We start from the raw sequence: 71,652 nt of genomic DNA on the forward strand, positions 1-71,652 counted from the left end.
TTTTGGTTTTACGCTCCATTACCGTTGGAATTTGACGGTGTTTTGCTGTATATTTTACTGACTTTTTTTACAGTGTAGGTAGCTCTGTTTTGGAAGTTCAGTTAACTCTAGGAATGTGTTTTGGAGTTTGTACGTGCTTTTTGGAATTTGTACGTGCTTTGTTTCTAGGGGCCAGCACATATATTTATACATAAACATATATAAATAAAACCACTTTTTTTTTTTACATTAGTAATTTCTTTTGTGCATAATTTTATATTATTGTTAATAATAAATTAATTAAAGCAACAAAACCACCTGAAGAGCCAGTTCAGAGCCGAAAGAGCTGGCTCTTTTTAGTGATCCGAGCCGAAAGAGCCGGTGTTGTGCCAAAAAGTGATTGTCTGCCAAAAACTGATTGCTCGTATTTAAACTGCTATAAGTAACTTGCTGGGCTATAATATGTGAAACATATGTCAAATGCATCCCTTATGGATGATAGAAAGTCATCTTGAGCCACAAACAACATTCATGTAACAAGGTAGAAGCTGCAATCAGTTTTTGGCATTGACTTTTATATAACCTTTATTTATGCAGTTAAAAAATATCATTAACATTAAAAATGTCTTTTGTAAGAGTAAGCTGGCCAAGAGGACAGCAGAAATGGCAGCAATTATTACAATAGTTTTGTAAAAATATTTTAAGTGGGGATAAAGGACCGAATTGGTTATAATGTAAGTACAATGACACAGAGTTGTAAAGATACTTGAAAAACAGATATTTTTTTAATTCTATGTCTAACCCCTTTGTAAACCCTGTTCACCGAATTCTGTTTACAAACATACATAAAGATATTACACATAAAAAATACACAGAAACATTGGAAATCACTTTTTGGCAGACAATCACTTTTTGGCACAACACCGGTTCTCTAAAAAGAGCCGGAAATCCCATCACTACTACCAAAATAAAACAGGAAGTAACTTACTAAACACAAATAAAATACCAAAATCCACTTAAACTTCACACAGATGAAAGGAACAAGGCTATTGAAGAATTATTATATTATTATTATATATATTATATGAAATAAGCCCTAAGCAAAAATACAAGTATCAATAAAGAGGAGCAAAAGTTTGAGATATAAAATAATCTGAAAATCTAATATAACAATAAGCAACCATAAAACCAAAGAGAAGACCCAATAATAAGCAAGAAGGTCAAGGACACAGGACAAGACAAGACGCCAAACTCCAGCCAAGGAAGCAGCTACAGTGTGCCTTTCCCAGCCCAACCCCGGGTAATGTGAGCTTTATTTTTCAGACGTGTACAAGTTAAAGAACAGGTTATGCTGCTGGTGAACTTAAATAACTAAATGATGTGTGTGTTCCAGCTGTGTGCCATGGCTCTTTTATACTTCAAGAGTAAAAGGATACACCTGTGCATTCTCCACTCTCCTCCTGCAAGTTTCCTCTGTGCTCCAGATGGACAGAGAGACACAAACTAGTCACACAAGACTACCTCAGAGTTGCTTGTTAAGCTTGTAAAAGTATCTAAACATGAATACACTATACCAAGAAATGTCATACTAAGAAGTCATAAAGATGGTGTGCTTTAAGGTCCTTCTATTCCACTGTAGCAATTTTCAACACTTAGTTTTCAAATACAGTACATCAAAAAAATAAAAAAAATAAAGAAATTAAACCTAACAAAGACAGAAAGACATTAAATGCATTCTTACTTCATTTTTTAGTTTTTAAATATAAAGTATTTAAATTTGCTGTTTTTCTTAGAATGTAACTTTTATTTTTTTATTTCAGGTAACTACACTACCCCTCTGTGAATCGCTACCTTATCTTAGAGCAGTTTGTGTGTCCCAGGGATCCTAGGGGCTATGTTGTCTGGGGGCTTTTGCCCCCTGGTATGGTCTCCCATGGCAAATTGGTTCTGGGTGAGGTACCAGACAAAGAGCGACTCAGAAGAGCCCTATGAGTGCAAGATCAAGGGAACAGTTCACCCGGCCCGGGATAGGGTTACCGAGGCCCTGGCCTAGAGCCAGGCCCAGGGAGGGTGCCTGAGAGCAAGTGTCTGGTGGCCGTACCAGGAGTGAAGGCCCTGGCAGACTGATCCCCGGCTACCAAGACTAGAAATTGGGACATGGAACATCACCTCTCTGGTGGGTTGAGTTAGTGCATGAGGCTAAGGGGTACCAACTAGATATAGTGAGGCTCACCTCAACGCATGGCTTGGGCTATGGAACCATTCTCCTGGAAAGGGGCTGGACTCTGTCTCAGTCTGAAGTTGCCCTTGGTGAGAGGCTTGGGTGGGTATCGTAGTATCCCCCAGCTCCCACCCTGGTTTTGACCTGTTCAACTTGCTTCCCTCAGGGGAAGTGTTCAGGTGTACAGACTCGAGAACAGTTTCTTTTCAAGTACCGTAACCACCCTGAACTCATACATGCACTGATAACACAGTTCCACCCCCCATTCCAAGGACTTCCCTCTATAAACCACCACTGTGCAATACTTAATTTTACCTGCAATAACCCACACTGTAAATACATAACACTATTTTATTTACTTGTTTATTTAATGTTTTTTTCTAACTACTGTTCATATGTATATAGTGCTGAAACTGTGCACCTCACCTCCCTTTCTCCTCCCACATGTTTGCACTGAGTAGGAGATGCTCTGTAACTCATTGTACGTCTGTATTGTGACTATAAAGGCATTCTATTCTATTCTATTCTCTAAATCCATAAAACATATGTAAAAAGAAAAACATCAAACATTATTTGCAAAGTGCAGAAAAGCTTTTTATTCTCAGAAACTGTTGACAGTAATTTCAAAGAAGACTTGAAAAAGATCAAATAAAACTTATTTTGCTGCTATGTATTTGCTGCAAAAATCATCCACTTGTGTTGTATTTAGTGTTTACTGTGTCAGCATCCATGGGTAAGTTTGTTTTCCCTAGAACTTTGTGACTACTTCATGATGCTGCCACACAAAGAATACCATTAGAGTATAAATATGAGGAAACATAAAGGACATAACCCTTTCTTCCATTGCCTGAGAGATTTGTGGTTTTAAACACCTTTTGGAGGTCGTCTGAGTCCTCTATGCATTAACCCTATTATAAAAATGAGAGGTTTTAAAGGTCAAAATGGGCTGAAATGTGCAGAAGTTGTCAAAGGTTGCCGGCTTTTAAAGGGTAGAAGACAGAAACATTGTTAACCGTTTCCTTCTTCGCCCTGCAGACTCTTGAAATGTTTTCTAACCACTACATGTGATGACAACATAAAAATAGAAATCATTTTATTCCATTAAGACACAAAACTTAAAACCCACCTACTTGTGCCTGCATTCACATAATTCCCTAATTAGCTCTCCACATTTATAACACTGGTTCACTGTTTGCTCTCTGGCTGGCCTTCCCTAGCTCCTTGTGCCCCGTGTGTGAATTTCTGTTTTATTTACTCACCTGTTGGAATTTGTATCTTTGGTTTTTCCATTGGCCATCAAAGGCTTGCCTTTTTGTTTGTGTATTTAACTGGCTTCAGTGTCCTACATTTGAGCCCTCTTTCCAGTGCTATTTTTTGTGAGTCAGCATGTGCTGTTGGGGTCTGTTTTAGAAGATTCATTGAAGTTTATTTTTTTTAAGTTACTTTCTTGACTAAGCACCCAACTGGTTGACTAAAGTAATTTCATTATCATTGCTTTGTAAAATGTTCTGCTCCGTTTAACCTAATTTGGAGCTGGAAAAATGTACTTACTTATATACTGAACACCCTGTTCAGTATATAACTTTTGTTAATGGTAGTGTAATGGTAGCATTGCACTAGTGGCCCCTGACTCTATTTTCATGTTGAATGCTCTTCAGGTGCATTAAACACAGCACATATGCACAATTTGAAAGTGCATCCAAACATTTTGTAATCATAGGCCATTATGCCATTGTATTATTAGACCACATCATACATTATTTAAAAGCTCGGTCCTCTCTGGCACAGCTGGTTGCCGGCAGAGCCCGCAGGCACGCCACTGCAACCCCCTCTGGCCTCTGCTCCGTAGCTGCGGGGTGACCTCTCCCTTGGGGCTCTACTCAGCTCTTCCCAGGAGGGTGGCACGGTTCCCCCCCCCCCCCCCCCCCCCCTTTGGTGGGTTAGGGTTAGGTGGTCCTCCTCGGGTCCTTGTACTCTGGGGCCTCTGGATATCTGGGGCCTGGATCTCCTCCATACCTGCTTCATACCCTGGTGGACGGGGCTGTGGCTCCCCACACTCCCTAGCAGATCGTTACATGGAGAAACCTTTGGAATACAAGCGTGCTGATCCACACAGGTATGCACACAGGTGTACACACGGGTGTTCACAGACGCGGACTACACCTTTCTTGGCTGCTGCCTCAAAGCACATTGTGCGCTGTCTATCTTGCGTGCTGCACAATATCGTTTATTATTTAGTATCTACTGATATCTACTGCTAGCTAGTTTATTGTGATGGTGCCGTTTTTTTTTATTATGTTGCTCTTTGTTGTTTGCTTTCTCTTCTGTTTTTTTTCTCCATACAGGTGACCCAGGTGTTTTTTTTTTTCTTTCTTCCCCCCCTTCTCACCGTCTCTTCTCCCCTTTGGTTTTCTTTCTCTCCCTCTCTTTCTTTCATTCTTTCTCCCTGTCCTATCCCCCAGTCATGTCTGTCCCGTTTGTAGCAACTGAAAATAAAATAAATTCACAATTGTAATAAAGGTCAATCAAATGGACCAATATGGCAAGGCCATGATGATCCACTTAGTAAAATAAATCCGCTTGGCATCTTTCTTGTCCTTAAGACAACAATTCTGATGGCTAAAGATCCAAACGGGACACAAAAAAAAGTCAGCTGATGTGCCGGTTTGCCAGACTGTGATGTTTTCTGAGGATTTGCCAGTAGATGGTGGCCTCTGCACATTATTTTCCACACTGTACATGCTGCTCCCAGTGAGACACCTCACCTCTTGTAAAATCTCTAATCCGTATTTACAAACACAATGACGTGTATCCTGTGTCTGACTTTGTAAAGCAGGAGGAGAACTCAGAGGTAGGTATTTACTCCACTCTACCGAGTGAACCATTTATTCTAGCTGCTAGAATCCTGCACCAACAATAGTCCAAGTCTGTGCAGACTGTAGAGCACAAGCTTATGCTACACTTTCACTTCTTAAACAGGAATTAAAGGTGGTACACACAGGAAGAGCTCGGTGTTGTGAAATGCCAGTAAATCTGTTTAGTTCCTCTTAACACAGAAGTCTCATTTCTGTTTTTGTAAAAATATATATTTTGTGCTACTGATCCAGAAAATGGATGAGTTAATCATAATGATACAGGCAGACATGATGGGTATTGATCTTCAGCAAGAAAGCAGTTAAGCATGTTTTTAAAATGTGAATCTGTAGTGGAGCAGTAGAGCTTTTTATCAGAGTTTATGATAAAAATAATGTAAGGAGAAAGCATTCAGTCTGTGTCTAAGTTTAAAATATTTATTATCTGCAACTTAAACTGCAGTCATAACACCGAAAAGAAGCTGCTCTGTGGGGGTGAAAATGAATGCTATTAATTTTGAAATTTTAATTTTGAAAACTTTAAAGTAAGGAAATTTCTATTTGGCTGATTTATTTCTTTGATGTAATAATGTTTCTTGGCAATAAATATTACATGTTGGAAATCCTGTTTATTTCCCCCCTTAACCAATTCCATGTTCGTAAGGAAAGTACATTTGTGGCTTGAGCAGCAGAGTTGAGTATGTGGGTTAAACCATGAAAAACTTGACAAATGTTTTCTGCCAATGCCAAACTGGTTATTCTGCTATTGACTCTTGTTTTGACCCCCTGGTACCTGAGGTGCTGACAGCCAAGTGCCTGATTAGCAGCACCCATGAGCATGGACCTGCTACGGTGGTCAATTGGTGTCTTCACCTAGCAGCCCACATTTGACTGATCTGGATAGGGTCAATGCCATAGGGCAACTTCACCACCCTGTCAAGATTTGGAAACTGTAGGCTGTCCTGCAGATTTTCAGTCAAAGTTTGTAGGATGATATGGCTGGCAGCTCTCTACCCAGACAGTCTGGAATAGACTGAAGACAGCTAATCTCTGGTCTCATAGGTCTCATTCCAGTAGACCTGCCACGACTGCCCTTCACAGCCAGGCCTGTTTTCCACGTTATGACTGGAGGCAATCTCTTTGTAGAGCAATATCGAGATGGAATTCTGCAACCAGAGGAAATTCCATATCGCCACAGTCTAGGAACAAGCTCTGTCCTCCAAGATGACAACGCTCACCCCCACAGGGTGGGGTTTATCAGAGACTACCTCTGGAATTTGGGAGTCCATGTAATGGCTTACCTGCAGTTCTGACCTGAACCCCACTGAACACTTGTGGGATTTGCTTGGATGTGCTGTTCTTGCCAGACTGACCAATGAAACCACGCTGGCTGAGTTGAGACAAATACTGGCACAGTCAGCAATCACTTGCAAGTTTCTCATTTTATTGAATAATGAGCAAAAGAAAAGACACACATGGACTGCTGTTTCTGAAAAGACATAAAGTGTGATTTAAGTAACTCAAAATAATACATGAACTCAGCAGTATAAGGTGCAGTCCTTTTATAACGGGTGACAGGTGAATGCAATTAAGGGCAAGCACCACACCCAATCAAAGGTGAGGAAAAGAAACAAGGTGCATCTGGTGAAGTGAGTGTGCTGAAAGGTGAGCCTTTACAACAGGGGTGTCGAACTCCAGGCCTCGAGGGCCCGTGTCCTGCAGGTTTTAGATCTCACCCTGGGTCAACACACCTGAATCAAATGATTAGTTCATTACCAGACCTCTGTAGAACTTCAAGATATATTAAGGAGGTAATTTAACCATTTAAATCAAGGACACATCTAAAACCTGCAGGGCACCGGCCCTCGAGGCCTGGAGTTCGACGCCTGTGCTTTACAACAAGGCTGTTGTGGCTGTGTATGGCTTTCCACATGCTACATGCTTTCATTAAATTAATACATTGTGAAATTATGATATATCTTGTTTCTTCAGACTTCAGTCATGTCAATAAATGACACCAAACAAGAGTTAATTACAGCATAACCTGTTTGGCATTGGCAGAAAAGATCTGGGAAGCTTTTCATGGGTGCAGCCCACATACTCAACTCAACCTACTTGATGGGAAATAAACAAGCTTTCCAAAAGTATAAGATTTTTTGCCAAGAAGCATTGTTACAACAAAGAACAAGTTTCCTTACCTTTTGTGCTAAGTTTAGTTATAGGTGTTACTTCCTCATAAAAAAGAGCACCAGCTTGTTTTCTGGTCTTTCTCTCTCTTCAAACAAAACTGTATAATGATCGATCAATATGCACAAAACTCCACTCAGGGGAAGGTTGTAGCATTGTGTTAACACACACCTGAATGCTCCAGACCAGAAAACTGCCAAATGTTTTGCATTTATAAAGGTGGTTACACCTACTGATGATCAGTTAATCATGTGAATGTGATTAGCACCCCTCAATGTTACTTGGCCTCTTAATTCCTATGGAAGCAGTAAGGGTGTGTTTAACTTTTTATAAACAAGACTTAAAAAATAGAGAAAATGGTTTCCTCTTGTACGTTACTGAAACTGAAACTATAAAACTACTGACTATAGCAGTAGTTTTATATGTCCAGCTAATTTTATGTATAGTGCCACATTTTCAGGAGGAATTGAACAACGGAGGTCTGTTCTCTCGCTATTTCACGACAAACTAAGAGAAACTGGAACATCAGGAGTTGATTCCAAGTGTTAAACATGCATTTGGAACTCTAACATTGACGTCCTAAAAGATGTTGATGCAAGTGAAAGACGCCATGATTAGGTTGAAAAGCAGAAAAAAACTATTAGATAATTTGTCAGGAGTGGCCAAATCAACAGTCTGGTACATACTTAAAAAGAATGAATGCAATTGCAAGCTCAGCAACCACAAAAGCCCCAAGACCACTGTGCATGCTGACAGAGTTATTTCCATGGTTAAGAAAAACAAATCTAATGAAGTCAAGAACTCTCCAGTTTTATCATCATCAAAGTTTAAAATCAAGAGACATCTTCGTGCAGAGGGTTTAGAACAAGGAACAAACCACTGGTCACACACAAGAACAGGAAGGCTAAATCACACTTCACCACAAAGCATCTAAAAGAACCTCAAGAGTTCTAGGAAAAAAACATTTGGTCAGATGTAACCAAGATTAACTTGTAGCAGAAGGACAGGAAGAAATCAGTATGAAGAAGGAGAGAAACAGCACCCCAAGCCAAACAACATTATTGAACACAGAGGAGGCAGTGTCATAGTGTGGGCATGTAAGGCTACCAGAAGTACTGTGTCACTAGTGTTTATTGAGGATAGATTGTTGATGGAAGCAGCAAGTGGAATTCTGAAGTGCACAGGGCTTTGCTCAGATCATCAGAGAGTGCTTCACAGTGCAAATCGATAATGATTCAAAGCATACTGCAAAAGCAACCCTAGAAGTCTGTAGGTCTTAGATTTCAGGCAGGCTGCAAAGGTTTTCATCTGAAGATGAAAAACATATACTAGTTTAGAATATACTAGGCTAGAAATACTTCTGAGCTTTTGTAAAATAAAGGACTATGCATAAAAATGATTATACTTCTTAAAGAGTTGATACAATACTTTTGCTTTCTGTGGACGTTTGATTTCTGAAACTAATTGTGGTGGACGAAAAGAACTAGGACACAGGAAACAAAACGAATCGTGTACCTTTGCCTGTTAACGTTGACCTCCTTGTTACCAATAAAAAGACGAGGCGTGTTTTTAAACCTGTAACGCCCGAAACATGAAATAACTGCCAGAAAATACGAATTTGTTAAAACCGGAGTGTTTATTATTTATTACATTTGAAAATTTACATTCATTATGTAGAGGTCTCAAAAACTGTGTTACAATTTACATGTAAAAAAAATAATACATGAGTCTTACAAAACTCATTTAGAAATAGAATAAATTAAAAAGAAAAAAATTCCCCGCTCACGTGGAAGGCTGTGTGTAGAGGGTCTGTATTGTTGGTTCAGTTATGCCACTTATTATATCGTTGCCTTGAAGATCTGAGACGAATAACCTGGATTTTCAAAGAAACACACACAAAAAATATATATATGTACGTACAAGATACATTGAGGAAATTATGCTGGAAACGACTGTCAGCTTTGATTGTAGGAAGAAATACCATCAGAGTTAAACAGGAAATGCAGTGCAGAGAAAGAGGGTGTTTGCCTACATTTTCTCAACAACATGAACCACATCAACCAAACTGTTGCATGGGTGCACATTATTAACTGGAGGAAGGCAGTGACATTTTTGACTAACAGGAAATGGGGTTTTCACACTAACTGGGTTATTTACATAGTATTTAGAATATTAGAGGTAACGTCAACAGTGACGTTAAGCCATTACTCTAATTATCTCTGTAATGTCTGTCCTCTACTAAAAGATATGCTCCTGGACTTCTTCATTAGTTAGTTTGATTTTTGTACTAAATGAAATTAGGCATTATTAGTTTCTTCTTCACTCACCTCTTTTCACTCTCATGTTTATACACCACTCCACATTTAATCATTAGTCATTATCAAACTTCCCTGGCTTTGTGAGCCTGGTTTTGTGGTTTTGTGGTTTCTTCCTGTTAAAGGGGAATTTTTCCTTCTGATTCTCATGAAGTACTTGCTCTTTACCTTGCAATAAAGTTGCAAGGTAAAGACCATTTTTATTTGGCCCGGCTGCAGCTCACAAGCTGCCAGCCGCACATGCAACACACCACAATACCCAACAACCCCTTCTTCCCTGTGTTTTTAACACGGCGGGCGTGATCATACCATACACAGTCGTTTCTTCTGTTGCGGTGTTTACATTGTTGTGTTCACGTAATCACAAACATAAATATATTCTTGAAAATGTCTGTTTAGGCTCTCTTGACTTGTATACAAATTCTTTATTTTTACTTCTACAAAGTCTGGGAAATATACTCTAAATCTGTATACTACCATGCTTTTAAATCAAACAGTCAAGATTGAAGTGGCGCCTTCTATGTTAAATTCAAGGGGTTTAACAAAAGCATTGTATTAACTGATTAGGGATTAATTATTTTTATAGATAATCTCCCATTTTCAGAGGCTCAAAATTAATTGCACAACTGGCACAAGTTTCATGTACAGGTGAGCTCTGTTCCCCTGATATTTCATTGCAAAATGAAGCAGACCTATCATCTAAAGCAGATTTAAAGTGTTGAATTTATGTTTATAGAGTTTTTCACTGTAATTTAAAATCTGAGTTCCAAAGAGATGTCAGAGCAGGGAGGCCATCATTAGGCCTCTGAATAAATTAAAATAAAAAAGACAGCAAAAAAAGTAAGAAAAGGACAAAACGGAAAAATCTGGTACATTCTTAAGAAGAATGACAATGAAGACAACTAAAGTAAAAAATCGCAGAATCGTTTTCTAGGTAAGATGAGCAACTTCACATGAACTAAGTGAATAACACTCTTGAGAATGTAGGCGTATTATTGTTAAAGTCTACAGCTGCCAGTGGAGCCAGGGTGTTTATTGATGATGTAACTGGTAAGTGTACGTAGCTACACTCTCCCCTCAGAATCAGCCAAATGCTGCAAAACTGATTCACTGTGGTCCACAGTGCAAATGGATTAAAACCCAACATATACAAAAAAATACCCCCAAGAGTTTTTTAATTTGAAATTGGATATTACTCAAGAGCCGAGTCAGTCACCTGATTAAATACACCTGTCATTTAATACAAAACCAAACCCCAAAAGACTCGCAGAGAGCAGCAACTGAAGGCGGCTTGAGTAAAGGCCACGCAGAGCATTTAATGCAGATGATGGCGAGTGGAAAGACAAGGATTTAGTGATGTGGCTTCTATACTTCTGTCAGTCGTTGACTACAAAAAATTGTTCATCCAATAATTAGAGGAATTCCTTATATTTGACATTGTTATTTTGCATCATGATTTGTGAGCCTCTGGAAATGGGGTATTAGGAAACAGCTAAACCCTTTGAATTGAACCTGAAAGCCTTCACTTTAACCACATCTTGAACTTTTCTAGGGCTGGTAAATAAAAGTAAGGACACTTAAAAACATATCTGAGTTTCAAAGTTAAAAAGTTGAATTTCTTCTTTACTTGTCTCTGTGTTTTTTCCACACAGTTCTAGTTTCAGCCTTATCTGTTTTTACCTACATATGTTTCCACCAGATGTGTTTCTAGGTCCCTAAAACCACAACGTTTTCAGACAGAATGCGTGAATGTTTCTTGATAAAAACTGATAAGACATAGATGTTTTAATTGTTTTGCTCCCTCAGCTCAGGCTACACATCCTACTTTAAATATCAGTTTACATGGAAGAAATTTTAGCTTCACCGCTGATTCTGTTTTGAAACCAGAAAAGACCGTGATGTTTGATTTTTGCAAGTGCGTTGAAAATCAAGTCTTATCCCTTTTCTATCTGTTTTGATTAAACTTAGCTAACTTAACCAATAGTTCCTTTCTAAACTGTCTATGATGATTTTTTGAAAGGCAACAATTTATGGTAGCAATCATGAGCCTGTAAATTACAGTTGGAGTCCTGTGTAATTCTCTGTTTGCTTTCGTTTCAATTTGTTTACTTTACATTTGGAAACTGTCTTCTCAATAAAAAAGACAGTACTAGTCATTCTGGTAGGCACTGCAAGACCAAAATGTGGTCAATTTTAGGGGCAAGGGGTCAAGTTGCTGACTGTGACCTAGGAAATGGGGGGAAATTAATAACTTTATTTTTATTATTTATGAAGGAGCAGGGATGTATGCACCAACAAAACACTGTTTGTTTGTTTTTTAAACTACCAACAACGGTTGTTCTTTTCCCCAAAAATCAAAAGCCACATTACTGGAAACACTGAGGAAAATTCCCCAAATGAACAATGTGAAACGGTTTAATGTGTCATTAAGAGGTCATGAACAAATGTTTTTGGTTCAGCTGTTACTTAGAAGACTTAGCAACTGTCAAATTATTAAGTGGCTGTGACTTTAGAAGTCATCTTTGAATCTATTTACCCCATGGTGTCTGTGATCAGGCGCTAGTGAAATAGGCTTAGAACTATTTAAGTGTCTGAAGTGCTGCATGTACCAAAATATCCCCTAAATGTTTTGATTAATTTCTCCTCTGTGTGCAGAAAAATAAAAGACTATATTTACCCAGATGACGATTAGAGACAGAACTATTTTGGCCAGGGCCACTGCTGCATAGCCAGCTATGCTCCACGTGACCGGCAGGTCCACGAGTTGTGTTGGGCATGGCGGACTGGTCGGAGTTGTCATTGTTGTGTTCAAATAATTCAGTGTTGTCAGTGGAGCTGTGGGCACGCACTCTGTATTTAGACGACATAAAATAAAAAATCACTATAGCACAAAGTGAGGTTATTTACATATCAGTTTGAATTGATTTCAAATTACTTCCTGAAAAACTGTGATATCAGTTATGCAGAATTTCTGCATTTGGGTTACAAATGTGGTTTAATTAAACATTTTCCCATTAGAAATTTGTTTGCTTGAATTAATAAAAGAGCCTGGATGGAAAATATGCTCTTTAAATGTCACAGTGGAAATGGAAAAAATGTGATTTCTGGAAATGCTTTTCGTGCTTTTTGATGTGGCATCATGACAGTTTGCAGAGGTAAGGCGGGGGTTAAATTATGTAAGACTGTTAGATAGATTTAACTTCCTGATACTTGTGTGAGAATTATATGATGCACTGGCTTTGATGCCACTTACACTTACAGGTCTGCTCAGTGGTGTTTTATACTTTGTTAAGCAATGATGGCTTTATTGTGTTATAAAATCATTGTCCCATATGAGGACATATTTGTATATATATTTTACAGTATATTTAGGTTTATCATATACAGTTTCATTAACACCTCACTGTACATTTATCAATAAATAAATTTAAATTAGCAAACATTTGTTCAATATTCACATTTCCTGATAAACCTTTAACATTCTGTATATCCTACAGAGCTTTAATTGCCCTGTACGAAGACGATGCTTTGCCATAATAAACTCGTTAATCATAAAGTCTGACTCTGTCTCTCAGGATCAACAAATATGTCAATACATTGTCTAGGCTCATATGTAGCTCAGTTCCAGTGCGCTACCTGAGGTAGCGAAAACTCATATTTCTGCCAGCGATATTTAATTGAAAGCTTACCATTAACGATCAGGCTGACTTTGTGATTCCGGTTTTGACCCCCTACATTTGCGCTGATGGTACACTCGTAATCGCCTGAATCGGCAGGTGAAACCTTACGCAGAAGTAGATTCTGCTTCTCCCCAAATGTGACCTCACGAGAAAAGTTGTAGTACACTGGATCCTCACCATTACTCCTCCTGATAATGCCATGTTTATTCCCATTGTTTACCTGTTAAATAACAAACACAAGCAGTTTTGATGTTTACAAAATTTGCATCTACAAAATACAATCTACACTTTTAAGCCTGAAGTAAATGACTAACCTTGTACCATGCCACAGAGAGGAAACTGCTGTCCTTTTCAGAAAGTGGACACTCAAGTGAGACATCTTCATTGCAGCTTCTATCGATTTTACTCTGGCTCGCATAATGCAACAGCAACAGCTGAGATAAACAAACCACGGCGTTCAGAGAGAAGAGAGCTACAGTTTGAATATTTGGAAGCACCTGCAAAAAGTTTTGATGATGCTCTAAAATTCAGATTTAACTCACCTTGATGACCAATGTCAGCCTGCACATCTTTTACAAGTCAGTCAACACTTAAGTTCACTGTAACAAGTGTTTCTCATTTTCCTTGAAAGTGAGTCATAGTTTACCAGTTTCCTGTAAAAGGGGCTTTTTAAGCCGAGCATGTTGATGGGAGTGGAAAAGCATGCCCCCATGTGGTGCAGTGTGTGTGTGTACCACAGTCTTTGCTGCCTTCCTGATTTCTTATTTTTTGCACATTTGTCACACTAACATGTTTTAGATCATAAAACAAAATTAATATCAGACAGAGATAACCTCAGTAAATACAGTTCATTTATTGAAGAAAAGAGGCTGTCCAAAAATTTTGCCCTTTATGAAAAAGCACACATGGTTTTTTCCACTCTCGTTAAATCGTAGATTAACTGTTTTTTAGAAAAGCTGAGTTCAGTTTCAGTAGCCATGTCCAGGTATGATTAATGAGAGAACTTCTGACTCAAGGAAAAGGAAAAAGCTGCACATCACGCCACCATCTGAAGAAACTCAAGAACATATATGAAACAAAGTCATTGATGTCTATCAGTCTCAATGCCACTTATAAGGCTTTGAGACTTCAGTGAACCATGCAGAGAGCCATGACTAATAGATGGAGAAAACTTTGATAAGTGGTAAGCCTTCCTATGAGTGGCCAGAACTAAAGAACTGATTGAAGCCTGAATTCTGCTCTCTACCAGGAAAAACATGTCCAGCTGACTGTTTGCACCCTGAAACTCACGCACACCTGGATCATGCAGTAGGACAATGATCCAACACACACCAGCACAAAAATAATAATAAATGAATAAATAAAACGAAGGTTCTGAAGTGGCCCAAGTCTGGACTTAAAACCTATTAAGTTGTTTTGGCATAACCTTAAACAGGCCGTTCATGCTCAAAAACCTCCCAGGTGGATAATTTAAAGCAATTCTTTAAAGTGTGGGTCAAAATGTCTCCACAGTGATGTGAAAGACTCATTGCCAATTATCACAAAAGCTTGATTGGAGTTCTCTGCTGCCAAGAGTGGCACAACCAGCTAGGGGGCAATTACTTTTTCAGATAGGGCCAGGCCAGTTCAAAACCTGCATTTTGTACTTAATTGTTTTATCTCTGTGTAACATTAAAATGTGTTTGACTGATTTTATGGTCACTGAAAGCGACTGCATTTATGAAGGCAGAGTCCAAAGCATGTCCTGCAAGGTGAATGGAGCCAAGCACATTCACACTCGGTATCGCTGTCTGTTAAAGTCCAGACAATGATAATGCTGCCTCACTTAATAGTCAAAGATAAAAAGTCCTGAAAGTCTAAGATAAAAAGTGCAGCAGACACAAGTGGATGATATGTTAAAATACCATACAAAGGGTTAAGTCATCCAATTTTGGTTTTCACCATCTGAATGGAGTTTAAAGAGATCATCTGAGATAAAAATGAATTTTTAAAAATAGCAGCAGCACCACCTCCTCGGCCAGAAATCTGAACAGTACCGAAAAAAGAGCAGCGTCGGGGACAAGGTTGTAAAAATTGTGAGACTTTGTTCTCACGCTGTCCTGCGTCAGAGATAAATATAAAGTCCAGCTTCTCATGTCAGATCAAGTCATTTTAGAATAAAATACATTTTTGATGATGCAATTTTTAAGAAAATACCAGGTGTATAATTTGAGGCAATGTGGGGCATTTTTATGTCAAGTTTAGCAGATTTATTGATCTCCCCCTACCACCACTTCCCCTGCCAGTGGCGGACTCCCTCAGACATCGGTGCGTTGGTGGTTCTTTGTGTCCGGGGATGGGCGTCCAGGTACACACCGGCTCACTCCTTGGCGGCCGCATATCGGGGCCTGGAGCCTGGGGCTCGCTCGGGCCACTTCGGAGGTGGGGTGCCCCCGGCCGAGAGGCCGGGGGCCGAGAGCTGAGGAGAGCCCTCATCTGGGACTCTCCTCAGCTCTCTCTGGGACAGTGGCGCGGCTGCCCCTCTGTTAGTCTTCCTTGGTCTCTTGTGTTCTGGGGGCCTCTGGATGTCTGGAGTTTTGATCTCTTCCATACCTGCTTCATGCCCTGGAGGACGGGGTTGTGCCCCCCCCCCCCCCCCCCCCCCCCCACACACACACACACCCTCTAGCAGATCATTACATGAAGGAACCTTTTAAAAAAAACAAGCGCGTCCATGCTCACAGGTGTACACACGGGTGATCACACCCACAAACTACACCCTTTTTGGCTCCTACCTCAAAGCACACTGTGTTCTGTTGATCTTATGTGCTGCACAATAATGTTTAATATTTAGTATTTACTGTCATATTCCCATATATCATTGTGATGTTGTTTATTCTATTACTCTTGTTCTCGTCTGCTTGTTTTCTTTTTTCTTTCTCAGCATGTGATCCAGGTGATTGATATATGCATTTTTTTCTTTTCTTTTTTTTCTGCTCATTCTGTTGGTTTTTGGTTTTTGCCCTTCTCCCCCGTCCCTCTTCTCAGCTGTTTCTCTTTCCCTCTTTCTTTCTCCCCTTCTTTCCCCCAGTCAAGTCTGTCCCGTATTCAACAAGTGAAAATAAAATAAACAATAAAAGGTGAATCAAATGGACCATTATGGCAAGGCTGGGATGGTCAAGTTGGTAAAGTAAATCCGTTGGGCATCTTTCTTTGCCTTTAGACAATAATTCTGATGGCAAAAGAGCCAAACGGGACAGGCAAAAAAACAAAACAAAACAAAACAAAAAGATTTATTGATCTCTATTTATCTAGTAGACGTAAAACGACAGGAGTTGCTCCAAAGTGTTTTCTAGTTAAGCCAGATGTGTTCATCCATGTCTCAGAAAACTGACATGAAAAATATTAGGTCCAGGTCGGAAAAATTAGGACAATGCAGGAGTGCATAAAAACAAGCACTCTATATGAAGGTACCAGATGGCAATAATTCTGGCTGGAAAAAGATGTTCAGTCATAAAGCAGTGGTAAAATGTCTGATTTGACTACTGTTAACACTTTCCTGTTGAGTTTATGAGTTGTCAAACACAAGTAATTAGCCAAAGACTTTATTCATTTTGTTTTGTTTCATTTTAGTAAGAAATCTAGCTGCTGCAAGCCAGGTGTCTCCCCTGCTGGTTGTTTAAAAAAAGAGAGATTTAGGGTACTCCTGCTCGGCTTCATGTTTCAGACGCAGAAGCCATGATAATCTTTTATACTTTCCATGATTCACACTTTGCTGCAGCTAACTACCATGTAAGACCCTTTCTTGTTTCCTTTCACTGTTTGTCTTTAAACACTTTGAAACGCGGACACAAGGATTTGTGGTTGACCAGCTTTCCCACCTGAAAACACAGCAAACAATAATACAATAAGACAAAGGAAACCAATTTATGAGCATTATATGTGTAATTACAACATTCACAGTACAAAACATAAAAAGGTTTGGTGCATAACTTGTTGGACAAAGGGACAGTTTTTGTCAATTTGCCTTTAGACACCACTAAAGGTGATCTTAAATCAGCTTTGATTCATAAAGTTTTTATTTTAAAAAATGTATTAAAGCATTAAAGTATTAGAATTAAGGTAAGTAAAAAAGGCTGTCACATGAAAAAAATGAGATAAACCTGTCAGAGAGACAGAGAGCAAGAACTAGGACTACTAGGAGTAGCCAAAATAAATGAATGGGCCGGTCAGCTCAGCAACCCCAAAAAACCTGAAAGACCACAGAATCAAGAGACGCCTTCATGAATGGAATTACTGAGTATTTACGATGAGGTCCAAACCAGTTGTTAAACTCAAGAACTGGAAGGCCAAATTACAGAAGAGTCTGCACAGTTCAGAAATAAAACGAAACAACAACAAAAACTTTGGACAAATGAAAAAAAAGAGAATCTTTATCAGAATGATGGAGATAAAAAAGTACAGTATGAAGAAGAAGAAAAAAAGCTCATGATCTGAAACATGCCACATATAGGCAATGTTATGGCATAGGCATATAAGGCTGCCAGTAGAACCAGGTCACTAGTGTTTTACTGGTGATGCAACTGCTGATAGGAGTAGCAGAATGAATTCACAGGGCTGTACTGCTCAGATCCAGCCAAATGCTACAAAACTGACCAGACAGCTCTGCACAATGCAAATGGGGAAAGACCTAAAGTATACTCCAAAAACAACCCAGGAATCAAGGTAACATATCTCAACCCAACTGAGCATGCTTTTTAGTTATTAAATACAGATTAAATCCACAAAGAACTACAAACAAGCAGCAGCTGAAGGTTACTGCAGTAAAAGCTGAGCAGAGCATCTCAACGAACAGAGCATTTTATCATGTCAGTGGTTCTAGACTTCAGACTTCTGACTGCAGCGTTCAAAACAATGCTCATATGTAAAATGTTGTCTGTCCAGTTAACCTTGAGCCTCTGAAAATGGGGGAACTATATATAAAAATGGGTGTGATACTTAAACAGGTAATGCAAGATTTTTTATATAAAATGTTTTAATGTTGAAAATCTGCACTTCAATCACATATTGGTTGTTCGCTTTAAAATCCACTGTGGTGGTGCACAGAGGCAAAATTACAAAAATTGTCTTTGTCTAACAATTGTGGCCGTAACTGTAAAAGATGTGTGCAGGACCTAATGTCTTGTTGGTCAGTACAGCTGCACCTTGAGAAAAATGTATCACTGACCAGAGGGAAGAATGCAAAACATGTTAGATATGAAACAGATCTTAAGTCTGTCAGTAAGATCTTTCTCCCACAGACAGATTGTCTCACATTAATCACACACACACACACACACACTCTTATGAGTCTGGCTCATCCTGTTGTTTTTAACACAGGGAACTCCCCATTGTCTTCCTTGAAGCATATTATTTGTACGCGTCGCTCTTGTTGACAAAGGAGGTCGATATATGGTTATTAATAGCAGGCTCGCTTTATGGAAAAGGGAAGCGTGAGGTCTTTGGATTCCACCATCTGCATTAAACAATACCTCATTCAGCAGCAGCTGGCAAAGGGACATAGACATTTACTGATGTTAAGGCAGAACATTGGTGGAAATGAGGATTTTCTCTTTTTTTTCTTTCTTTTTTTTTGGCCACTTCCTATTGGACACCATTAAGTGCAGCTGCGAGCGGTTTCAGATCTGTGACAGGGAATAATCCCAGCATGAGAAATAAATAGCTTATACAAAAACATGCTACTCCACATTTCTTAAATATCTCTGCGCTGCAGATGTGCTGATATTCCTGTGCTGGATTAAGAAAAGCGTCATAACCAAGCTCAAGGGAGTCTTAAAGTTCATGCAAACTATGTGTTATAAGGAAATAGTGCAGTCATAAAAGTCAGTGACAAAAACTTGTAAGATTCATCGAAGTTGTGATTCTCTGAAGGTTTAATTGCTGGTGTAAATGTGAGTGAGTGAATGTATGGTGTGTGTGTGTGTGTCTGATTCTGCCTCTTAGTCCTGTTGTTAAAGGGTGTTGCACGCCACAGTAAATCCCAGAGGTTGTTAGCACGCCCAGCTGCTTGTGCAGGTCTCCATGTTTCTGTCAGCGAGGTTGTTCACTGCAAACTCTTTCGCCTCTGATTGAGGAAATCCTCTGACTGTTTGCTCTGTTTGCTGAAATGAAACATCCCAATGGTTCCGCCATCTCTCCCACAGGCCCTGTACACAGAGACTTTCCCATGAAGACCATGCATGTTTACTAGGGTTTGACAGATATATAGCTCTTTGATGGGCCATAACAGTACCGGTGATCCTGTGCTAGCAGGGGGTCACGTTATAGACTGATCTAATACCCTGTTTTAATTTATTCCACGATAACATTGTTCCTGAAACAGTAATTAAGAAAGAGAAAGACACTTAAAACCAATCATATTATTCTTAGTTCAATTCATTTTATTGTCCAACAGGAGGGAAAACACTGAAACATAAACACAATAAAACACAGCAGGACAACCGAATACATATTACAAAACAAGGTTTATATGTAAAAACAACAAAAATTATTAAATACATTGTATTTTGAAAACTTGCACCTAAAAAACAGCCATTAATTTATGCAGTTATGAGGTTATTTAGTGATTTTAAATGGTCTGCCTCACTGTTTTAGCCATGTGACAGGCTGGCAAATTGTCCAGGGTGTACTCTGCCTCTTGCCTTATGGTTGTCTCTAGCATGAAAATGTGCAACAAATATTTCACAATTCTAGGTCCTAAAATCAAGAAAATAATCATTATATTAATTCTACATGAATTGTGTTTTAAACACAGTTTTTAGAACCAAATGTGACTGCTTCATTGTCTTTTATGACTGTAATTTTGACCACAATTTATGAAATTAGCCCTATGTTGTACTCAGTAGGACTTGAAACTAGCAAATGAGACCATAAACTCATCAGAAAGGTATTCACTGAGGTCAAAGATGAAGAGAGCTAAAGGTCCATTTTCCTGTAGATGTCTGTACAGTTACATTATTTCCAGTTATTGCCCCCCCCCCCCCCCCCCCCGCTTGACATTAGTAAGAATGAAGTTCCTACAGCCATTCTAGTGTAGCTCAGGTTGTCTGCTCCAAAGTGATTAACAGAGGTAAAATTTGAAACTAAAAACTCTGCAGTTTGTCATGTTTTCAGCTACCTTTTGCAGCCTCTAAATAGGAAAAAAAAATCATTCTGTACAATTCTTTCATTTAGTCAAGTTGCCTTTATTTATATAAAGTTTCATAGGTGCAACATGACAGAAGTTGATCCTCTGTCCTTTCCATGTGAAGAAAATCATCAGGGATCATATGACAAAAAGAACAAATTAAAATCAGTGATAAAATTAAACATATGTCATGATAACCACAAATTTAACAGCAAGTATGGGATAATAAAAACAGGATAAACTAGGAAAACATACCAACAAGAAAAAATCACAAGGAAAAAGCAATAAAACCAAACTTAAAAGGGAAGATAGTGAAATAGTGGGACAGAATTTATTGCGGGAAACTGAGAAAATGTATCTACATGAACACAAACACTTCCTCTAAACATCCAATAATGAACGCTTCCACATGGTGGGGAAGATTTTTTTTCCCCTCCCATTTGATCTGGATAATGTCTTGTTTTGTTTTGGTCAGTTCATTTGAAACTGACTGAAATAAATCCTGTCTTTGTGAGGCACAACACGCTGCAGAGATGCATCATGCTGCCTGTTCAATTGTTTATTTAAGGAAGAAAAAACCCCTCAAGTCTGTGCTGCTGGATTCTCACCTCAAGCCCTGGGCTTTGGCAGCCTGCTGACTCCTAAAGCTTGATTGTCCGAGCCTGAAACAGAACAGAGCAGCGTTAAGACGGTGTGCATTGTTCCCTAATTTCTTCTCTGGGATTTCCTTTTACCAGCTCTCCCCGCCCACCCTTCACTCTCCATCATCCTCCCTCTCCTTCTGAAGGCCTTGCCAAGTTGTCTGGCACATGAAAACAATTGTTCTTGCATGTTTGAGGAGACACAACTGTCTCCTTGCATTGGCGAGCTTCTCCCCCGCCGAAGCTCAGCTGACGGTCAAACAGACAGACTTCCTCTACCTCCTCTTCCTCCTTTTTGGGAAAGCGTTCATGTTCAGTAAAATCAGAAGAAAGGCATCTCAGCCTGGAACCACTAAGTGACTCACAACTATCAATATCTTTGACATGCAGGTGGAGCCAGGGGCCATCTCTCCAGCCAGCGAGTGTTTGAAACATGCTGAAGCAGACTCTGAGAGCAAAAGCCATTAAAATATTACCATGTGCAGGTTTATGTCTAACAACAGCTCTCTGGCAAGACTACAAAATGATGAAGCTAAGCACCCATGTGGGAATCAGTCCTGGGCTCCCAGATGATGCTGAAAAATGCTTTACATCCTTCCTGTTTCTGGATCATCTATTTTAACTTTTTTCTATTTTATGTTAGTGAGGCAAGGACAGGAACACTTTGAGCTGCCGGAACCGTGATTTGTGTCTCATTTGCAAAGGTGTTTTCATAGACCGAGCTCAGTTGTACTCATTAAATTGTGCTTCCAAAATGTGCCACTTCCTCTTCTTAAGTAACTGTCAATCACCAAGAAGAACAACGAGATCTAAAATGACACCAGTTTTTCTCTACTTTTATTCATGAATAACTCTGTACCATAAATCTGTAGTGTACAATAAAGCGCTGAGCTTCTCAATGAGAATTACAAAGAAACACATTGTACACACACAGTGCAGTTGGAGCTTTGCATTTTATTGCACAATTAAACATTATTGTAGCATCTCATACCCAAGTCATGCAACACTTATTTGGGGAAGTCCAAAACGCTTTTGCTTGAAAGTTTGGAAAAATAAGCAATGAGCAATATGTGAAAAATCCAGTATCCAGTTGGCTATACATACAAAAAAAAAGAGAAGAAAAATATAAAACCTTCCTTTGATGAAGATACATGATACAGCAGAAATAATTTACCTAATTTAGTAGAAAATGCTCTGTTTCTAGTAGTTTTAGGTAAGACAGCAGAGCTCCATCTATTATCGTCATGTCACAGAACATAAAACTGGCAGGAGGAGGTGGAACTGCCGTCTGGCTTCATTTAAGCTCCGCTAAAATTCTCTGCTGGGACTGGGATGTCCGAGGAGGAGGAAAAACTTACCAAAGTGAAGCGGTAAACCTTTGCAGTGATCTCCAGGTGGATCCTCTGGACGCTCGCCTGTCAGACATGTTAAACAGATCCAGACTGATTTTTACTGACTTTACTTGGGTTCTTTGTTCCCGCCCTTTCCTTCTGATCATCTCCGTCATGTTTTTTTTAATCTTTCATCTTAGTAAAAACTAAAAAATTGTTGATTTGATTGAACACTCAGTATTTTGTTCGCTCACTCTGAAAAGCATCACTAGAGATCCGTACATCTGGGTCCCAGTGCCGGATGATGTCAAGACTGGCGATGACCCAAAGCCCCGCCGCACAGAGAGTTCCTCAGAGAGGTCGGCTGCGTGTTGTTTTCCCTTCCTCTGCCTACGTGACATCTTCCTGCCGGGGGGAGCCTCAGGGAGCCATCTGAGGAGGCCCAGTCCCTGGGTGAGGAGGACAAATTCGACTTATCCTGACACAGCAGGTGGGGGAGGGACGGCAAAGGAAACTCAGACCCCCAGCATGCACCTTTAGCTGCCTTAAAATTAACTTTCCATACAGCCTCCTGTTTCACCAGGGAGCTTTCTTCTGTCATTCAGAGGACTGAGTTTGCAGTCTTATTCAAAGAGATGCCAGAAGGGAACTTGGGCTCAGCTGTGTGTCGCTGAGCTGCAATCTGCCTGTTACAGCTTTCATTACAGACTGGAGAAGAAGCCCACAGAGACTGGGCGGCTTTTGCTTTGCAGCATTATGAAATACAGACACATGGCAAATTAAAGGAAAAAGTTGAACCCTTGACCCCTACAGGTAGGGGATCTTTTTTGTGCTGTGGGGAGCATTTCACAGCCACTATTTGAGTCTGGTTGTATTTTGATTTATTTATTTATTTATTTATTTATTTATTTATTTAGTTAGTTAGTTAGTTAGTTAGTTAGTTAGTTAGTTAGTTAGTTAGTTATCTTTCAGGGGATCATACTGGTTTAGATAAAGTTATTGAAGGCCACGCATTGGAAAAATTAATCCAAAAGTGTTTATAGGTAATAAAAGCACTGCAAACATAAATCAAACTAAATACTTAATAAGCATTTGAACTACTCTTCATCTTGCCAGTTATCTGATGTGCATGTATGTGTCTTAGAGAAAAGCTGCACTACAAATCAAGTTACAGTTCTGAATTATCACCTTTATCCATTTAAAGCTTGTTTATCCTCATGGAAAGGTGTCCTTTGGGAGGATAATGCCCCCTCCACTGGAGTATTATGATATCTACTGGAATGCTTGAAAAGGGATAATGTGATAGATATGTGATTGATATTGGCATAGCTATGGAGATTGTGGACGAACATGTTAGACAGTGGTCTCCAACATCATCACCATCATCATAATCATCATTATCATCATCATCCTCAAAATGTCAAATGAGGGAAAATCTTTTGGAAGACTGGTCTTCCTTCCCTCCAGTAGATTTTCAGGGGCTCAGAGAACAAGTGCCAAGGGACACTGGAGCTTTTCTGACAGCATGTGGTGCCTGAACACTTTACTGGGACATTTTATGATAGCATTTACTTTATCTGCATTTGTCAGTGAAAGCTATCTGAATTTGCTATGTGCTACAGAAACCAGAGTGCACGAAAAGATGGCAAGCACAAGAGAAAGTTCTCTTTTGCAGCTGAAAATAAATAAAACAGTAATCATTTGTCATGCTGATAGCGATGTGAGAACCTGAATATCAAATACAGCGATGTTTCCTACTAATAAGAAATGACATGATAAAAAGATACATATCTTGAAAATCTGCTCTGAGATTAAATTTGCATCATTTGCAGTCACTAAGTGTCACTTAGCTTTCACTTCAATACTACACTGTGACCTCTGACCTCTCACCCCATCTCCCTGTCTTTTGGGCCCACAGCAGTGATTTATCCCTCTGACATACCAACAGCTGTGTTGGGGGCTCTGAACAGAGTGTGGGCTACTATTTGCCGTGACTAATCGATAACAGACTTCAAAAAAACACCAATCATGAGTTTTGGGAAAAACACACCACTCAGTGACACTGGAAACCCCGAACCTTTTGCCGTGGGTCTGCAAGGCTTCATAAACAACACACTGGCACCATCACTGTAAACAGTGGAAATGTTTGTATGTCTGACATCTTTCAGCAAAGACATAAAAAAACATTTATACCTCCAAATTTGCTATTAGAGTCAATGTTTTCAAATGTTTATTAGAAAAGAGCAGCAATTTTGCAAACTGCAGCTGCTTATTGTATATTGGAAGTACTCTTTTTTTTTTTTTAAAGTGGGTGGTGAAATAGAAGACCTCAACAGATTGTTGGTCTCAGATATATACACTCCATTAATCTCCTCTTTAGTGCAGGAAATCTGAACTACATTATGATATGATTCAAATCATTTTGTTTGAGTCAAATGTGTTGTTGTTGTTGTTGTTGTTTTTCTTTTAAAGACGGGAATTGTTTTTGTTTTATAAAATATATTTTATTTAAAATGTTGCCAACAAAAAAGACACCAAACAAAAAATAATCCACAACTTTTTTTTTTTTTTAAAAATGCACTGCATCTTTGAAAGGCTTATGCGTAAATTTCCAGTCAAGTATAAATATTCCTTTCTTTGGTTCCATTATTTGATCCAGCATGTGTACATGTAGATGAGCACGCTCTCCAAAACCAGCTTCGACTCTTCCCTGAGAAAGTCTTTGAGGGTTTTCAGGCTGTCAGTCATTCACTGGTCTTCAGTCAGCGCGTCATTCGCAGCGGACCAAGCCCTCGCATTTTCAAACAGTCTTTTCCATCTTTGATCTGGAAAGAAAGACATTCTTGGGTCATATATAAGCACTCCAAAAAAACAAAAACAAAAAAACAAAAAATCTGCGCCATAAAGGCTTACAAAAGCGATGTCACGTGAATAAATGTAGTTCCTATCAACAACTAAGTGTTTTGCGTAGCTCTGGTTTTCTTGCAGAATTAAAAAGACACTATTTGTGAGGAATTTAAAGTGATGGTTAAGAAATACACTGTGTTATACTGCGAACAAACATCAGCATAAAAAATACATAGGTTAAAAAATGAGCTGCACTGCTAAGTAATAGGCATGGTGCATTTCATTGCGCACGATTATTGACATAAAATTGTTGGCATTTTTAACCCAGCAGTTAAATCTAAGCCTTTTAAATCGAGCTCTGACATATAAAACATTTACCCCTTTTCTCTGGTTGCTCAAACAGAAGGTGCAGATGGTCCGCGGCTGCTTTTCCCCAAACTCTCCTTGCGCATGGACCCCGCCGAGGCACGGCTGCCCATCTGCGCCACCGTCTCCAATCAGAAGCACGTTGGCCAGATGAGAAATGTAGCTGGATGCCAGTCGAAGAGTTTCAATCTTGGAGAGCTTTCTGTCCACGGGCTCTGTGGGTATGAGAGTCCGGAGAGCCGTGAAAGCAGTGTTGACACTCTGCGTCCTGCCTCTCTCCCTGGCGTTAGCCGCGCTCCTCTGTTTCACGACCACCGCGGAGTCTCCTTCCAGTTTGCTGGAAATCCGTCTTCGTTTGTCGGTGGAGCTACAGTAACTTTGCTCCGAACTGCCATCGCTCTCGCTGCGGTTCTCATCGTCCTCGGAGGTGACAGTGAAGTCCGAGTAGATCATGTGCGTCGCCACAGGCCGCAGCATGGCAAAAGTCATCATTGAAAAAGTTACCAGTCCTTACTCCAGATCCGCTGTGCAACCAGTCGGAAAACAACCTCAGGGACCGTCCCTACCTACATCTCAAAAGTCTGTTACGTACAACCAAAAACGTACGGCTCTAATAAAGCTCACCAATTTCTCATAAGTCCGTTTTGCAGGGCCTATTCAGGGATGGACACAGACTACCTGGTCAGCTGGGCTCTTATAGCTGGATGGGAGGAGCTGACAGCAACATTTACAGTTACACTAGCCTCTCCAGTGAAACGGACTCAATAAACTGTGGTCATTTCCACTTAAAGGGGAAACGTTAGGAGAGACTCAAGAGAGAGTTGTTAGAAGAAAAAGGGATCTCTGGAGACTCACAAACACAGTGTGGTCACCAAAAAGGTGGAGCATATGGGAATATGACATCTAATGTAATAGCAGTAGTAGCTAGTAGGAATAGTAGAATTTATTAAGTGGCATGGCAATGTTGTATTTATTTACTTTAAACCACTTTAAATTATTCATTAAGTCTAAAAATATTAAAGTTTTTAATTTCCTGATTTGCCTTGTATGTAAAACCAAACTAATAACTGTTAGTAAAGGGGAAGTGGGGTAAAAAAAAACACTTTACTTCTTTTGCTCTATTTATTTTTGTTTTATTTTATTTGTACTTATTTTAACTGTAAAGTAGCATCACACAGAAGCATTCAAAGTACAAGGTGTAGTACTGAACTAAATCTACTACATTCCAGTGCATGAGATGCAACCATTCTTAATTAATATATAATAAATGCTTCATTAGAAGTTGCATGATTAGAAATGTTCAAAATTCAAAGCACTGATCAATGTGTAAAGCTTTAAAGGCATTTAGGTACTGAAGTTTGCTCTCTAGTTATTTTACAGTAAATTTGTTTCTGCCGCCCACCAAGGTCTGTTTCTGTGTGCTGGTGAAGCACATCGGTAAACACTAAGACGAAATTAACTTAAAGCATACACATGCAGTTTATAAAGTGATTTCTCCACTGTCATATTTGGTAGTAGTAGTACTAGTAGTAACAATGATAACAAGAATAAAGTATTTTTATTTTTATTTCTTCTTTGGGAGAATACATTAACTATATCTACTGCACAGCAACAGACTTAGACTAGCTTGAGTAAATACTGTTGTGTCCCCATATTGAAAGCTGTTTTTAGCTCTTACTGAGGATCACAGGTCACTGTGGGAGAAAGTTAAGTAAGAGTAAACAAACAATGAACAGATGATCCTGGAATCACAAGAATTTAATCAGTTGCTGCCCATAGTTTATAAAAACAAAGTGGTGCAAAACGGATGATTCAGTGTCTCTGAAGCCACATGAGCAGAGGCAAGTCGGCAGCACATTCAGCCACTTCAGTGTGTCTCAGCTGCATCAACAGTCAGACACCCAAACTGTCTGCTGAGGGAGGGCTTACAAAACAAAATGAATCAAACACAGGACCCCGCAGAGCTAAAGGCTGTGTGAATGTTCAGCTTCAGAATTAAGATACTCTCTCCAGAGATTCAACTTCATCTGAATTAATTAAAAATATTATGAGCTAGAAGAAGACACGCCAAACGATTTTAATTTGTTTTGAAATCTGATGATCCAGTAATAACACATTAAAGGTCAACGAAGCCGCTCAACTATTAACCAACAAATTAGATTGCTGTACGGTTAATTACATCTATCAGGAAGTCTTGCCGGGAATTTATTATCTTTGTGCAGTATGTGAATTTGCAGCTGCTCCGGTTCGCGTGCCCTACAGTAGTTTGTGAGAATTCTGACTTGGCACCAAGATTAAGCTTTCTGAGAACAACTCTCGCATTTCATGGAACTGTGATAGACTTTTGTGCCTTTGCAAAAAGGAGAAGCTCAAATTATCTAGAGTGATGAAGTAAAAGCATGTTGTGTTTGCCACCCACTGAGGTCTGTATCATTGCGCTTTAGATATCTCTGAGAACAGCAGATCACACAGATGAAGGTTTTCTGTGTGAGCTGTTGCACATTTTGCTGTTCTGTTGATGGCTGTCAGGGGTGCAGAATTCTGTATATAAATTTGTGGTCTTTAAAGAGGATGAGAATCGGGACTAAGATCCTGTGATTTTTGTCTGGTGAGGCTGACATTTCTGGCTTTAGGTACAACTGATATGCCAGGTAACCAACGCCTTTGTTTTAGGCCAGATTGTTGTTTCCTGTAGCGTAGCTTTCTAGTCCTTCCAGGTGTTTCTCATGTCTTCCTCTTGCCAGTTCCTTTTTTTTATCTTAATGACTTACGCTTTCCTGTATGATTCTATCCTTGAATTAAAATTATTTGAACTTTTTTTCTTTTGCTGGTGTCCTGCATTCAAGTTCTCTTTTTCTATGAGGTATCTAGTCTAATGAGTCTGGTGCTAAGTTAAAACAGCGTCTGATTGGACTTTCATGACATTTAGTACACACTCTTGGGATAAACAGAAATAAACCATTGATTTTCCTTTACCAAGGACCAGGCTGCATCTGTTATCAATGCCACACACCGACATTTTAAGAAGGTTGGTGCAGGAACTGCTACTTACAGTCACACCATGCATTTTTTTTCCTGTACAAAAGCACTTCTACTGCAACAAAACTTAGAAAATATGCTTTGTGAAATAGATGTAAATTTACTAAAGCATAAAATGGTTAGTCATTTAAAAGTGGCTTTAATAATACTTATAATAATAATGATAATGAAGTACTTTACTATCTTGTTCTGCTTCTTGTAAAACAATATATTTGAAAATTAATCAATAATTACAATAATTACATTTCAGCATTTAAAAAAAATGTTTTAGGTAGGTGTGCCTACTGGTGAGTTAACCATTACAGAACCATGAAAAATGAACTGGTTAATTATCAGTACTGTAACTGTAGGGCGGCTGTGGCATAGACCTTACATTGGGTGGTGGTCTAATAAATTTGTTAAGCACTGTACATCAAAAATGGACATTTCTGAGTATTTGAATACGCTGACATGAACATTTAGATCAAAACAGATATTTGCTCAAGTGCAACTTCAAAGAGCTAGTGTCTAATTAACTCCACAATTAGAGCGGATAAAAAAAAGTTGAAAGAAATTCACTCTATTTCTTTCTGAGGTGGCAAAGGCACAGTATTGTCCAGTCTTCTATCTTTAAATTCTGATTTATGTCACTGACGGCTGTGCAGAGCATGACAACACCACTTTGGTGCTCTGCCCCATTCCTTTGATGTCCTGTGCTGCTGACACAAAACAGATGATTAATGCCCTTTTTAATGAATACATCCCTTCAAAGGGCATGTCTGGTGATACTGTGTTTGTTCTGCTGTCAAGAAATCCACTCATATGCTAGAAAATCAACAATGGATAGTTCCTACTAACCAGTGTTGCATGTGTATTAGCAATTATAGTTTATTCCTCTGTGACATCAAGCTCCATTGTTGTTCAAAAGCTATTAAAAAGACATCAGTGGGCTCAACACTATTGCACAATGTGACACGTTTCTTTTTTTACAATCAGCATGGGCTCTGAAGTTTATTTTGAGCTGACCTCGGACACACTTTCCTGCTGTGCTAAATACACATTTTAACACTAAATCTGGAGCTCAAAGAGATTCCAGTAAATGCAGTATTTTGTCCGGTTTAGTGATGTTGGGTACACTGAAAGAAACTAGCCATTTTACAGATGATGTATTGCATTTGTGATCAAATTACATCATCAGTAGCTCAAGGCTTGCAGCCACAGACAGGCTGGAAAAAATTAAAATATCAGTAGAAGGGACTTATTTATTGTGGGTCTTTTAGGATTTGGGGACTTTTTCTTTCAGCAGCACTAAGGCTAGGTAAAGATTCATTGGAAAAAGATGCTCACGGTCATTTGACCTTAGATTTTGGGTGCATCACCCACCTCAAGAGGTTTCTAAATGTCTGTTTCGTTTCTCTTGTGTCACTTACCATCGTGCTTCTTCCTCCCATTCAAAGATCTTTTGAAATTGTAGTTCACACATAAGAGCTCATAGTACTGTATTACCCCTATAGAGCACTTTGCTCTCAGACTGCTGGTTCTTAGGGTATATAAAAGCACAATGGGAGGTAGAGCCTTCAGTTTTCAGACCTGTCTTGTTTGGAACCAACTCTCAAATTTAAGAGACAGACACCATCTCTAATTTTTATGGTTAGGCTTAAAGCTTCCTTTCCTAAAGCATATAGTTAGGGCTGGATCAGGTGACCCTGAATCCTCCCTTCGTTATACTGCAATACCCCGAGGCTGCCAGCGGCTTCCCATGATGCGTTGAGTTTTGTGTGTCTTTGTCCTGTTTTCCTCCCCTAACCTCAGAAGGGACTTACTCAACCTGGTTCTGCCGGAGATTTCTTCTAAGGGAATTTTTCCTTCCCGCTGTCACCAAAGTGCTTGTTTATAGGGTCTCATCTAATTGTTAGGGTTTTCCCTGTTTTCTATATATTACTGTAGGGTCTTTACCTTTCAATATAAGGTGCCTTGAGGCAACTGTTGCTGTTATTTGGCGCTGTATAAATAAAATTGTTACAGATTATAGGTTTATGAATAAGTTTTGAGAAGATGAGTCTTGCTATTCATACTTTCATTAACGCACACTTTCCTTTTCACAATCGTTAGTTTATGAGGGGCAGCCAATCAAAAGTAAGTTTCCATAAGTGAATGAATGGAGGGGCTGTACCAAAGTGTAGGTTTTCTAAGGAAGTCCAATAATGCAAATATGGTTTTGAAAATGAAAAGACTCTGTTCCCTTTAACAATAGTTCTGTTTTGCATTAAAGTTATTACATGCAAGCTGAGCAAAAATGTTGTATAGAGTTTTTGTTTGTCCCCTGGCTGTATCATATTTAGCCGATGCCACAACAGGCGTCTTGGGCTTTTTCCTACACCTCCAACTAAAGTCTACAGAGCAATTCTTGAGAAGTAAGCAGATGTTAAATACCCGATAATTGATCACTGACAATGCTTTCCAATTACTTTGATCATCATTTATAGTGGAAACTCTCCAAAAGAGCCACATCACAGTTCTGCAGGCTGAGTGAAATACAGCCTATTGTCATTAAGCCACATGAACACTTTCACAAAGCTACATAGAGTAGAAGGTTTGTGCACAATGTGTCTCTGTTTTTAGGTCAGAGGGTGGATACGGCGTTGCAAATCTGGCACAAATTACACGCCTGCAGCCACCAGCAGTCTGAGGGAATTCCGGATAGGAAGCTGTGAGAAGTCCTCATCGACTTAAACGGAGTTAAACCTAAACTCTTTCAAGAGGGTTTGGCTGTAATGCCTCCCCAAGTGGAACAAATGGGTGAGCTGGCTAACCAGAGATCATTTTTCAGCTTCATTTTAAAATGTGGACAAACTAAACAAGGAAGCCAGAATCAACTTAATAGTATGTAAGCAGTTTGACTGCGCCACTGAGTCACTTTCTAGATAAAGATTGATGACTTTATAATGCATTTCAAGATGAATCTGCCACAAAAATGAAATCCACAAACATGGAGAAAAATTGATTTCTACACAGATTTTTACTGGAATATCTGACACAACAATAAGCTGGTTAGTATTGTAGAAAATTGCATCATTTTAATTCATACAGTTCTATACCATTACAGGCATATAATTTCAACAATGATAAAAATGTTTTTCAATAGGATTTGGATGCTGAAGATGATACTCCAGTTCTTTTCCAGCAGATATGACGAAAACAAAGTGAAGATGAAAGACATGTTCTGATGTTTTTTGGTTGTTGTTGTTTTTTTTTTTTATTGAATTCAAGATATTTGATGTCTATGTGTTGCAGACACAAAGCCTGCTGTAATCAGAAAAGGTTCAAAAGCCATTCATTACTGAAGTCTAACGTTTTTATTTTTTATTTTTAAAGCAGAAGCCACTCTAACAGCTACATAAACAAGATACTCATCTAATGACCTTTTCCTTAATTAGTGCTTTTAATGTGAATAGAGCTTTTAAAGTCCAACATGCTTATTAACTCTTCCTAACCTCCTCATTATAAAAGTTATTGCTTAGAGCCCCACAATCTGCATGGGTTCCCTCAAAATAGCACAAAAAAGGAAAGACAGTTAAGATACTGTCAGAACTATTTTATAAGTGTGCACATCAAAAACATAAATTTTAATATCAGTCAGTTTGTTTTATAGTCTTCCATTATTATTCATGCTGATGTTTGATACAAAAATAGCCAGTTTTTGTTTCATTTGTCCACTTCTGTGTATTTGTTTCGGTGTTTCTTTTTTAAAATATTTGTAACTACATCAAACCCTGTTCAGTGCAAAAAAGCATCACCAAATAAAAGGCTTGTAAACATGAAGTAAATACCAGTAAAAGCAATACATCAGCAAACAGCCAAAAAGTAAATGAGAAATGGAAATCCAGTCTATGGAAGTGGCGTGGCCTCAATTTATCCGTGTGCTATCCTGGTGCCTCGTCACGCTGCTGTGGTCACATAATGTTTTATTGATCAATGTGTTGCACTGTTTTTATCAATAAAACAATTTCCTCAGGTACAGGAGCAGGCTCTTTAAATACTCATAAACTGTAGGCGTTTCTCTCTCTTTCTGAATAATGACAGCCTTCAACATGTGATTAAGCCCGGAAACAGGAAATTGGCTGAAACACAAGTCGGGCAAACAATTGGCAAGAACGTCACCAACCACCTCTCCCAAAAACAAAATTCATTTGTGAGTTGTGTGTGTGTGTTAGAATCCATCCATTTGCCTCAAACAGTTCCTCTTCTTAACCCTCAAATCCCCTTGATCTGTTTAAATCCTCAAAGATAAAGTGTGCAGAACCACCCATGGAAACCGCTCCCCTGAAGCAACAGGTGCAATGTATTTTTTCATACCAGTATTGCGTGTCAAAACCCCTTTGAGGATACGGTTACTTCCAGACAGTGAGGGAGCCACAGGAAATCTTCTCACACGCGACGATTCAAAGGTGAAATTTAGAGTCCTTTAGGGGCCTCTCGGTAAAAGCTGCACCGGGTCTCCCTTCACTTCCTCGATGGCCACAAAGGGAGATCAGCAGGTTGCTCTCAGCTGATGTTGGAAAGGCCACGACTCAATGTATAGCGTACTTATATTATTCTGTAAGACGACAGTTCCTTCCTCTAAGACTGAGGCAAAGGAACTGCTGTCTGGCTTGATTTAGTAAGCAAGGCCTGCCTGAAGGTCAACCACAACAATAAACACAGCACCCATGCTATCTTGCATAGATAGAGCACTTTAGGTTGAAGTTGTAAAATGTTGCTTTTTTTGTTTCTTTCTTTGGGTTTTGTTTGTTTGTGTGGTTAAAAGAGGTGTGCATTTATTTATGTGAGGCAGGGCAAGACAGAAACATTTGTAGTCTGAACCACAGCCTGAAGAGCGAGCAACTAATCAGGGTTATTTTTCGTATGCATCTGAGATCGCCTTGGTTAAAGTATTTGATACGAGCTGACCAGTACGTTGAAGGATCCTCCGCTTTCTTTGTCAAAACACAATCTGGATGGTTACACTGGGGATCACTTTGAAACAACACTGGGGATCACTTTGGTCTCTTGTGTTCTGGGGGCCTCTGGATGTCTGGAGTTTTGATCTCCTCCATACCTGCTTCATACCCTGGAGGACGGGGCTATGCCCCCCCCACACTCCCTAGCAGATCGTTACATGGAGAAACCTTTGGAATACAAGCACGCTGATCCACACAGGTATGCACACGGGTGTTCACTGCTCGTAGACTTAAATTACACCTTTCTTGGCTACTACTTCGAAGCACATCTGTCCTGCGTACTGCACAACAACATTGAATATTTAGTATTTACTGCTGTTTACACTTAGCTAGATTAATGCGATGGTGTTGTGTTTAGTATGTTGCTTTGTTTTTTTTTGTTTTTTTGCTTGTTTTCTATTCTTCTCTCAACAGGTGATCCAGGAGATTCTTATTTTTTTTCTCCCCCCCTTTCTCACTGTCCCTCTCCCCTTCTGTTTTTCCTTTCCTTCCTCTTTCTTTCTCCCTTTCCTATCCCTCACTCATGTCTGTCCCATCTGTAACATCTGAAAATAAAATATAATAAATAATAAAAACAAAGATCGACCAAATGGACCAATACGGCAATGCCACGAAGATCCATTTGGCAAAGTAAATCCATTGGGTATCCTTGTTGGTCTTCAGACAACAATTCTGATGGCTAAAGAACCAAATGGGACAGGCAAAAAAAAAAAAAAAAAAAAAGAAACAACAGAAAGAGACAGACTGACGGCAAGCACAATGAGCAGATTCAGCAAGACTTAACATCTTGCATTTTGTCAGCTTGATGTTCTCATAACACCTCACTCCTTCGGCAAGCCATCTGGTCTATAGGCTCCTTTCTATTAACTCGTTGTCTTATGCTGTCTGGAACATCAAAATCAAAGTTGACTGTGCATGAACAACGTGGGTGAATATGACTGAAAAACTGCAGGGTTGTGTGACACCAGAGCTACAGGGATTTATAAAAAAGGGAAAAACAGCAGTTTGCAGTAATTGTCTCTTAGTTATTGAAAAGAAAATATGCAGCTGCAACATAAAGTCATCTATTTGATTCTAAAATTATAACTAGATCCACGGGGACCTTCTGATACAATTCAGACAAAAATAACTTCAACCAGCGACAGGGAAGGTGTATTTAAATCTTCCTCAGTACTCAGAAGCACCTCAAGAGGTGAATTTGAAGAAAAGCCACTGGTGGATACAACAGGCTTTTTTTTGTAAGCAAGTGTCACAACAGTAAAAGCACATAAGTAAAATTAATGATAGCTGAATTCAGTTTCACTGCTTCCGTTTCTGCTGCCGCGCTGTGCAGGCTGGCTCGCTGTCACAGGAGAGCTTCGACAGAAATGAGAAGTTGTTCATTTTATCAGCAACAGCTGTGCTTTTTCCAACTTTGACAAGTAGAAACGTCTGCTGTGAAAACACCTGATCATCTCCAACCATCTTCCACTGGGGGGGGGGTTACTCGATTATGTTTACAGAATAAACACACTGCTAAAACAACTGCTTCATCATTTAAAAGGCTGACGGGGTTGAGCTGATCACTACTTGCATCTGAGCATCCACAGACAACTAGCATCAAAATAATGAGTAACTGGCATCATATATGCAAAGATTTAGATGAAGCAGAGTTGTGACACCATAGAGGATGATGGAAAAGAGAAAATAGAGGCTCTACATGCTTTAAAAAAAATTGATGCAAGTCGTATTCTCTTTGCAATTTTTTGTAGCGTTGAATCGTATACATATGTAGCATGTCTTTGTTTATGTCACTTTTTAAGAAGTTTGTTATTATAAAAATCTTCTTCACATCATCTTTATGATATTAGCAAACAGCTGAGAATGCAGACTGGAAAAAAGCAAATGGATAAAAGGTTCATTTAATTTAAGACTGGTGTTTATTTCTTTTTAAAAAATGAATCATTAATAAATGTAGGTAAATTAGTTGTAATATTTATTCCATGATCACCAATAAAACCAGCAAAATTGAGAGCTTGTAGTAAATTCTTTTATATAGGGCTATACTTTTAAAATTGGGTTTATGGAATAGTTGGTGCCTCGTTTTCTCCGACAGCTCATCTCACCTTTCTCCTTACATGAAGTAAGATGACCGACACTCTCACTTTTGTCTATTGTTATTGGGCTCGATGCTAAGGTTTCATTTTATAGCCAAGATGAAGATGTGCTAAATTCATTTTCTCTTTCATACTTTCACACTATAAGTCGATTTAAGTTAAAAAAAAAACAAAACAAAAAAAAAACTTATCTTAGCCCAATCTCAGCTGTCATATTTTTTAAATAAAGAACTTTAAGAAAACTGTTAAATGTGTATGTGCAGATGGTATTTGGCAACATTAAAGCTATCACATGATTAACATGCATACATTTAAGCTGTTTCAAATCACAAAATGTAACATATTTAACTAAAGAGCTACATTTCCCCCTGCTGGCAAAGCCTTTGCTCCGCAGTCACCAACAGGAGAGTTACAGCCATATTATGTATGATCCACCTGAGGCAAGTACATTTGAAGCGGGGGGTGGAGTGGGGTGGAAAGCTCCAAGCTGCTCCAGCATCACCGCAGATCAGGCGTTGAAGCCCCCAAGTAAGTGCTTAGGTCTGAGATGTTAGATTTGATGATCTTTGCTGGAATGGTCTGCATGTTCAACCTCTGATAGGCAGCAAACCTGTGACAGCCTCCAAAGGAGTAGTAGTAATTTCCTCCCTCGCTGCCTTTGATCCAGAGCACATCAATAGGAGGAACAACGCTGATGTCTGCCGTCTCCTGGAAGGAAAGATAAAGTGTCAGTTAAAGCCTACAACAAGGTGTGGAGTGAAATTTAAGCGACAAGAAAAAGTAAAAAGTGTCATACATATATTCTATTTATCTGATAAACCAAAGGACTAAAATAATTCTAAAATCTTCCCAATAAAGTGAGGAAGGAACTATTTCTAACTAAATATATATTAATTTTTGAAGAAAATCCCACCATTTAACACCAATCCTGTGTAATCTCTATCTATCTATCTATCATACTGAAACAATGTCCTATATTGTGATTGGCTCAAAAATACAAAAGTCAACACTTGATAAAATACCAGCTTCTTTTGATTTTCTTTTTAATGACGTAACAGCCACTTTTCTGTAGTTGTTTTGCATACAGTGAAAGTGGAGAAAGCAGAGAAGCCATGCAGGTTAATGCAGGAAAAAAACTGCCATGTCTTCAGCTGGACCGGGGGCGCCAACGGTCTTCATCACAAGTACGTCATTTATTGGGAGGAGTTGGGGCAGTGTTTGGGAAGTTAAAAAGGTACTTGGAAAACAAAGACGTTTTCCAATGTTTGCAGATGTTTGGGGGGTTTTTTTTCTTGTAACGCAACAGTGCCTGGTTTAGCGTATTTGGCACTGTTATAGTAAAACCTGTCACTACAGAGGTGTGTGGCTAAACTGAGGCCAATATTTACCCTGAAACTTCATCATCCACAAACAAATGATAACATAAAACAACCGTGTCACCCTTATTGTGTCCATCAGGCTCTGGACTTTCTGCTCGTCCAGCACTGGAGGAAATGGTCTGATGATGACCTGCATCGGGATGTTATGGACCTCCTCCACGGTGTCCGAGTGAATCGACCTGTTGTCGGTGCTTTGGTCACCGCCCGCCGGTCCACGGTCACTGGGCGCTATCGACATATTTCTGCCGGTTAAAAACACCAGCTTCAGCGGAGATTTTGCACCACAGTACAGCCGAAACATTTAGCATACCCCCCGACTACAGTACACTCGACTGTTTCTTTACTTCCTGTTGTTAAAAATGAAAGGTTTTGATTGGTTATTCTCTCTGTCAATCACACAATTGCCATGCCCTCTCGAGGGCAGCGGTCACAGGGTTTCAACCACAGTAGAAACTTTAGGTGTGCGTTTGGTAGCATTTAAAGACGTGTAGATATAACGCATGCCTGCAAAACTGCTGTGTCCCATTAAAATTCACTCCAGAAATTAATCGTGCAGTTATGTAGAGCTGCAACAACCCCAGAGCCCTTCGGTGGCAGTGGTTTCTATTAATGAGGTCACTGTTTTTTTTGTGGACTGTTGCACGATATGGGCCTCTTCCTCCTCCTCCTCCTCCTCCTCACTTGTTCATATTCTATTTTTGCAGGGATTTCAAAGACCCAGCCAGGTTGCTGTGGCTACATGGGGAAAAAAAGGATGTCTGGGCTCACACAGGTAAGTAAACTTCAAAAGATCTGCGGCAGTGGAGCGGAAACAACTATTGTTTTCTCCAAGCCACAGCTACAGCAAGCTACAGCATCATCTTCTAATGAGACAATTAAAACTGATTTCTTGGACAGAAGAGGCAGCCCAGTATATTGAATTATTAGAAATTCTTTGAAATGCAGTGGCAGCGCCTTTTATGGTGATTAATTGGTCACACGGGGATCAGTTAGAACATGAAAGTGGCCTATATATAATGTGTAATCATTAACAGAGGTATCAGCATATAATATAATATTACAGATTAAAGATGAACAAAATGGATCCTGTTATGCTGCAGTGGGTGTAATCAGCTTCTTTTTTTTTTTGCCTCATTGTCAGGTGATTGTGTAGAAACAGCAATCTGTTTATTATTTCACTGGAGAACAGCTTAGCTTTGAAAACTGCCTCACATTTTCTACTTTGTTTCCGAAAGAGCAATTTAGCTGACACCAGAATACTGAAAACCCCACTTAAACTCTAATATAGTGACATGGATCATAATATGCTGACATGGGCTCCACGATTTAGTGTCCCTGCATGAATAACTGCAGTATAGTAAATAAGTACGGTGACATGTCTCTCCCCTCTCATTCACCACTTCATACCATAGTCGAATTGTTGCTTTGCCGCCAATCAAAAGCCGTTTGAAAAGAAACCAGCGTCACATGAAGACAAGAGACCGTGTCAGTCAAGCAGTATAGACATTTAAATCATCTCCAGCGTTAAAGTGTGTTCAGAGTCCCACTACACTCTGCGTGACCCTCTGCTGTCACAGCAGGGTGGTATGTGAGTTGTTAACATATCTCAATTACTTAGATTGAGTTAGTCACACAGGTACAGCGGCAGGTCACGGAAGAACAGTTCCCACATAATGATTTGCTGTTAATATTAGATTTCAGTCCCCGTGGGATTGTCACACTTAGAGCAGCTGGAGAAAATTACCTGCCAGCTTTCAGACAAGGAAGTGAGCTATATTTATCTACGCAGTATTATTTTTTTTACAAGTTGACATGCTTTTAAAGTGATAATTATTCTGATGCTGCTTTTCAGTCTTCTTTGTGATAGATGAATGTGTGTGAGATCTTAGCACAGTTTAGCAACAGCGGATGTCTGCGTGTTTCCGGCCGAACGTGTGACTGATTCGCTCAGTGATGTTGATTACTCGCCGATGGCTGTCGCTGCCGAAATCTATGAAATTATTTTCTGCACTATCTCCTTCAAGTACATGAGAATGAGATTTCTGTTTAATGATCTTCCTCGCCTTGAAATAAATTTGCACCCCAAATCTCATCTACAGAGAGAGAACAAGTGGTGCTTCGGAGAGAGGTTATTTAGATGTGGATTAAACTGCAGTCACACTCAGTGCACCGTTCATTGACCTTATAGCAAAAACAAAAGCACAGAGACATTTTTTTCCAACTGTAAAGCCAAAAGAAACAGTTCATCCAAAAATCAAATTAACATGATTTCCCTCCTTCCAATAGTGCTGTTTTTCCCAGATTGTTTGGTGTGAGTTTCCAGGTTTTGGAGTTTTCCGTCTTCCCTTAAACATATAAGAAGTAAACGTCACTCATCTTGTGGCGCTCGAGGTGATTCTTCTGCAGAATCATAGGATTGGCAGATCTGGTTTGGTATAGAAAGAGATTTGCACGCAAGTTTGATTAACTAAATCATGATTTCTTCCAATAGACATTGCTGCTGAGTTTTCGTTTCTTTTTTGGCACCACAAGGTATAACTTGCATTCCCTGGCCATCTAATTAGATACACTTTGCTAGTACTGTGTTGGACCTCATTTTGCCTTCAGAACTGGCTTAATTCTCTGTGGCATAGATTCAACAATGCTGGAACTATTCCTTGGAGATTTCAGTCCATGTTGACATGATAGCATCACACAGTTGCTGCAGGTTTGTCATCCATGATGTGAATTTCCTGTTCCAAGAGATGAATAGAGTTTTTTGACAAAGCAGCCGTCAGAAGATGTGTGACAGGGTCAGCATCAATATTCAGGTAGGGTGTGGTGTTTAAACAATGCTCACATGGTACTAAGGGACCCAAGGTTCCAAGAAAATATGCCCTCATACCATTGCACCACCACTGCCACCAACCTGAACCACTGATACAAGGAAGGATTGCAGTCTGGTCATTCTCCTCTTGACTTCTGGCATTGCTAAAGGGATCACACAGAGAAGTGCTCCTCACTGGGTATTTTCTCTTTTTCAGACCTTTCTCTCAAAACATTAGAGATGGTTGTGTGGTGAAAATACCGCACGTAATTCACCTTTCTTCCCCATTCTGATGCTCAGTTTGAGTTTCAGCAGGTCATCTTGACCATGTATACATTTCTAAATGCTCTGAGTTGCTGCCATGTGATTGGCTGATTAGATATTTGCAGTTGAACAGGTGTGCTAGTAAAGTGACCAGAGAGTGTATCTCTATAACTCAGCAACTCACATCAAAACAGTTTGTTCTGAGGACCAGAACCGGCCAGTAGATGATCTCATTTCATGAAGTCATAAAAGAAAAACAAAACAACCTCCAAAAGTCAGTAAATATCAGTTAACCTGGAGGTGACTGACTACACTGAGTCTTTACTGCTGTTTAACTCAAACCCAACAGAGGGCGCTCCACTTACTTAAGCAAGCCAATATTTAAACACATGTGAACACATAACAGCTGATGGATAAGCATCTGGCCTCTTTAAATCAGACAGACAGTAACGCTCATGCAAAGTGATCCCTATTAAATTATTCGTTGTTTATCTATGCATGTATAGGACAATGTGTGTGTTCAAAAATAGTTATAGTAATTTTTTTTCCCAGTGTGATATGCTGAACTACAAAGGTATTAAAAATTGAGTTGGCTAAACAAGAAATAACAGGACAGAAAATGATTTGAGTTCTTTAATATTGTTGTAATTATATTATTGTTATTGTTGTTATATTGTTATATGTTGATGTTTATTTAGAAAATTGTTTTTATTTTAAAGCCACAATTGTACTGAAAAATCTTAGATAGTTGTTCTGTTAGTCAGCTTTTACACAATTATGGTCGCCTGCACCCAACGCTCATCTTCTGAGTGTAATTCATTCACAAAAAAATGAGAAAAAGCACACAATAAAGAAAGTTAACGATTATTTTTTATGTGGCAAAGCGTCTGTCTGTCCATCCGTTGATTCATTGTTCACAAGAGTCAGTTCTCCTACAAGATTGGTCAGAATTTATACACCGTGATCATTTAATGCGTCTCCATCAAAAACGATGAAGGTCATATTTGCTATTTTACAGGCACATTTCCATTTTCAGATGAATCACTAGTCCTTTTTAGAGTGACCTGACAAAAAGGCTGTGATAAAATAATCAGACATGCCTACCGAATTCATCGAGTTGAACACAATTCAGTACTATCTTCTTATCATGTTTCAACTGACATTAATTAGTATGCTTTAAAAAAGCGCAACAATTGAATATGGGTTTGAACTGCCCTTTTCATAATCAGCAAATTCTGTAAAATATTTTTTAATCCTCATCAGAACAAAAAAAAATAAATCTGAAGTTTGTGTAAACGTCCTCACATTTAAGAAGTAAATATTTTGAATTTTGGTCTAAAATTTGCTTTGTTATTTTTCTGTAATCAGAATAGTTGCTGATTGATGAACTTATACGCTAATCAGCTAATTATTGCAGCTCTGCTAATTATAATGCAATGCAGTGCTGTCCTTGTTACTGCGTACATTGTATATGAAGGAAAAAGGAGCTATTTAAGGAATAACCTCCTTGACTTTTGCCTGAGTGCTGATGACAAGTTGGATATCTAAGATGCATAAAAATGCGATTTTGACATGACTTCAAAAAGAGAAGCATACGGATGAGGTGGACCCTCTGCCAACAGAGAGATGAGGAAACAGATGGGTTTTACACAAACAGCACAAACATCAAGAACACTGAGTTAAAGAGCTTGGCAGTCTCACTTGATGAAACAGTGAGGAATGGAGGCGCTTTTAATGAGCATCTCTCCTGTGATGCAGAATGTGAAAAGACAAACTGTTAGCTCTTAAAGGGGCAGTTACAGTTGGTTGGTCCTGGCTGGTTTTACCAACCTCTTGTTGAGTGACTTTGGTCAGGGTGCATACCTGCTGGTTATGCAGTGGGGCACTGTTTGCATGTGGATTTTAGGAGCTTGAAAACGATGCAGAGCAGATTTTCTCCTTCAGCTGAATCATCCAGTTGAACTGACAGCACTGTCATCAACATCAAAGCCTGTTTTTTTTTTTTTTTTTGTTTACGCTGACAGTTGGTGAACAGCCTACAGATGGCGCCAGATGTATGAAAAGGGTCAGAGCAAGGGCCAGCACCAGATAAAGGAGAGCTGAATTAGTTAATGATAATTTAGATAATTACAAAAATGATTAGTTGTTTGCTTTTTCACCAGCCAGTAACTGAGAGACACCTGCAGCAACTGAAATAAAGAGTGATTGTAAATTCAGCAGGAGCATCCATGTCTATTTTATGACCGATCTTTGATGAATTAATGAGCCATTTATTCCATGAACAGTGGGAAAAAAAGAGATCTCGGCATGTGCCCCAAACACTGAAATATTTATTTATATAAAACTCTTTTGTCTCACATGTCAGAAGCCAGAACCTGGAAATGTTTGGGAGCGAGCACCTGAAAGGACTCACTGATTAACAAAATTGTTGTTTAAGCTCTGCTTGTTTGCCGTGTTTACCACAATAGCCTGTGTATGACTTTCCTGTGCAGAGTAGCAAATCAGAATTTGAACTACATCAAATTAATAATAAAAAAAAAAACTGCAGATGTTTTTTTTTCAGTTAGTTTATATTTAAAATATAGGAAAGGAGTGTTTTGGATTTTTTAAATATTCAAATCTTTCATTTAAAAGCCGCTAAAGAATTAAAATAAATATTCAACAACAAAGTATTTTAGTACTTCTGCTTTAAAAATTCTTACACAGATACTTGAGTATTAAAATTTTTCCAGGTTAATTTCTATTTGATAGATTTTTTTAAAGTTCAACTTTTTAGACAAGATCATGCTGGACAGAGCACATACTATACTTTAAAGATTATTGTTATTATTAGATTCCCAATTTACTGATTAATCTAACAAATGTCATAATATAGTAAAAAAAAATTAAATCACAGTTTTGTAATCAAACCTTTATCAAACGCTGCATGATTAAGGCAGATAACATATTAGCAAAATTGGCAAATATATTGACGTATTAGTAAAGAAAACACAGCTACTTCATTTTGTGTGCAGTGTTACCCTTTTTCCAGTGTGCGAGGTTTAACGGTTCCTGTTGCTCTAGATTTGTGCAGTAGCATTTTATTAACCCCTTACTCCTTCAGAAGGCAGAAATATTTTCTCTCAGACAGTCACTCAGAAGATGATGGTGTTCTCAAGTCAATATCTTTGAAGTGTGGGTGTAGCACGCTCAATTTTGCAGGTTGTTTTAAATAATTTACCTGATCTGCTGCCAGCGAGAGGGCAGTGGGAGGTGCTGGCTGTGTGCCGGGTTTTGGAGCGTTGCAGATGAGGGGGTGTGATATAGTATGCAGGGCCACAGTTGCCCTACCTGCCTCCTGATGGCGATCGCTCACAGTGGCTGTTGTTACACACACAGCACACCCATGGGTGATGTAATTGGATTCTGTGGGTCCCCATTTTACAGTCCATTGCCGTGTAATGAAATCAGTTATTTACTTTCATCATAAAATCTGATAAGGGACAACATCTGCCGGGGTAAAGTTTGAGTGAGCGCCGCATGTGAATGTTGATGTGCGGTCTGCAGTGCTGCGAGCTTAATCAGCACTTGGCTATAAACTTGTCATTTGACTCCACACGTGAAAACCAATATGCCGCTTTATTTTGTTACGTGTTTAACTTTAGGATAACTACCATGGAGGCAGGAGCCAGGATAATCACCGCTTCCCCATGTTGAAGGAAGGAGTGTGCAGCTAAGCGTCTTGTTTCTGAGCCCCTGCTCTGCTCTGCCTGCTGTCTCATTATACTGCTGCTGTGCTGCTGGAGGACACTGAAGGACACAAGCGATTGAATTCAAGTGTTGTATATTCCCTGGAAACCAATCAAGAAAAGCCCCAGAATAATAATCCCTGTTCGCTGTCATGATTCATTTTTATTTTGTTCCATATTTTTCTCTGGCTTTTGAGTCACTCAGAAAGAGTAGTTCCAGCATAAAATCAATGTTCCATTAAAATTTAATGACCAGGAAGGGCTTAATAGTGGTGGAACAGATGCCTCTGCTTTTGATAACGCCGACATCTCAGGAACTCTTATTCAAAGCTACATTGGTGCTGTCAGGTCCTCTGACCACTCCCGTTCCGAGCTGTTGTGAAAAACAAAGGATATTGGCATTTCTGTGCCTCCGAGCGGTGAAATTAAAAGTTAGTAAATTGACAGTAAAGCTCATAAAATCCCTCAAACATTGACAGAGGAGGCTACAGCTGATGGCACATTATAGTCATAATTACAATTACTCACTCTGCTAATGTTGACTAAGGGATACTCCAAACAGATACCAGGCTGGCCATTTTCTAAGTGTGTGGGCAAACATCTGCAGGATACATGTGTGTGTGCATGTGTTGATAATAAAAACACAAAAACACCCCGTTATCATTTAATAAAATCATATTTGACTGTTTTAAAGGGAAGAGTGGACTTGCAGGTTCCTTGTGCTATTGTTTTTATTAACGTTATCATTGCTATTGTTGTCATCATTATTAATTGTAGCAGAACAAGATAAAATCAAAACACCCCTCAGCAATCATGGCTTAAGTTTCTTCATACTCAGCTGGAACAGAGAAAGACAGAGAGAGAGAGAGAGAGAGAGAGAGAGAAGGAAGATAAATAGAGAGAAAGAGAGGATGAAAGTGGAAAATCTTAATCAGTTTTTTTTTTCTTTGAGGACCATATGGAAGGTTTCAAGCAGCCAACCATATGTTGAAGGCTTTTGTCATGGAAATCATACTTTTTGGCACTTTTTCATTGCGCAGCCAAGCCGGGCACATAAATAGAAGAAAATAAATTAAAAAGAAAAAAAATACAACTAAAAAGAAAAACAGAACATGATCAAATCTTTGAGAATACACAGAGTTTGAAGGTTTTTTTGTTTGTAACTTACAACAGATAGCTTTTTAATCAAGACACTCCCTGATTCATGTGGCCACCCAGACTGCAATTGGTACCTGTATTTGTCTTTTTTTTTTCTTTAAATAAAAAAAGACAGCATGAATAGAAAAAGAGCAATTAAATGTCTACATGCATTGTCATATTATTGCTGTGATATATTTACAAATATATTTACAAAATTATCAAAGAGGAACAATGTTTCCCTACGTCTAAATCAGTAGTTTGGAATCAAATTGTGCCTCCCTCTCTGCAATTAGTATTTTCTCTGAGGACTAGCTGTAATACTCGCAGTTTTAGATAGAAGCCTACAGGTATAATATATGTCCAATCAATCTTTTTTTAATGATCTCGGTGCCTTCTGCCTTAGTAAAGGTTTTGGAGATGCCTTATATGCCATGGTGAAATGTAAAACATAGAATAAGTTGGAAGCAGTGATCTCTGCATTAGTTCACTAATACAGCGACGTGTGTTCGGCAAGTTAATCAGGAGACAGGTGGTTTGGATGCTCTCATGCAGTGATTCAGCTGTAGCGGTTAGGCGAGCATTGACAGGATGATGGTGAAACGGGGAGGAGAGGACGGACAAACAGAGCAGAAGCTCATCTTTACGCTCTTTTATCCTCAGCATTGTGTTTTTGTTTTATTAAGGGCAAGCTCAGCATTACTGTGATCGTGCCATCCATTTGGAATATGCAAATAGCTGACAGTGCATTTGCCTGCTGGTGCTTGACCTTCCCCTTGGAGGTCGCTCACCGACTCAATTACGCTCCCTATCTGCAGTCTGTCTGCAAACACCTGTTATCCTCCCACACTCCGCCACCCTCCGCCAATCCCACTTCAGCACATCTCATCCTCGCTGCGTCTGTTTAGAAGCAGTTGGGACAGGATGAGGACGGCTGTTGGGGTGGGGAGGGATGCGGGACAAATGATGTGGGAGTTAGAAGTGCATTACAGCGCGTCGTTTTATTGCAACAGTCTTGAAAACTTTCTCCACCAAGGCAGTTCATGTCAAGATCATTTTCATTAGTGCTGGTTAAGATGTACGTGCAGCCAGCTTTATTCTGCCTCAGAGATTTCCTTCAACGGCACGTGACACGTTTGGGATCGGTTGCGACTTTATTTAACTATATTTAATTGCTTTATTATGTCAGTGTGTTAAATGAGATTTATTGTAAACCTTCTAGCAATTCAGTTACTCAAGCTGCCAGAAGATATTTTTGCACCTGCTTGGTCTGAACAACAGTAATACTTTCAGGTGAATACGAACAGATTTTGATACTTTCTCACAATTATTATTGCTTTTTCACCTTTGCAGACTTGGTGTAACTTAATTACACCTACATCATTTGACTTGTTTTTACATCTACATCCATGTCTATGTCGGCCGTTTATAAAAATTCCTTGTCGCCTGAGATTTAAAGACAGAAAGTCCCGGAAAATCTTCAGTAATGAGGAGGAAGAGGAGGGGGAGGTGGACTTTGGAGAAACCGTGAGATAAAGTTGTTTCATTTTATTGCCCTAGGTGGAGTTATGATTGTTATACATGTCAATTGCTATGTCAGGTAAGTTATTGCCACAAAAACAAAAATACTTCTGCAGTCATTCATTTGAAGTCTTCTAGCGCTGCTACTGTACATTGTTCCTCTTTAAAAAACTAAGTCCCATGGACTCTCTACAGTTTTCATGCATATAAACATTTTCTTTGAAAATCAGCAGCATCTTACAAGGTCAATGGATGTTCCTTTTTTAAAAATTATAAACCATAAATAAATACATGATAAATAAGCAAGTCTTCAATAAATACACAAAATCAGGTAAATAAATAAATAGATAGATAAATAGGTAAATAAATAAAGTATTTACATGATAAATAGATGGGATGCATCTAAACTGTGGGCGGAGCTTTTAGCGACATATAAAACAGACAAACAGAAAAATTTGACTGTCACTTTGTAACTGAGGGTGGGTGAGTCCATACCTTCACTCTGAGGTAACACTGGCGGAGGGGGGGGGAGCACCTCGAACACTGGGTGAAGATTGCTCGTAAAGACTGGAGTTTATGGAAGCCACCACGGTGGAGGAAGAACAACGAGTTTTCATTGCTATAGACGAGTCAACCGCACATGGCACTTATTATAACGACGAGATCATTTGGTCTGGCTCTCAGTGTCTGTGCATCAGGGTGAGACTATGAATTTGATCAGGTGGAGTGCGTGATAACCTGTTCAACAGGCCAACGTTTTAAAACCACTGCTCTTGCAGAATTGAATTGGATGACCTATGATCTTAAATAGCTTATTTAACTCGGCTTTTTTTTTTGTGAGTACCCACAGTTACAAAGAAGCATTTGATTAAGAAGGGATAATCAGCACAAAAAAATAAATTTAGAAAAATCAAATAGAAAAATAACATCCATTGAATTGAAACACTGGTGTGGAAAAGGGGTTTGTGTGTTTTACCTTTTAAAATGATCTCCCTTTTTTGCAAATACTGTCATAGTTCACATTTTCATAAAAAGTTCATGTTGGCAGTTGCAAAAGAATTCAATTCTTAGCAAATAAAAAGCAGCATAAAAATACAAGAGGTCATTTTGTCTCTAAAAAACAAAAGAACACTGTTAGTCCTTTTTTATGTTTTTTTTTCTTTTTTCATTACTATTTCCTATAAAATATCAGGATTCTAAATATTATTACTATTGATATCAATATCATATTAGTCATTGATAAAAATTCACATGCCAGGCCTCATATATTATCGTGTGTGTGTGTCTGTGTGTGTCTGTGTGTGCACGCATGTCTTTGTGTGTTTCCATGTTCCCACATCCGTGGCAAGCATGTTGCTGAATTGTGTACATCTATCATCTACAGTCTCTATTTGGGGGAAGGTTGTTTGATTGTATGTTTCTGTGGACGATTAGCTACTGTGCAGGGAAAAAAATCCAGCATCTTCTGAAATTGTCTTTGCCATAATCATTAGAGTTTCTTCACGTAATCTCAGTGAAAATATTGCTTTCTAAAAAAAGGGAAGAAAAAAGGCATGGAGGGCAGAGTGAACAGGGTTATTGGTTGTGAACCTACAACAGGGGTTCAGTGTTTTACTTCTTCCTTGTGGTTAGTTGTCTGATCCAGAGTCATCTTCGTCTGCAGAGCCCTTGAAGCAAGCTGACTCATAGTGCTTGTTCAAGTAGGACTTGAGAGCGAAGGTCTTATTGCAGCGCTTGCATCTGTAGTGTTTGAAGGCAGAGTGTGTTTGCATGTGGGCGCGGAGGTTTGAACGGTCAGCAAAGGCTTTGCCACAGTGGGCGCAGGCAAAGGGCTTCTCCCCCGTGTGTGAGCGCATGTGACCTTGAAGCAGCCACGGCCTGCTGAAGGCTTTGTTGCACACCTCGCACTTGTGCTTGAGGTCGTGGGTGAGGATGTGCATGGCCAGCGCTGGCATGGATACGTACACTTTACTACAGGTGGGACACTTGCGGGCCATCTTGCTGTCCAGGCTGCGATGCGTCTGCTTGTGTCTGCTGAGGTTGGAGGAGGTGGCGTACGTCTTGCCGCACTCATTGCAGGTGTGACGAGGCGTGCCGGCTCCCCTCTCCTGAGCCCCACCGTTGGCACTGCTGCTTCTGGAGCCTCCACCACGACTCTCCCCATCTCCCTTTCGCCTCGAGCGCCCGTCAGAGATGAAGAAGGCATCCATGGTGTAACCCTCGGCCAGGGCCTCCGATTCACCAGTGTAGAAGCCGCTGGCGGTCATGCCAGACTGGGGGCTGTCGGGGTGCTTCAGGTCAGGGTCACAGTACTCCCCTCCGCTGCTCACCTGGGTGTACAGGGGGTCTGACACTGGTGAAGCAAGCTTGTGCTCCATCTTCTTCTCCCCCTGGTATACAGATGGCGTGATGTAATCCTGGATGTATCCTGGACAAGAGAAACACACAAACACAGTTGGCCAAGGGTTGTGATGAGTAAGGACACAGTGACATGCTAATGATTACATGATTGTAGTGTTGCATGATGGTGAAAGACTGAGTGGCAGAGCTAATTTCATTTTTTCCACAACCCACAGGTTGTACAGACAATAGCTCAGTGATGCAGGGAAACGTGCAAGCTCAGCTGCGTTTAGAGAGGTTGCAATTTTACAATAAAGATGAGCGCTAGATAATAGCTCATCAAAGAAGTCTCCTGTGTAGGAAGATGCATATTAAAATCCTTCTTAAATGTAGTAGGCTCACTGACTGGCCCGTCTTTCACTGCGACTGCTGACATCAAAGAGAATTATATTTTAAGACTAAATCCTAGAATAAAAATCTCCCCTTTTTTTACTATTTTATTTTAAAGCTTTTTATACAGGTTTAACAAATTAAATGTGTTTCTTTGCTTGTTGTGAAACAGACTAATGTGATACATGCATATCTAATGCAGGTCTTTTGTGCTACTTCTTCAAGCAGGTTTAAACATGATGCAGTAGAGCAAGGCCCCTAAGTGATTTAAACTGCGCAGAGCATGGTTTCAGAGTGATATATTTTATTGGCATCATTCAAGTCTTTCCTTTCTCTCCGAAGCAGCTCAGTGCTACAGGAGCTAGAAGGCTGGCTGGCAGCTAAATGCATCAAAACGTAACTCGATCTAGCCTTACGTTATGAATCTCTGGAGCATATACTACCTTCAGGCTTGATATTCTATAGGTTAAACATAAGCGAGCAAACATAAAATGTGGTGAAATTTCCTTCCCCTGACAAATAGTGCATAACTGCAGAAAAAAAGCCATTCCTGCACCGTGTGCAGCAAGCAGTGGAAATTAGGTATTGACTTCTTTTTTAATGAAATTCAAAGTTTTGAAGTGATCAATAGGCTATCATCTGTAAAAATAGTGCAGCTGTTAGAACAGCTGAGTGCTGGAGAAGACAGAAATAATGCAAGAAACAGATCAAGTACCTGCAACACACAATAGCAGTCTATTGAGTGCGTGCTTGATATTGTGCAAAATGGCATCATGCACGTTTTTTGTGAAGAAGGTCACCTGTCTGCAGCAGTGAGCACACTGAAGTACCTCCAAGAAACAAGCCATTAAGAAATCAGTTGAAGTGCTCTCTTACTGCAGCGTCTCCATTCCCAAGGGTTTGAGTTCACACACCCACTTTGTCAAAGACATGACCATGACACCCGGGGACAGGGAAAACACCAGGCCTGCGCACACATTATTGTGCTGCACTGCATGGCTTCACTTTTTTAAATGCACAGATGGTGTTTGTCAGAAAGAGAGGAACACTTGTTTTCAAAACCAGATTATTAGAAAAAACACGTTTATTTATCCTTTAAAAACATATTCTTATAATTACAGTTAAATAGGCAAGTGCTGCTTCTGCTTCAGAAATTAAATCCACCTGTTTTGCAGCCACACTATTAAATGTTATGAATATAATTGCATGCTACAAATCGCAGCATGGGCTTTTTCTGCTTTTTTTTTTTTTTATCAGCAAAGCATACTTTGCTGCATCAGTATAAGCGGAATTGTTTACTATGTTTCAATTACCCAAGGTCAGACACGAAGCTTTAGGACTCGAGCTGTATCAGCCTTTACAGCCCATAGACTCATTTCTGTAATGCAAAGCAAGCATGTAATTAATGGACCCTCTCAGCCACCCCTCTTTGTTGTTCGACAGACACTCAAGTCAAATGTCTCCACAATGGGGGGAAGAAACTCTCCTGGCACGGCAGAAGTGCTGATGTTAGGGATTTCAGCCACGCTGAGGATTCTTTTTTTTTTTTTACCTTTTTTTTTTAACTCGGCATGAAAAGAACAATTCTTTTGTTAGAATTAAATACCTTTTGTCAAAATTAATGTTTTGCCTTATTGTGTTTTCTTTCTTTTTAATATAATGCATTATTCACGGTGTTGAACAATAGATTCAAGAACAATAGAGAGTGACAAAAATTATACAAATGGATTTCTAATTATTTTAAATCTTGCAGAAGGAAAACTAAAAAACAGAATTAGTGTAAGCTGCACTATATGATTAAATATATAAAAACGTTTTAACAGACATAATTTTTTTTAGTCTTCACCTGGAAGTTATTTAGAGTTTTGTAAACCTGTTCAGTCTCTTTTGCCCCGAATAACATTTTTTTTTTTTAAATCCCCCGTCTTTTGAATTTCACCTTGTTGCTGACAAGGTTGAATAACAGGTGGGTATGAACACAGCATTTAGCCGTGGACCGTGAAGCCTCTCTCGCCATGCAAACATCCCGAGAAACCACAACAAAGACTCACATATGGCCCACCAAACGTGGCCACAAAATGGAAGCGGCAGGCTTAAAGCGGACCGTGAAAGTGAAGGTCGCCTCACAGCTCTGACGGGAGCTTAGTGCGAGCAGTGAGTGTGGTGTCCACAGTGCAGCTATGTGCCTTTCTTCGTGTTTACTGTACATCTGTCACGTGATCGGCCTCATTGCTGCCCCAAGCATTTTTGTCTCCCTTTTCTCCTTCCCCTCACTATCCCTTTAACCCAACTCCCCACCTCCCTCCTGGCTCTACTGTACACTGTGTTAATGTCTCTTGTGGCGGCGATAGGCCTGCACGGCTGAAACTCTAACCCCTGCTAGTTTTCAAATGCCCGGAAGGAAGAGAAAGATGTAGTGGAGCGATGGGGGTGGGGAGACTGTGCATGCTCCATTTGGATGGGAAGAGGGGGGCAAGGGAGGATCGGACCGTGATCGGAACTCAAGGACAATAACAGCTAAGGACAAATGTATCATCTGATGCTCATCGCTCATATTCATGAATTTTTTTAGTCCACATGATGACCAGATATAGTCAGCCCATGTGCGTTCAGCCACCACAGGTTGGTGCAGTCATACAAATACGTAACAGGAGCTTCTCCTGATTAGACACACGTTTTGCTCCCTATTTACATAAACTAATCCGTGGCTTTGACCTGAATTGCGTCTGTCCTTCACTAGAGTCAAAAAACAAAAGTCTGGGAGCACACTGGTGGGGGTGGGGTGCCTCTGGAGAGGATTATTTAGGATACCAGTGCAAAAATCAGCTGGCTTAATGTAACATCTAAATTAATTTACATGCTACAAGCATGCTGTTGGCTGACTCAAAGGAAATTCTCACTCAACAACAAAGCAAAAGAAGATACCATCTGTGCTAAGTGTGGAAATATCAGGCATGCTGAAATCAGCACCGGAGCTGTTTACAGGCAGGAGCGCGAGCACATCTTTAACTGGAGCAGCTCGGACTGGAGGCATGTTAACTCACCATTCTCGCTGAGACGAACCCCGAGGCTGGTCACCGAGTCTGTGATGGAGCGTGCAAAAGTGAACGAGTCGTCCAGGTGGTGATGATGATTGGAAGTGGCCACATTGGACGAAGAGAAATCATCAAGCTTGATCTTCTTTACCAAAAATGAGCGGGGCATGTTTCAATGGATAAAAACACAGAGCTGAGAAAAACGCATGAGAGAACTGAAAAGACCCTTCTGAGGAAGCACACAAGCAGAGCTGGCTTGACGATAATCCTTGTGGTTAATGTGAAGACAAGAGCCAAAAACATAAGATAAGAAAGAAAATGGAAACCAGTGGACAACAAGGCTGCCGGCAATGCTGTGTGATACTCTCTGGCTCCCCCAGCTTCCCCCGGAAAAATAAAAAAATAAAAAATAAAAGCGATCCTGTTCAGCACTGGATAGCTCCTGTGATGCAGCAGGCTTAAGGGACCAGTGAGGAAGAGAAGAGATGGAGACAGACAGAGAGAGGAGGGAGAGAGAGAGACTGTCAGACTAGCTGAGATCAGCAATCACGCCAGCCTTTATATGGGGCACAGGCAGTGGAAGATCAGGTGGTGCTGCGAAATGGAGCTGCTTAGCTTTAATCCATCAAATGTCCCCGGGGACACACATCAAATTACTACTGAACCGTCTGTGCATTCGCACACAGACAGAGGAGAAAGAACACAGCCAGACCCCCACTGCCCCCACTGCTGCTCCCCCTCCTCCTCTCCTCCCCTCCCCCTTTCACCCCTCTTATGCTCCATGCTCAGAGGAGGAGTAAAAGAGGAGGGTAGACAATGGAGATGTGGATGAGAACACACTCAGTGTCCTGTCCCCCATTGTTTTCAGATGAAGTGGCACAGTTTATGTTTGTCTTGTACAGGCACGGCCTCCCTCATGTCACCTCCTTTACCACAAACAGCTTCAGATCTTTCCATCCCTTCGACACGCCGCACTGTACTCACATGCTGAGAGCACACATACAGTACAGAGGAGAGGCTATCAGAGCGTCTGGGAGAGCTGGACCTTTTTTAAAGCTGCACTGGATTCCAGCACTGCTGACGAGCTTGGCTACAGGGAAGTACAAGCGCCGCACAGCTCAGCTTCCCCCTCTCTCTCTCGCTCTCTCCCTCCCCATTACCAGTGCACAGATGTGTGTCCTGCCATGCGTGGCAGTGAATTATCTGATTAATTAATTACATCTTTTTTGATTAGGGTGAAATCCAGAATTAGATTCGTGCTCACTAAATTGGCTGCATATCTCTGGGTTGGTTTGTGTTTGTGTGAATTCATTAGCTCACACCGTGATTGTTATGCTGCATCATTTTTCATTAGAGATTTCATCACACGGGGAAAAAAAAAGACAAAACAAAATCTTGCAGTTGCCTCACAAAGCAGAAAACACAAATGATGCACCTGTTTGATTCACTGTCAACAGGAAGCACTCGCATCACATCACTAGTTTGACTAAATAACACATTATTGTACAAATATGAGTCAAGACTATTAAAAGAAAATTGTTCCTCTTTCTGTTGTAAGTAACATCAGATCTGTGTGTGTCCATGTGTGCTTTGCTTTTCTCTTCCTGTGGCTTGAGCGGTGCTAGAAAATTCAGTATGATACAAAAGTTTCTCAGATATTTCTTTCACTGAACATTTTATTTATAAAATGTTTTATTTTTACATTTTATTTATAAAATGTCAGAAAATATTTTTTTAAAAATACCCACCAGAGATTCCCAAAACCCAAGGTAAAATCTTCAGATTACTTGTTTACTCTACATATCAGTGAAAACCCCAAGATATTCAGTTCAACAGCAAAAAAATGAAATACCAGCTGTGTAAAGCTTTTACCAGATAACATATTTGATAATTGATTGTGCATCAGGGTGTCAAATTATTCATAGTTCGGGGGCCACATATGGCCAGTTTTATTTTGGGTGGGTCAGACCAGTAAAACCACTGAATAAAAACTAATCTGAAAAAGAAGCTTCCTTTTTATTTTTTCCCTTTTTTTTAGAGTGAAGCCCTGAAAATGTTTAATGTAAAATCCACTTACAAAACAAAATGTGGGTCAGTTGAGATTTTCTAAGAAGAATTTTAAGAAGCACAGTTTCAGGTTCTTCTGTAGACAGTCAGTAAGCTGTTATTATATGTGCGTGTACTTTTAACAGATCACAGTTGATCTACAAAATGACTGCACAAAACTGTAGCTTGTAGAGTATTTTGTAACTGAAACAACAACAACAGTATTTTACTTACTACAAATTGAACAGCTTTAAGAATTTCTTTTCAGTTTTCATGCTATCAAAAGCTATTTTGGTACGGCTTGTTGGACCTTTCTCTTCTCCCTGCTTTTAATAATTAATTGAATGTCAGAATTAGCTGTGGTTAATTTACTGGCAATTAACTTGATTAATCTTTTTTTTTCTTTTATTTCAACATTCTGCCTTATTTAACTGGTAATACTATCACTTTTTTATTGATTGCATCTTGGATATTAACAGTAGTTGTTATAGATATTATAGAAGTCCAACATCAGGAGAACATGTTCAGTGTTTAGAGCCACTTGTGGATTCTCCTGAAAATGTCAGTTTTCTTGAGAACCTTTTGACTAATTTCATAAATATGGATTTTCCATGTTGATCATACTCTTAAAATTGAGCTTGAAAGTGGTAAAAGGTGGTGTAGATTTACTCAGACGTCTCGGCGTGCCCACTTCCTGCGGGCCTCCTAAATCATATTCTCCACTAACGGTGACCCTGTGGATCGGCCGCAGCGGGTGCCAAGAGTGGACGGTTTAAATCTGTGCGGTCAGGATTTATCACAAATATGTGATTGTACATTACAGGACAAGTTGACGCCGCTGTCACCAGGCTTATAGTCCACAGCCAAGGACGAGCAAGGTCAGGGGAAGAATAACTGTCTGAAACAACGAACTGCGGTGAAGTTTTGTTTTTCTGGTGAAATACATTTTTTAGTAAACACTCTTTGGTATGAGTCATCTGAGGAAGTATTTCTCACAGTGTAATCTATTCTGACTGATCTAATTGCAGCTGTTTTCTTGTTGTGATAATACATTAATGTTGCAGAGAGAAAAAACAAACATCTGTGTAGCTGCTGAGTTATTCTTCAGATTTCATTCCACAGAGCCTGGAGGTTAAATGAAGAATGAACCTTTCTTTGACTGATATTGACCTTTTTCTGCAGCTTCTTAAACCTGCAGTCTGTGTCTTCCTGAACTACAGCGCACCTCTGGCAAAAGCTCTTGTTATTCTGCTCTTTGTACAATGCAACAGAACGTAGTGTGCAGTATGTCGTTGAAGCATGAACTTTAGATCTGATACGCTCAAGGAGTTGTTAGTTAAGGGTAACATTTATTTTTGTTAGGGAGCGATATGACTTTTTTTTTCCTACCCTCTTAAATCTTTTAATTAATATTTAAAAAGTTTTAAGAAAATAAATAAAAAATAGAGTCATCGCAAGATGAAGTGCCTAAAATTTCACTTGTAACTGATTTCAGTTTTAAGTGCAACAAAATGTTTACATTTTGCTGTTGTTTCCCAGAAGCTTTAAAAAGTAATGCAGTAGGACAAAGCCCAAATATTAAACAGTTAGGAAAAAAGTGTATCTGACATTTTACCATAAGTACTAAAGAAGGTGTCTTTTCTTAGTAAGTCTCCAATTTAGTCCTGGGCACATTGTTAAATACACCCATATTCAGGGTTTACAGTGAATGGTCCAAAAAAAATAAGAAAATATCCAATAAATGGAACTTTTCTGGAAAAAAGTGATTTGTTGATGTCAGAGGGCAGAGGAGAATGGCGGAGATGGAGATTCCCATCATGAATGTGCAGCTTTCATATTTTGTGTGATGCTGTCATGTCAATAAAGACCAAAGGAGGGCTGTTTTCAGCACTTTGCTCAATCTATGCCACAAAAAACAAAGGCAGTTGAGGCAAAATTGGGTCCAATCCATTTTGCTGCCTAATTGCAAAAATTCAGGCAACAACAAATTTTACAATTGTGTAAAGAAGCCTTAAAGAGGAATGTTAAGGTAGCAGTCAAATGCCATAACATTAAGAGATGCTATGCAACAACTATATCAGTAACAGAAAATTCATGATTTGGAATAGTGAGTTGCTTTGAATCCTGACCTCAAACTAACTGAGATGTCACGGTGGGGGGTGGGGGTGGGGGGGTGCTGTGATCTTGAAGTTTGAGACATTGTAAAAATTGTGATGAACAGAAACGGATTTTGGGGGAAGTTGTGCAAATCTCAAGAAGCTGCAGGAACCATTTCCAGATTGCACTGTGAGTCATTACTTCCAGATTTAAAAAGCAGTTGGCGTGTTACTAGTTTAGTCTTAACTGTGTTTCAGTTTAATTTTAAATAAAATTATGATCAAACAGCATTTTTGAATAATCCAGTTAAGAAATCCAGGTACTTGCAAAGTGCATAACCTTTAATGAAGACAGACTACAAACTTCCGCTAAGGTTGTAAATTACATCTACACATCTACACAAAGATATCTGGGTTTAGATTAGCTTGTGACATTTTTGGGAAAAAAAATCAAGACAATGTCTGCAATTTCTTTATTATTTTTCAATCTGATATCTATGCATGAAGATTTATTGCACTATTTTGGACTATTTTACAGTAGTAGTGAATTCTTCAAATAAATTCTTGACTCCATATTTCAAACAGTTGGGCCAAGTTCCAACTCTGGTCAAATTTCCATGCAAATTATTGCAAATTAGAGTAACCCTGCTAACAAACAGACAAACTGTAAAAACGCTATAATGCTCTAATGCCGGTGAAAAACCGTCTTGAATATTGATATCGTCCACATCTCCCAGAATGATGGCTGGCAATTTGGCTTTGTGGAATAAAACCACCTGTAACTGGAAAAGGCATCAACCAGCATGTTTACACCAACATCTCATTAAATATTCTGTGCTCAGGCTGTTCCCCACATGGCTTTAATATGATCTGCTAATTAATTACTGCAACATGTAATCTCATATGAATTTTAATGTTAAATTATAGAATACATGCCACAAGTCTGCTACATGTTAGAGATGAACTGTGAAAAACAACACCTCAAACATTTCTACAGCAGCATGACACTTTTTTTTTTTTTTGCCAGTTGTTCCACATCCTCGCTCTCCTCCTAATGCCAGAGTTCTGGGCCACTTATGGCCCCCAGACTCCCACTGACATGTGGTCAGTGCCTCAGGATGTTACCATAGTGACTGCACCCCCGAAGGCTGGAGGGGCTGGAGGGGCTTCTCTTCTGGTCAGATGGTGGGAGGGCTGAGATACTATCAGCCTTATTAACATCCTGTATGGCCCTCCAGGGTTATGGAGATGACCTGCCCAGCCACATAAATGAAGTCAGTCTAGTTGATTTGTTCCTTCACACTGCTTCACCACAGAATTACTCCATCCATTTATTTTATTACAGATGTGTCTTTTCTCCTGACATAATTAAAGAGTTATTGCACAGAAAACTTGATTTTTCACAGAGATTCGCACACATAAAACCTGAAACCTGAGTTGCTCATATAATAAGACTCAGTTGGGTTAGTGGAAGAAAAGCTAAGAGTCCATTAAGTGTAAACATCTATTTTTTGCCTTACTTGAGAGTGTGAGTGACATAACAAACAATTGACAACAGAAAATGTGAACGAAACCTTGAGTGACAGCGTTACCGAAAAAGACATCCTGACAGACAAAACCCAAGACTTAAAGGATGAAGACCAAAAAAAAGGATTAATTGTGCAGTAGTGTGGAGATATTTTGACTATTTAAAGTTCAACAAAGAAGCAGAGCAGCATGCACTGCAAACTGTCGAAAGCATGTTACCACAAAGGCAGTTAAACACCACAACAAGACATGATGTCAATAAGCAGTGTCGGAAATGTTGGATTTAGGCAGCTGATTAAAATAACTGAGCTTCGTTAACGACTCCCTGGACATAAACATTTTCCACAGACAGCACTTTCCCAGCGGTACACAAACTGTAGAGACAGTTGAATGTCTGTGGCATCCTGTGGGGTCCTGAGGACATAGATACCCCCTCTTCAATTTTACATAAAAATAATAATAATTTGCAAGGAATGATGAGCACAGATGCTAGAATCTAACTGTTCTGTTGGTGTACTAAATAAATCGGCAAAACCAAAATGGAGAAATGGTATTTTATGGCATTAAAAAAAGAACTTAAATATGCAACATGTATTTATTAAATTACAAAATACTTCTAATTTATTTCCTTATTCTGCCACAGCTCTTTCACTCCATTTGGTGCAAACCTTCCTTTTACACTGACAGTGATGAGACGTGGCTCAGTGAAGAAGGTCAGGAAACCAGTAATGAATGTGCTGTAGATTTCGAGTTTAACATGAAGTCTGAATGGACCTTAACTGCCTCCCCAGTCACACGGTATCTAATGCTGTTTGGCAGATAGTTCCGTGTATCACTCATGCCCTATTTGGCTTGTGTCTGCCTGTTGTCCTGTATGCATCTCCGAGCGTGTGTGCGTTTGTTGTCCACGGGCAACTGTTCAGTAAATAGGGCAATTAAGTGTGAAAAGCAGAAAGGAGCTAGCATGTTCCTATCTCTTTGGTGGGGGAGATAATTTATGCTAATAACATCTCTACTGCTCAAGCTGCCCAAAAATGATAGCAGACCCTTTTGGCTTCAGAAGAATCTTTTCATCCTCTTGGAGAAAAAAAAGTGGTTTCTCAACACCTTGCAAATAAGACAGCTGTGTGGCAGTGAATGGATCTCTCTCCCTCTCTCTCTGCCTTTCATCTCCAGATGATAATCTTTTCCCCTTCACTGTCTTGTATGGTGGATGTTTGTTCTTCATTTAGCCTGTGGAATACTTGAAACCTAGTTCCCCCTCTGTCTCCTCCCTGCTCTCTCTTATAGCCTTACACCCTGCATACAATCTATCATCATTTTTTCTTCAAGTGCCGTCAAAGGAAGTCGCAGTGTGTGTGAATGTATTACTGTAAATAGTATCCTATGCATGAGTGATATTTCTTAATAACACTTAAATTCGAGCTCAGTATGCTGTTCATGTGACATAAATTCCTCTGTCACACAGAGGCTTTGGGTGGCTGTGGAGAGCAGGGGCCATGCTGGCAGTTCAATAAATAATCCCTGTGAAAGTGAGCAATAAACCACATGAAATCTCTACCTCAGTCAGGAGCTCCCATGTCAGCCACTAAAGGGAAGAAAGAAACAGCAGCAACGTGATGACCAGAGACCATGGAGTGTCAGGGAAATTCAGTGACTTGAACAGATGATACAATAAATAACCACTGGCGATGCGAAGCTGACAGGTACTGAGTTAAACTAATCTTAAACTACGTAGACAGATATGAATATGCAGACTCGGTAGTTTATTGGTACCAGAAGGCTTCTGGTTGTAGTCCACTTGTAGTCTTGAATGCTAATAACCAATCGTGTTTAAGCAGGTTTTGGTCACATGCAGTCAGACTTGGGTTGCAAAACAGGGATTTCAGTTAGCAAAATGTAATCTCAAAACCATTGATGCTTTAGCTCTTTGTTTAAGCTTTTACTTTTATTGTCTGCATTCACAAACCATTACCAGTGGACAGAACAGGAAGCCTTGGTCCAGATGGCTGCTGACTACACCAGAAGCCTTGGCTCTCTGATCTCAACTTTGAGGCAATGCAACAACATGATGTGACACCAGTGGCTCTCCACATACTGCATATTTGGACCATTGGCATCAAATTCAAATGCACCAGGTACTGACTAAGTGTCACATTTGAATGACCCAGTGTTAAGAAAAAGCTTAGGTACCTAAAGTAAATACTTATTTTTTTAAAAAGGAAATAAAGTTTAAACCAAGTATCTTAATTTGTCTTTGTTCACTATAAAAAAATAAATCCTGATCTAATTCAAGCATCTGATATCAAAGTAAAGCTTAACTTATTACTTTGTGCACAGTAAATAGGAAGTTAACAGTGTCTTCAGTGCAATGGGGACCTCTATAGTCAAAAAACCACCAGTGTTTCCATTTGAAGAAATCTGTATTCACAGTATGACTCTGTTCTGGGACCTCCCCACACTTCAATGGATATATGTGCAGCAGGAGGAAGACTGCAGTACGGAAAAGAGCAGGCATCAGTGACAACAGATGACACTGAGTCAGTTAAGCTATGTACACAATGGAAGTGATTTATTCAATGGATATTGTTTTTGAAGTTGATGACCGGTCGCTTGCAGACATCCCTATTCCAATCAGTTAAAGTTAAGTTTTATTTATATACTACCAAATCACAGTAACAGAAACCTCAAGCTGGTAATTCCAGTTTCTGATTGCCTAGGCAACCCATAAATATATTTACTATACTTTCTTCACTGTATTCTTCACTCTCATTGGAAATTCACTTTGGTCACTGGCCTAGAAGTACAGAAAATTTCATCTGGGATCCCACCTACTTCTCATTTCCAGCACTTTTTTCCGCTCGTAAACACTTGCAGTTGCTTGCAGTAGCAAAATGTGATTCAGAACATTCAAAACATTTCCAAAGTGGATGTAGCTTTAGATGCAGTATGATCAGAAGAGCTAGGGTAGAGGTGGGTTGCAAAGTGGGTGGCAGATTAACAGCAAATGTAAGCGGACTTTATTTCCCATAGCTACAGGAATTAGCACAGGTCATCTGCTAATCGGAAGGTTGGTGGTTTAAACCCTAGCTGCTCCATCTTCATGGCAAATATATCCTGGGCGAGATGCTAACCCCAGGTTGCTCTCTGATGCATCCGTCGAAGTCTGAATGTGTGTGAATGTTGGATAGAAAGTACTTACATGTTTTTAAAAAAAGTGCTTGTATTAATGGGTGAATGAGGGATTTTGAATAAAGCGCTTTGAGTGCCCAGGTAGAGTAGAAAAGCACTATATAAGAACCAGTCTATTTACCATTTGTTATTTAGAGGCTTATCAGCTAGTGTGCCTGGCACTGAGATCAGCTGATCAGCAGCAACTGTAGCTGAGTTTGACTTTGTGGCCTGCCTGAAGTAATGCTTGATTTATAGATTACATAGTAACGTAGTACAGTTGCGGGATTGCTTTTTTCAAATTACAGTTTGAAATGATTGCTTATGTTTACTAATCCCAGTAATTACAGTAATTATAGACACAGCACTGACGTGTGTGTCTATGCTCAATAGACTTTGTGGTCCAGGGTGTGTTTGCTGGAGGTGTTTCCAAAGAGAAGGCTGACTTCAAAGTTGTCCTATATGTTGTCAATTCCCTGCTGATATCATAAACCTCCTGAATAAACTAGATTTTCTCAGGATGGTGTGAGAATTTCAGCGCTTCACTAACAACAATATTAGTCTGTTGATTGTCAGTAAATCCAAGCTGCAGGTTGACAACTTGTTGATGCCGGGCAGGAAACTTCACAGGAGTAACTTTCCGAACACTGCTGGCTAATTTAGTTTATTGTGAAGGCTGGAAACAGGAAACAGCTTTGCTGGCTCTGTATAAGTGATTAAAAATCCTCACTAATTAGTCTGCTTTACTGTGTTTAATCCATGCTAAAACTGAAGTGTAAAAATGACACTTAACAACTCTATAAGAGGTGGCATGTGCCAACCAGCAGAGACTCCAGGAAGTTAATAATGCTCTCCAAGTAGTAGTCTAAATAAACCACATAAAGGAGGTAAATTTGTGAGTTTTGAAGGTGCTGGTTGGTGGATTTTAATACCTTCTAATTGGTAGAAGTCGTATTGATCTTCTTATCCTTGCAGAAATCCTATAAGCATATTTCTAAATTGTTAATCTGTCTTTAACAATGAATACATTTTGTGTAAACAATTGTGTGGTAGAGCAATTCTTCTTCTGCAAAATGCGTAAGTGTGTTCTTAGTAAAGCAATTTCATTTTCTAAGGCAGTAATTAAACCTTAACTATAATCGTCATCATCACACCTTGCTCTGATTTATCGAGAAATAATTGTACAGATAATCTTAGTCTAAATTAATTGGGTTAATTAATCACCACTGTGTCCTCGCCCTCCCTCAAATACAGGTATTGTAGGTCTTTTCACATTATGTTCCATCACAAAGGTCAGAGCAGTGGGTAATAGACTGTCGTTTCTAATTTGTACTTCCATGCAAAGGAAGAGCCAATGCATTAGTGAGATGATATCAGCCTGTTTAAAATTAGATAATAAATGGACGGATTTGCACGCACGCAGCATGAATGCAGCATGAATACAGCAGTCCGGCAGAAGGAGCAAGTCTGGAAAACAATTACACATGGGTTACTAATTTTCTTTTTGAAGATCCTCTACACCTGTTTGCAGCCAAGGGGACAAACAAAGATACTGGTTCCTGACATCGCGCCACGGTGCAGTTATATTAGAGAAAAATAAATAAATAAAAGAAATCTGCAACAAACAAATTTTCCACTAGGCAACACTGAGGCAGGCATTTTCAACTTATGTGTTTTTCTTACTGTGTCAGGGAGAGAGGTGAGATCAATTTCCACAGGATTAGGCTGCCTGGGGAAAATGATTGCTTTTTCTAATACTTAGTAACAATTTTTCAATTTCCTGTGGTCTTTGTTACTCTCAACATTTTTGCAAATGAGCAAAACAGAGGCAAGCAGCGTTGCTGCTCTGCGAACTTCACCTTGGGACCAAGCATCATTTGCATATATATTGAGAGCATACGTTTTTGGTTTATAATAGTCACCATTCTGGGGTGGGGGCGGGGAACCGGGGGCGGCTGGCAGGCATTCTGTCACCTGTTATGAGGCCCTTGTCCGTGAACATCCCTGGGAGACGAAAACAGGCGATAATTACGGTGCTGGGACTAAACTGGTGTTGTTCTCTCCCTTCACACTTTGTTGGAAATTTAAAGGAGAAAAAAGTATAACAAAGCCGGCTACAGGGCTCGGGTTTGTTTCTAAGCTGCTGGAGATTTTCAGAAATTCACAGAAAATGAAATTAATCTATCAGCACAGCACTGATTCTGTGGTGATTACAGTTTGAGTCTGGCACTAATAAATCCACACGTTCCACTCTTTGCACTTTCACAGGGGCTAACTATATTCATGCAGAATCAGAGGAGATGCACTGCAGATGGTCACATGACAAATGGCTTTATTGCCCCGTTATGGAGATTTGAATCATAATTGAGTGTCTCTACAGTGATGTGTGCACTTGGTATGACTCACAGTGAGTCTCTTGCTAGAGGACAGATGAGCTCTGTTGCTTCTGCTTCAATCTACTGCTACATATTTAGATTTCACCTCAAATCTTTTCTAACCAGCCTCAGTAATACATCTCTTTGAATACGTGTGCAACAATTTAATCTAATCTAAAGAAGTGTTTAAAAAAAAATAAACACTCAAATTGAATCTCCTGAAATGTACCCACTTTATATTTTTCACTCTGCTTTATTGGTTATCTGAAGTTGTGCAAAGAGCAATGTGAGCATGCACGTTTGCACACTGAGGCATGTGCACCACGCATCACTGCTTTTGTGTGTGTTGAGCGCTTTTCAAAGGGCACGCTTTTGTGCAGGCACAGATGATGCAGCTGGCAGAAACATGACTATTGCTGGAAGCACGTCCACGTTGGCACACATACAGAAAGCCCTGGCTCCTGGGTCACACTTTATATAGGCTGCATAAAGGCTGCTTGCCCGTCTGCTGTCTGGCCCATCAATAATGGCTGTGATGCACAGACTGTAAAGTGCAGAGATTTTTAAGTCTGGAACCTGAACGATTACTTAAACAGTCACTTAGCTAATTTCATAGCAAATAGATTTTCCTAAAAACCTGTTACTGATATATTCAAGTAAAAATGTCCAAAATTCCAACATACAACTTATTAAATGTGAGAATTATCTGATTTTTAAGCCCTAAAACATACTTCATTCATTTAACCTTGTCAATGTGCATGTGAATGTCGTCTTTCTTAGCAAAATGTTAAGAAGACAACTACTCTAGTGGGAACTACTAGTAGTAAGTCTTGCTTTTATATGCTAATTTTCTTAAGAAAGTCCTTCTTACATAGAATTGGAAATAAGTGCCCCAAATAAAATGCATTAAAATTATTAAAAAAGAATCAAAGCTATGCAGACAGGCAAATAACAAGGAAAAGCTAGACAGATCAAATAAAAAATGAATACAGGTAATTTAATAACAGATTTAAGTCACATTAAAGAAGTTGCCAGTATGATCTCATTGTGCACTCTGTCCCAGAGTTTTGGGGACTTTAATGGGAGACGTCTGGTCAGTTTTGTTTGTTAGCCAAGGCTTTGGACCGTCCAGCAGCATCACCCATCACAGTCAAGCCAGGGTCTTGATTTAATGCAGAGAAAAGCTTTTTAATGGTTTAAAAGTGAACAAAATTCTAGAATCAATATTGACTTTAACAGGCAACCATAATACATTTTACATTGTTATATTTTTTAATGCAAGTTAAAATCTGGGCGTCATCCACCGACATTTGTGCAAAAAGGCAAACATTTGACATACTTTTGAAAGACCTCGCTGAGGTGAAACATGTATGTATTGGAAGCTTTAGTGGACCTTTGAGGAATGCCACATTTAATTAAATTAAAAAAGGCATTTTTTTAGTACCTTTGAGTTTGTGTTTGTGTGTCTGTAGACACATTTCATCAGCATGATAGCATCACTGCTGCGCAAGAGCAAATCCCCAAATTTTATTTTGCACACGATTATTTCATGAATTTGGAAACATCTGGCAATTAATGAACTTTATTAACTAAAATGTTGTCATTATAAGTGTAGATTACTTTTGTGAACTTTAAAAAATATTCAGTTAAGATTTTAAAAAAATGTGAATTCAACTAAACAAATCAAGCTGAGATGGTGGGGAGAGAGTTTGGGCTCGATTTGGTTCACTAGATTTCCAACACAAAACAAAATCTTGCTTTTCATTGGAAAACAAAGTATAGCAATATAAATCCTTTTGAAAGGTTCTCCAGCTGTAGCCACGAGTACTCCTGTAATAATATGGTAATTCACCTGTATTCTCCTACATGTGATACGTCTTTGGGTTTGGATTGTTGATCACAGTAATCAAGAGCTTCCGGTTTCTGAAGCTATAAGAAATCGTTTTACACTAACAATTACGTGATCTGTGTGAACAATATTAAATGAAATGTATTTATTTGGCATCTTTGAAAATAAGTGGAGTTGACTACAGTGCAGCATTATGGAAAAGGCAATATTGGAAATAAGAAAACAAATTAAGATCAGCATAGAAATATAGTAAATCATATATTCCATAAAATATACCTGTATTTACATACTTGAAGCTACAGTTAAGTTGCTTTCTTTTCAATACTCAAGTCAAAACCCAACAATCTAACTCTTAAAAGAAATTAAATTATTGTGCAATTCTTACAGAATCAATCATATTTCCCATGTAAAGATAGCTCCATTTATTCTGTAATTGCCTGATAAATTAACCAGCACAGACACCTGTCAAAACAGCAGACAATCTCTGTGAATCCACCTCCCAACAGGCTCATTTTGATGGGCTAAATTGGTAATGACAACTCTCCAAGTCTGTCCCCTCAGGCTGAAGGATGAGAGCACCGCAGAGTTCTCTTTCCCCATCCGTCCCTATTAGGATAATGCATCAAATAGACATTTTAATTTGAAGTTCATTTTCTCCTCAAGGCTCTGTAAATGTCTGCAAGCACGCGTTCAGGAAGAGATAACCTTTCAGTGGGTGATCTTTTTGTTTTTCTGTCTTAATGTTCACTTATCATTTACTACGTTCTGGTATTGTGCAAGAGTGTAAATTTGTAAATTCCAAGGGGTCTTTTGAAATTAGGTGGCTTCCAGAAACGAGAAAATAAATCTTGATGTTCCGTGAATAAAGCTCCTCCTCCGTCTTGACTGAAAACAAAACTCCAGATGACTCATTGATTTCCACAAACAACCCAGATTGCCGGCAGTCGTACACACCACTGTGACTCTGAGGAAACCTCATCACTCAGCACTTATATTGTTGTGCACCCAGCGACCTCCTTTTTCAACCTAGCTAGTGTGACAATAACATGCGTGAAATGAGCGCCGAGGCCTGCCAGCGGTGCCTGAGCCCTCGCAGGGCCTGACACCTGCCAGCGCTCAGCTGTTCCTGCCATGCTTGACCGCATGTGGCTAATAAACAGACCTGTCCTTATCACTGGAACTCCATTAACGGGCGTCGCAGTCACCTGAATCCCTTGCCGGGGCGACATCAAATTACAAGGCAAATGTAATGGGTTTTGCTATATAGCCACACACTGAGATAGTGAATTACACCAAAGGCCTGATGTTATTGCATGTCCCCAGGATGCTGGCTCTGTGTTTTATGATGACTACAGTGAAAACCAGGTCAGTGCTCAAATTGTCATCGTCTTCGCCTCCATTGCTCCAGTTCTATCTATCATGTCCATTCAAAGAGGGCACAAAGGCATGCAGCAGGTCATCTGCTTCACATGTCAGCCAGTGTTCAGTGCTTTGCTGTTTCAATCTGCAGCCACATACAGACATTAAACCACTCGCTTTATTTGTTATCTGTATCAGGTGAACTGGTCAAGCTGATTGGCCTGCTGTGAGATCCACAGGACCTCTGGTTGCTCTGGGACATCGAAAAGAGCGATTTAAAAACAAGTAATATTGAGCAATAGCAGTGCACTGATGTCATGATAAAATAATTGGAACGATAAAAGGATTAAAATTTAAAAAATTAAAACTTGAGTTGGTGACATCATCATCATGTTTGTTTGTTTTGTTTTTCATAATATATTGTCAGGCTGTAGCCAAGTAGCCAAACTAGGAGGCTGGGAAAAGTGCAGAAACCTGCAGTTTCCACCACTGGCTCCAAAAGAGAGTTCGCCCTATATACTTCTATGATAACATGTCCAAATAAACTCTATTAAAAAGCAGGTTTATAACCTCCAACAAAAGCTGGGTCTGGTCTCAGTAACAGGTTCACCTCTTTGCAACAACTCTACAGGGGATTGCTTGACAGGTGGCTACCAACACCTACGGCTAGCAAACTAGCTGTTTGCTTGGCTCCACCACCATTATTTCAAGTCATGGAACTTAAAAAGGTCCCAAGACTTTTCTGTGTTGAGTATTTTAATTTTATTATATGAGAAGCAGTATGGCTTGTTGTGTGAAAGTTAAACGTAAACTTAAAACTAATTAGGAGATTTCGGTGTCTGTGCGATGCACTCATGTGGACGGAGCTCATAACTCACCACTTCATACTCTGATCCAAATGTTTTAGGCTCCAAAGATCCAACATGGCAGCTAACGTTGAGGCTGCAAGATCAATAAGGGCCTCACAAACCAATGAGTGACATCAGGATGGTTGCAGCGTTAATTTAATTTATGTTTGCTGTCCACAAAATAAAGCCACCTGCTTTAGTTTAAAAAGTCATTTTCCGATGGTAACCCTGATGAGAAGTAGTTTAAGGCCATATTTATCTATTACATCTCCTTTTTTGTAGCATTGTTGCTGTTTCTACACATGAAAGTCAAAGCTTTCAGAATGCAAATGTGATTGTCCAAGGGTAAAATACAGAAGGGGGTTGTGGCTTAATAGGTTTTTGCACAATTCTTTCAATGGTGGACATAAAAACACTAAACTAAGGACTAGCTTAACTATTAACCCTAAGCCTAAATGCTGACTGGTGCAAATTTAACAAAGGCATGAATTAGGGGAGTATATGGACGCTTGTTAGCATGTTAGTTAGCAGGTTTAGTTTTAGTGGCTTTTTAACAGAACTGTCTAGTTTGTAATAACAGGCTAACAAATATGGCATGTTGTAATAATTGAATTGACTGAAACAGGACCTTAACAAACAAATGAATACTTTATCTGTTGCTCCTTGTAACATTTTCTGCAGACAGTAGTTATTAAATGCAGCCTCTCTGTGGTCCATGGGAAAAAGAGCCCCTAACAGAAGGAGTCAAAGACAAGGGGTTTGTTTTTGATTATTGAACACTATATCTTTTCTCTGGCCATACATCTTCCTCTGCCAGGCCTCCCAGGGGCTTAAGGCAGTCCAACATCACAGGCCAGCACTTGAGAAGGAGGCACAGACAATGGTACCTGCAGGTCCCTATCCAAGCTCAGGAGATACCACTGGGGCCTCATTGACAAATTGTCCTTGTCTGGCCGCATGAGAGAGTGGGGATTGCAGTAATTGCATATTTCCCTCTAATTGCATTTGTCACATGTGGGGTCTGCTGTTATGGAGCCTGGTCTAAGACCTTTCTCAGTGATGTGTTAAACCAAACAGCTGAACTCTCACCTGCACCACGAGAAGGGGACGCGCAGGAAGAGGCCTGCAAAGAGAGCAATAAATTATGCAGTGGCACAAAACATCAGCAGAGCAGCAGTGAAAGTCGGGCACAGACGGAGATTCGCTGCAGGTCCATTAAAGTCTCAGACTTGGTCAGGGAGGACTTGACTCAGTGATGCTGTTTAAGGACAGTCAAGGGCTTGTCCCTGCATGATTACATCAAATGAAGTGCATATTACTTTTATAGACCAAAGAAAGTCATCAGAGGATTGAGCATTAAAAATTTTTTGTACTTTCATTGCAATAGAAGCACCGTATTATCTGCTTCTGCAAAGATAATTTAACTTTTATGAAAATGCTGAGGTTTTATATAAAAGGATACAAAATGTTGTAAGGAAAAAGTCAATTTAATGATCAATTGAGTTACCATTTGTTATTCAGTCTTGCTTTCAATTAAATGTTAGAAAACACTGACACATGGCCATTGCTCAATTGTCTTTTCAGCCAAAAACTCAAAGATTTCCAGTTGTTAGCTGTAAAAATGGAGAGAACAGCAGGTTTTAGGTTGGGATTTTTTGCCAAATATTTAGCAAAAGCTACAATAATCATTTTTCATCATTTATTTCAGCTTCGATTTCAGCCCCGAGTCCCGTGTTTCTGCCCCGTTTCCCTGCTTCAGCAAAGTTTCATGTCGTGGTGGTGACAATAATAACAAGCAGCTCTCATCTTGGCTTCTGCTGCCTTGTGATATGCGGCCAGGCTGCTGCATTATACAGAGGGGTTGTACAACTACATTTTAATCCACTCGTGTTTCTGGCCTGATAAAAGGATTCTCTCCATCTCTTTCTGTTTAATTCACACCATCATCAATCAAATGTGTCCCTGCTCGCCCCCCCCCCCCCCCCCCTCCCCTCCTCCAGGGTTTTGGGGATCTGCAGCAGATAGGTTGGGGGTCCCCCGAGGGGGTTAGGGACAAGACGGACCGGTCACAGATGCCACAGAAATTAAAATGCAAGAGTCTGTGCAAGGTGTTACATTTCTCAGACATGCTCATTTGCAGTAATATCTGAGCGACATAAGGAGGCTTATCTGTGATTTTACATACGACGCTCATAAGATTATGTGAATATGATAAATAAATTGCTCCTTGGCTGTGCTATCTCCACAGTGTGACTACAAGTGTGGAAGATTCCTTAGACTGTTTTTGTCTCCTACCATTGTCTGCACATGACAGTCGCCACAGGCTACTTAGTAATGAATATGTGCCTGTAGCATGTGTGCTGCGTGGAGCCTATGAATAGAGTAAATATGCACATCTCTGCACAACAGGTCAGCGTCTGATCACAAATAGAAGAGAATATGATCAACCGCAGAATGGGATTCTGAAACTACAAAGGAATTATGTATAAACAACTGCTCAGTGTGTGACTAAAGTGTCACTTGATGATGTCTGATATCCCAGCAAACCCTTTTTGTCTAAATAAGGCTACAATTCTGTGTTCCTCATCATCTTTCATAAACATCCATAAAGCTCTGATGATAGCTCTCTTTATGTGACACATGAATGTACACTCCTCTGACAGGTGATATAAAAATAGAGTTGTTTTGAAAAGCCTATGTTGAGCTATTTCATGACACGCATATAAAAGAAAAGCATTGCCAGCAGATTTGTACGTGTAACATGGTTAGCACTGAGTTGTGATGTTATTTCATGCTACAGGAGAGCAGCTTCATCTTCTTAAAGCTTCAAGATGAAAAAAGTCAAGATTCTTACAAAGCCATATATGGTTTTTCATCAGTTTGTGCACAAATACGTCAACCCTGCATTCACAAAAACATTTAAAGGAGACCTGTTCACTTTCAGCTCCGCATGTCATGGTGCCAGTTTTTTGTAATGTCTTTGTTGTGTTTTGTGGTCCACGTTTTATTTGTTGGTTTTGTTGCGTTTCTTTTTCCCTCTGTGTTTCTCTCACATCGTGTTTATCGTTATTCTTCAAGTCTCGCTATTAATTATTTGTGTTTTGGTTTTACTTATCTGCTTTAGGTTCAGGGTTCGTTTTCTCGTGGGTTTTTTATTTGTTTGTTACTTCTTGCTTTTGGTCCTTTCCCATCTTTGTCATTGTCTGCCCTGCCCTCATTGTTTTCACCTGCGCCTGATTGCTTCCACCTGTGTCTCATTTCATTTCCTGTGTCTCAACAAAAATGGACAATAGAAGACTGGAAAATGTTGCCAGGCCTGATGATCTGGATTTTTGTAGGGTCAGAATTCAGTGTAACCAACATGAAAGCATATTTGCATCCTGCCTTGTGTCAACAGTTCAGGCTGCTGGCGATGTAATAGTATGGCACAAATCCTTTGTTGGACCTGAACATCATTTAAATGCCACAGCCTAAAATGCTGTTGTTGTCCATTTCCATCCCCTGGTGACCACCAAGAGGATAACATGCCTTTTTACAAAGCTCAAATTATCTCAATGTGGTTTCTTGAACAAGACAGTGAGGTCACCAGATCTCAATCCAGTAGAGCACCTTTGGGATGTGGTATGATGGAAGATTTACATCATGGATGTGCAGCCAAAAATCTGCAGCCACTATTTGATGCTATCTTGTCAATATGAACCAAAATCTCTGAAGAATGTTTCCAGATGTCTCTTTTCTGTTGCCTTTGTTAGTTTGTCTATTTGAGCTCCACTTGCCTTCCTCCAGCTCCTCACTTTTGATTTTTATGCATATTTGCAGTTTGTTGCAACAGTAAACATTGTCTGCCTTTGTGTCCTGTCTTTGAACCCTCTAACCAACACCTATTGACCCTGTATTGTTATTCTTGGATCCTATTAGAGTAGCTTTGCATGAATGACAGTATAAAATAACCTTTTAAAAAAAAAAATCTTGTAACATGCGTTGGTGCAGCCACTTTTACTGAGATTTACTCCATCTGAAACAAGCTGTTTTAGCACCCTTCCTCCTCCTCCTTCTGAGCCAGCTTTCTTCCGATTGGTTGTC

General features: G+C 39.6%; 4 protein-coding genes and 1 long non-coding RNA gene across 6 annotated transcripts; all 5 read right to left on the minus strand.

Annotated features, from left to right (window-relative positions):
• Positions 1-8,852: 8,852 nt before the first annotated feature.
• Positions 8,853-13,880, minus strand: LOC146684526 (uncharacterized). Its single transcript, XM_085443809.1, has 5 exons — positions 13,777-13,880; positions 13,549-13,668; positions 13,244-13,454; positions 12,232-12,404; positions 8,853-9,112 (listed from the first exon to the last, which is right to left on the minus strand). Exons 1-5 carry the CDS (start codon positions 13,801-13,803, stop codon positions 9,062-9,064), a joined length of 582 nt encoding a protein of 193 aa, XP_085299935.1. The 5' UTR covers positions 13,804-13,880; the 3' UTR covers positions 8,853-9,061.
• Positions 13,881-20,311: 6,431 nt separating this feature from the next.
• Positions 20,312-22,771, minus strand: LOC146684527 (uncharacterized). The gene is made up of 3 exons (XR_014917142.1): positions 22,399-22,771; positions 21,008-21,061; positions 20,312-20,509 (listed from the first exon to the last, which is right to left on the minus strand). It is a non-coding gene; the product is annotated as an uncharacterized LOC146684527 (long non-coding RNA).
• A 2,088-nt stretch (positions 22,772-24,859) lies between these two features.
• tcf15 (transcription factor 15) lies at positions 24,860-26,352 on the minus strand. Its single transcript, XM_085443810.1, has 2 exons — positions 25,597-26,352; positions 24,860-25,196 (listed from the first exon to the last, which is right to left on the minus strand). Exons 1-2 carry the CDS (start codon positions 26,074-26,076, stop codon positions 25,134-25,136), a joined length of 543 nt encoding a protein of 180 aa, XP_085299936.1. The 5' UTR covers positions 26,077-26,352; the 3' UTR covers positions 24,860-25,133.
• Positions 26,353-34,535: 8,183 nt separating this feature from the next.
• srxn1 (sulfiredoxin 1 homolog (S. cerevisiae)) lies at positions 34,536-37,420 on the minus strand. 2 transcript variants are annotated; one of them, XM_085443812.1, is made up of 2 exons: positions 37,208-37,420; positions 34,536-36,406 (listed from the first exon to the last, which is right to left on the minus strand). In XM_085443812.1, the coding sequence occupies exons 1-2, from the start codon at positions 37,376-37,378 to the stop codon at positions 36,197-36,199; spliced, it is 381 nt and encodes a 126-aa protein (XP_085299938.1). In that variant the 5' UTR covers positions 37,379-37,420; the 3' UTR covers positions 34,536-36,196. The 2 variants fall into 2 exon arrangements, with proteins under 2 accessions (XP_085299938.1, XP_085299937.1); XM_085443811.1 differs by having other exon boundaries at positions 37,139-37,420.
• Positions 37,421-44,525: 7,105 nt separating this feature from the next.
• Positions 44,526-52,867, minus strand: scrt2 (scratch family zinc finger 2). The gene is made up of 2 exons (XM_085443806.1): positions 52,308-52,867; positions 44,526-48,961 (listed from the first exon to the last, which is right to left on the minus strand). The coding sequence occupies exons 1-2, from the start codon at positions 52,465-52,467 to the stop codon at positions 48,162-48,164; spliced, it is 960 nt and encodes a 319-aa protein (XP_085299932.1). The 5' UTR covers positions 52,468-52,867; the 3' UTR covers positions 44,526-48,161.
• Between the last annotated feature and the right edge of the window lie 18,785 nt (positions 52,868-71,652).

Source organism: Copadichromis virginalis, linkage group LG20 (assembly GCF_057382275.1).
Source record: "Copadichromis virginalis isolate Kocher_CV1m ecotype Utaka linkage group LG20, C_Virginalis_male_GT1.1, whole genome shotgun sequence".
NCBI lineage: Eukaryota > Metazoa > Chordata > Actinopteri > Cichliformes > Cichlidae > Copadichromis > Copadichromis virginalis.

Coding starts and splice junctions, on each gene's coding strand:
- LOC146684526 (XM_085443809.1), bottom strand. CDS start 13,803: ATGTGCAGGCTGACATTGGTCATCAAG. Junction 13,669..13,776: donor GGCTGACATTGGTCATCAAG/GTGAGTTAAATC, acceptor TGTTTATCTCAG/CTGTTGCTGTTGCATTATGC. Junction 12,405..13,243: donor AGTCAGCCTGATCGTTAATG/GTAAGCTTTCAA, acceptor GTCTAAATACAG/AGTGCGTGCCCACAGCTCCA.
- tcf15 (XM_085443810.1), bottom strand. CDS start 26,076: ATGATGACTTTTGCCATGCTGCGGCCTGTGGCGACGCACATGATCTAC. Junction 25,197..25,596: donor TGAGCAACCAGAGAAAAGGG/GTAAATGTTTTA, acceptor CTTTCTTTCCAG/ATCAAAGATGGAAAAGACTG.
- srxn1 (XM_085443811.1), bottom strand. CDS start 37,378: ATGTTTCGGCTGTACTGTGGTGCAAAATCTCCGCTGAAGCTGGTGTTT. Junction 36,407..37,138: donor GCCTGATGGACACAATAAGG/GTGACACGGTTG, acceptor CTTTCCTTCCAG/GAGACGGCAGACATCAGCGT.
- scrt2 (XM_085443806.1), bottom strand. CDS start 52,467: ATGCCCCGCTCATTTTTGGTAAAGAAGATCAAGCTTGATGATTTCTCT. Junction 48,962..52,307: donor GGTTCGTCTCAGCGAGAATG/GTGAGTTAACAT, acceptor TCTCTTGTCCAG/GATACATCCAGGATTACATC.